The sequence below is a fragment of the Podarcis gaigeae genome, assembly GCF_964106915.1.
Source record: "Podarcis gaigeae genome assembly, chromosome: 4".
NCBI classification, from domain to species: Eukaryota; Metazoa; Chordata; class Lepidosauria; order Squamata; family Lacertidae; genus Podarcis; species Podarcis gaigeae.
Window position 1 is genome coordinate 48,021,338 of NC_139677.1, and position 72,089 is coordinate 48,093,426.

Consider the following 72,089-nt stretch of genomic DNA (forward strand, 5'->3'; position numbering starts at 1 on the left):
GCTTTATGTCTGGAAAACCATGGGATTTGATCATAATCCCAACTTCTTGGCCACACAGCTACATTAATACTTTTGAATATGAAGTTATCTGCTTCTATTCAGAGATAAAAAGGCAAGCTAGATTGGTGCATTATGATTAAAAATGAATGATACCATTCTGGCTATATTGCACCCTCAACAGATCATTGAAGTTACAGCTGTTGTTTACCCAAATTATGTATTGCAATATTTTTCACCCTCCCTCCCTCCCCCCAAAAAACAAGGATCTGTGCTTCTCAACAGTAGCTAAATGCGTTGTTTCCTATTTGTCATTCTAACTTCCACATTGAATCCATTCTTTCCTGTCAACAGTGCTTATATCTCAAAGGCTCCTGCTGAGCACACCAGAAAACCTTAGAAGATAATAAAGTGTTTCAAAGAATCTTCTGTAGTTTTGCAGAGCAGAGACTTAAATGGATTCTCCTGCCAAACCCCTTGTTACAGTTCCTGGTCAGCACAATCCTGTTATTCTGAGTAGCATAGACCAGACTCCCTTCAGTGCAGGGATCTCAACAAGATCATACATGACAGAGGGCCAACCAACGTTTGCTTAAAAACCTCCAATGAAGGAGTCTACCACCTTCCAAGGGAGACAGCTCTTAATCATAAAGTTCTTCCTGATGAAGAATCTTATTTCTTGTAACTTGAAGCCATTGGTTTGGTTCTACTTTCCGGAGCAGGAGAAAACAAGCTTGTTTCATCTTCCATGTGGCAGCAGTTTAGCTATTTGAAGATGGCTATCATATCTCCTTTCACTCTCTTCTTTCCCAGGCTAAACATACCTAGTCCCCCCAACTATTCCTCATAAGGCTTGGTTTCCAGTCCCCTGATCATCTTGTTTGCCCTCTTCTGCACACATTCCAGCTTGTCAATGTCCTTCTTAAACTGTGGTGCCCAGAACTGGACACAGTACTCCAAATGTGGTCTGATCAAGGCAGAACAGAGTGGTACTATTACTTCCCTTGATCTGGACATTATACTTCTGTTGATGCAGTCTAGAATAGCTTTAACATTTTTTGCTGCTACATCACACTATTGACTCATGTTAAGCTTGGGGTCTGCTAAGACCCCTAGATCCTCTTCACAAGCCAGGTGTCTCACCTATACTCACTCATAACATAGGTAGAAGGAAGGTCACCTATTCCTGAACTTTTCTCCACCAGCAGAAATTAACCAATTATTTTGGAAAGGAAGATAAATTCCATTTAGCACATTCATAGTTTGTAACTTCCTAAGTTGTTGTTTATGAGCAAACAATGGAAGATATGTGGCCAGGTAATAACAAGAGCCAGATAGATTGCTGTGGAATTTTTCCAAAGTAACTAGACTGTTTGATCCACTGATGATTGCTTCTTTTGCTGCTGATTACTCAAGATGATAATGCAGCAATGAAAGATGATTGTACAATAATGAAAACTGCATTATAAAAAGCGTGATCTTTTTGATAAGCTACTTTATTAAAATGTGTTCTCTTATTGTAAAATATTAAAATATAATATTTTTATATTTTAAGATTGATGTTCCGGCATGCATGAGATGCAACCTTTCTCTCCTGTTAATTCCCTCTTCATTTTCCCCACAAGCAAATAATACAGGTTTGGAACTGCAGGCTGATCTTTACATGAATTGTCCCTAGTGAAGAAGACTATACTATCTATCTTACTAATATGAAATGTTACAAAACATATTTAAAACCCCACCCACCCCAAGTTTGGAGCTTTCTTTAGAGAAGTAAAACCAGCAACATGTTAAAACAAATACAGTGGTACCTTGGGCTAAGTACTTACCGTATTTTTCGCCCTATAGGATGCACCGGCCCATAGGACACACCTATTTTTTGGGGGGGGGAATAAAGGGGAAAAAAAATATCCCCCCCCAGCTGCGGGGGAAGCCCGGGCTTTTTAAAATGCACCTAACGTAGTTTTTAGAGGAGAAAAGGATATCTGCCCGAAGCGCGGGGCGCTCTGCTTCAGAGCGCCCAGTGCTCCGGGCGGCAGGCTCCTATCCGCAGCCTAGGGAGCCCTGCGGGAACTCCCGCAGGCTCCCCAGGCTTGCTGATAGCTTCCTGAAGCCTGGAGAGTGAGAGGGGTCGGTGCGCACCGACCCCTCTCGCTCTCCAAGCTTCAGTGAAAGCCTGCATTCGCTCCATAGGACGCACACAGATTTCCCCTTCATTTTTGGAGGGGGAAAAGTGCGTCCTATAGGGCGAAAAATACGGTAATTCGTTCCGGAGGTCCGTTCTTAACCTGAAACTGTTCTTAACCTGAAGCACCACTTTAGCTAATGGGTCCTCCTGCTGCCACCGCACCACCGGAGCATGATTTCTGTTCTCATTCTGAAGCAAAGTTCTTAACCTAAAGCACTATTTCTGGGTTAGCGGAGTCTGTAACCTGAAACGTATGTAACCGAAGGTACCACTGTACAATGTTTAAGGGTACGATCCATTCTCCTGAGGAGGTAGCTGGGATTTACCTTAGGATTTGATGAAGCCATCTTTTCTCTCCTCTCCCCAACCCTTCAGTGTATGGACAGAGGCATATACCCAGCGCAGTGTACCAGCTAGTATTCACAGGGGAAGGCTGTTGTGTGCTTCCTATACAGTAGGGGTGGCTAACCTGTGGTCCTCCACGTGTTGATAGACTTCAAATCAAATCATGGTTAGGGATAATGGAAGTTTGATTCCAGCAGCATCCAGAGGAGTTAGCCATCTCTGCTGTTTAGGATCCACCCACATCACTTTTCCACAGAATACATTCCAGACTATATTTACAATGGGAGGCTTGTGATCTCTCCTGTTTAAAGATGTATCCTCCATGATGTCTGAATTGTAGCACTGACTGCAGGGCAGAGAGCAAAGGGTTTCCATAGGGCTTACTTCATATATCTACCTTTTCAAATACTGTACTGGCATTTAGGGATGGGTGACTATGTCAATTTTGGTTAATCTCTGGTTCTTAGTTTTCCAATCTTAAATTAGTGGTCCACATTTCCACATCAGTTTGCATGATGTTGGTGTTTTTTAATAATCTGCTTGAATTCCATCAGCATTTTGATGCAAATTTCTCCTACTATATGCATGTTTGAAGGAAACTTTCCTAATATAATTTTTTGCAAACCAATTTCCAATCATATCATGGATTCTTGCATGTTATTTTAATGAATATATGCATTTACTATAAGCATAATTTAGTTTGTGCATTTTTGTACACATTACCTGGCTGGAGAGCCACTTTGCAAAATTGGGATACACGAGAATTTTGAAGGATGGCTGTGTTTCGGTTCACATCTTGTTTTGGAAATTGTGAAGCAGGTAGGTTCACCTTTAAATGTGAACTGTGTTGTGTTTCGCTGTCATCTCTGCCATTTCTATTTGCAGTGATACTCATGGCTCTATGATACTCACAAAACATACTTATGGATCAGTGAAAGTGTTTCTTCCCAAGCTTATGCTAACAAGATGAACAACTTCCAAAACCCATTTCTTATAGAGAAGAATGTGATATTTTAAATTCTAGAGCAGTCTGCCGTGGCAAAATTTACTATGAATACAGTACACAAACTTACACTGCGTCACCCACCAGTAAAGAAAGCTATGCACAAGTACCAATAGACTTCCTAGACTTGACTAGAAACCTTGAGTGATCACTAAGTTTCATTAGAGCTTATTAGAGTTTATGTTATACACGAATTGTGAGCTGGATAAGAAAATGTTATTCTAAAGCAGCAATGCTGCAGCAAGCAAAGGCTCTAGCAGCTCAGTCTGCTGCTTGTGGCTGGAAAGCCAAACAGGAAGTATGTGACTGTTGCCATGAAAACGAAGGGGCAGTCCATTCTCCTTATTGAGCACAGGATATGAGCTCAGTGTGTGTCATATGACCTGTACAGGATGTACATGGGTGGAGTTTCGAGTTTCTCTCTGTTTGTTGAAGAGAGCAGACATCTTTTACTGTATGACTGCTAAAGACAGGAATAAAAGCATGTAGTTACATTTCTGTCTGTGTCTGATTCCCCTCCCTGGGGATATGCAGGGAGGAGGAGGAGGAGAAGCAGTTGGTGTGTTTTTCTCACAGCCTGAGGAAAATCGCCGGAACGGACCTCGTATGTTTTTCCTGCCGGGAGTCGCCGGAGGGAGGTCTAAGGAATTCAGCCGGTGCCTGGACTGATAGGCACATACCTCTGACCAGGCTAGAATTCCAACAGAAAAGGCATTTCATCTTAACTCCTTGTGTCCAATAAAATTCACAAAAAGGGCATCTTTGTAAAAACCTCTTTTCATAGAATCATAGAATCATAGTTGGAAGAGACCACAAGGGTTTAACACACACAAAAAGAGCCTATCTCACTCACTACAAAAAAGAATGTTTGGATCTTTGTAAAAAGAAAATGATCTGTGAGGTTTGTGGCAAATGCAATCTTTATGGAATTAGTTTTTAAAATGAAAAATTAATGAACTTTGAATGAGACACCTAGCTTTCAGGAACTGTTAAGTTTTTGTCCAGGTATGTGACAGAATGGCATTCCATTTTTGCTTCCAGTACAAGGGCTAATTCTAGGACTTAAAAAAGAAGGAAAATAATCTGAGACAAATCAGAGGGCTCAGTCACAGAATGATATGTTATCCTGTGACATTGACATTTGGCAGTGCGGGCTCAGGAGGATATTGAGCAGCCTTCCATACAGATTTTGTTCTACAAAATCTGGCCAATGATCTGCTGTAAATATGCAAATTCCAGTCTCCAGGCTGCTCCTCCACTGCTCTGGGCAGCTGGGCAATATGGCTCCTTGCCAAGGGCACAAGAGTGCCTAGGTACGCCTCTGATGGGCTATGGCTAATATCATGTGTATTCTGCTTCAAATATCAGCAGTGGGAGTGCACTGGAGCTAAACAGAAACGGGTATACCAAAAATTACACCATAAATTTAAAGCACTTGCCATTGCCTTACCACCCACAGAGCTATAATTCCCAGAAGACTCAGCAAACTGCAGTTCCCATGAGCCTTTGGGGCAAGTCTGTTGCTTTAAATTTGCTCTACATGTATGGTGTATATGCAGCCCAAGTTTACAAACAACCTAAGCTCTCTGCTTCCAGCCACTGCCACTACACACATAAAAAATTTTTGCTTTACGCATTCTGGATACTTTTGCTTTACGCATTCTGTGAAATAAATTTGTGCTGCTATCCTTTTGTTTTCTTCAAGGTGATTTAAAAAAAAAGAAAAAAGAAAAAGCATTCTTCCACATTTTGAAAGACTGCCTCAGGATATACCCAGTTATTAAGCTATTGAAAAAAGGAGAGAGGTTAATATTTTTGTCTGTTTGCAATTGTTATCCTAGAGAAGATTTCAGAACTTGGATTAAACTGGAAGAACCAGCCTTATAGCTGACGTTCCCCACAGCGAAACATCCTGGAAAGTGCACTGTGGTAGACTTTGCCCTATGCCTTGAATAATTTTGTCAATAACTTTAATATGCAGGTGGATGTCAGTCCCATGTATCAGCGGCATTCAAAGGCATTGCTCAGCAGTGGAAACATATTAGGCTATGTTTTTGACCAAAAGAAAATGAGATCCTATCCTTTTACAAGCTGGTTTCAATTTTCTTCCAGGGTTGAGACAGGGACAATCCAATAAATTCTAACTCTTATTATGAAATCTAGCTTTGTAATTCTTCTTACACAGAGCTGAATTGCACAGCTACAGAAATCTTATTAAGTTCATCTTGTCTTTTTAATGAAAATCACAAATAAATGTAAGGATATAATTCCCCAGAGTTTTCTAACAGCTCCTATCAGAAGCATAGAGCCAGCACCCACAGCTCTGTAACAGTTCGCCAGCCAGATTATAGCAACCACCTTTCTGTGCCCTTGGCAGCTGCCTACTTGTGGCAAACAAGTCATCCTGATTCATTTCAGAAGAAGCTGAAATTTTGCCTGCCGCCGCAAATAGAACAATTTGTGTGGAACTGTATGCAAGCTGCGGTATGGTCAGATGGTTTGTCAACTCATTTGCTGCACAGAAGATTGTAAGTTCAGGATTCTTGTGGGAGGGATGGGGAGCCATTTAACTTTCAGATGGGCAACAGATTAGGGTCAAACTACACATGATATGGAAATTGAATGGCTGGAATTGGAGCCTTGACTCAGCGAGAAGAGGGGAATCGAATCCTTTGTTCCTGTGTTATCATGGCAAGCCAAACCTCCCTCTCTCACAAACATATTTTACACATACAATATTTGTGTGTATTGCTGCAGAGGGGGGAATTTATTTGCTTAAATTCCTGCTTCTGCAACAATAGAGGATTCAGTGTACCATTCTGAAAGAGCTGCTTGATGCAGCCTGGACATGATGTGATTTCTGGGAATGACTTAAAAGGCTACAACCACTTCCATACTTCCTCTGGCCTGGTGAATGAAAGACCATAAACTTCATTTACCTACATAAAAGTTGATTTACCTGCATAAAACCTAAGGCGGAGTATGATTAATGTTATGTAAAGTACAACCTTGAAACGCTCAGTGGGTGATTTGGATGGGAATATGGCTTGGGCACAAAGTTACATAATGGGTTATGGCTTTACAAGAGCCATCTGCCTGGCCACTGAGGCTTGAATTTTGTTCCTAGTGCCCCCAATTTTATTTCCTTCCATAGGAGATAATCCAATAACTATGAACGAGCAACTGCCGTCAGCACAGAAAATAGTAGAGATCCTATGAGCACTCTGGACAAACACAAGGCAACAGCTTAATCAATGGAATGTGAACTTCAGAACATGTTTTTTCTCAAAGAAGAAGCAGAGGAGCCCAGAATAATGGAAGCCTATTGATTCCACGTAAACTTAAAAAGTCCACATCTGGAGACAAGAAACACTTCCAGCCAAAATTGCTACCACCCAATCAGCCATAGCAGCCACTCCATGCAAAAATGATGCATGGGTTCTTCAACCAAAGCTTCCTAAAATGGTATAAGAATGATACAAACTTGAACCACTCCAGAGCCAATACAGTGGTACCTCGGGTTACAGATGCTTCAGGTTACAGAGGCTTCAGGTTACAGACTCCGCTAACCCAGAAATAGTATCTCGGGTTAAGAACCTAGCTTCAGGATGAGAACAGAAATAGCACAGCAGTGGCGTGGCGGCAGCAGGAGGCCCCATTAGCTAAAGTGGTGCTTCGGGTTAAGAGCGGACCTCCGGAACGAATTAAGTTCTTAACCCGAGGCATCACTGTATCTGGAATCAGACTTAGCATTAATCTTCTTGCTGGGAGCACCACATGGAAGCACTGCCTTTGGTGATGACTTCAGTAAGTCTGTGAAACCTTCAAGGCAGACTGTTAGGCTCCAGTCATCACTCACCCAATCAGTTGTGAGGGTTGAGGTCTTAGTATTGTTATGAGTGTTTGAGAGTGGGGGGTTAGGCTGAATGCCTGGGGCCCCATCTAATTATTGGAATAGCCAAGCTAGCTTCCTGGTGAGGTGATAGTCTTGGTAATGCGTCATTAAGACAGATGGCAAGTTAGAATGGCAAAAGCAGAGCTGAGAGTTGAGTGATGTGAGCCAGAAGCTAGAAGAAGAAGAGCTGCAGTCTGGGGAGCCAGAGAGAATCAGAGCAATGCTTGATTTCTCTTTGAATCCAAGGACATGACACTTTTTGGTGTGAAAATGTTGGTATCAGACTCTGCTGACCCATTCTTGCTTTGGTTCATTCTTCCCCTTTCTGAAGCTCTGATAACTGGACATTTTTCAGGAAATGGCCGCTAAAGGGCTCAGCAGCTAAGAAGAAAATTCTTGTCTGCTTTGCTTACCGCAGAGAGGACTGTATGTGTATCGTGCCTCAAGACTGAAAGTAGATGTGTTCAAATCACTGCCATCAATAACCACAATGATCTGGCTATTCCTGAAGCAGCAAATATTGATCACTCCAGTGCAACTCCTGTATGAGAATATTCAAAGTCAACACATGCCATTGTACTTTTAAGATAAAGTTATCAGACATCCCCATTTCCTGGGGACAATCCCCGGATTTACAAACAGTTCCCTGACAAAATCCATCTATTTAGTAGGAAGTTGAAAAGTGTCCCCAGATTCATTGAAAAAAAAATCTCTTAACTTTATTTTAAGATTGTGTAGAAAGGATAATTTTTGGCAGAACAGTTTCTGCATCATTGTATTAAGGTAGTGGGTCTTGGCATTTGCCAGCCATTTTCCTGTTTTAGGTCTGTGATTTCATCATCTATTTTATGTTTTGCTTTTGTGCTAGCAAGACGTAAACTACCAAATGTGTGGCTGTAGGAATGTGAGCTGATATAGGACATGTCAGAGATAGCAAACAGGAAGAATCAAGGTCAGTTACAATATACACAAGATTGAGCAAAGATAACTCCCCACTTGTTTGGAAATCTTACTAAACTCATTAGAGGTTAAATTATACTTAGAAAAACTTAAGATTTCATGAAAGATATTAAAGTGGTTCATGAAAGATATTAAAGTGATGACCCAAAGCATGTTTTAAAGCCACAACATTTTTGTTGTTGTTAAGAAAAGTTTCTTTGGAAGGAAGTGATTGAAAAGAGAAAAAACCAGGCAAAGCAAAGGACAGTGAATGCCTCTCATTTTAAGATCCTATACATTCTCACTGCAAATACTAGAAATAAAACCTGCCAACATTCTTCTTCCCATACTGACTTTGTCAGGTCCCATCCCATATTGCCTGAGACCATTCCAGTCCACAATTGTGATTTATGCTTTACTTTGCAGCTGCAAAAATATTACAGACCTGCAGAAGGTTGTGTTGCCAAGCCCTTCCCAAGCTATAGAACTCCCTGCCCCTTTACCCACACATTTGCTGTAGTCTGCAGTCAAACTGAGATATCACTAAACTTTAATGTGACTTGGCATGGTATGAATAATTTAATGTGATGAGCTGGCTGAAATGTAGAGGAAGGGAAGCCATGCTGGTCTTGATTGGATTGCCACTTTTGATCTGTTTTCTCTGCTCTCTCTGACCTGATACAGGACAAGGTGAATGGCTGAGTGAGAAGCCTGCAGCATTTAGCAATTGGCTCATACTGAAAACATCAAGCCTAAGTGAATTATTCATTAGTGATTCAGCATATCCCTTCTGCTTGCAAGGAAGGGGAACCCCTGAACAAATGAGAATAGGCTCTTGCTTATTTTCAAACATCTAGGAAACAAATCTTATTAAGATTTCTTTTTTAAAGAAGTAGGAGACAAACATAATTTACGGATGGGGTGTGTGTGTGTCTGGAGCCTATAAATAACTATGGTAAAGTAATATGTACTGATTATGTGCCTTGAAGTTATCTTAAAGGTACAGCATCCTTTCACATTAAATCTAAACTACATTATAATGCGGTTAACTGCAAGATAGATAGCTGACCTTGCACTTCTTCCTTGTATCTCCAGGGGGAAATGGCTGCAGGGAAGATTAATTCAAAAAGTATAGATAGTTTTCCAAGACAGCAAAGCACTCATAATTTGGTTAGCTTTTAAACGTATCTCTGTCCGAAGGGCTTAAAGTAGGTTAAAGATCAGGACTAAACTATTGTAAAAGGAAGCCTTAACGATTAGCAGCAAGTGCCTGATGTCAGGGCCAGCCTGTTCACGAGGCAGGCTGAGGCAGCCACCTTGGGCAGTGGAGCACAGGAGCTCTGCCCACTCTGCCATCTCCACTGCTGCTATTCACTTAACCGACCTGGAACAATCTATCAGAGAAAAGGCCGCTGCCCATGGGACAGAGGGTCATGGATGAATGATAATCCAGCTTCTACCTAGGGTTTTAATAGGTCATAAGATTTTATGGTAACTATATTCGTAATGTATTTTTGTCGGTGTTTGTCCTTTGATGCTATGGCCTGTTGGCTATGCAAATAAAGTCTATTCATTCATTCATTCTCCACTGCTGGTGGAAAAGCAGTGGTGGCTTCCAGCGAGACCTTGTAAGAACTTAATGAGATATTGCTGGAACTTGCCTCTGCTATGCGGGTGCTACCTTGTGACCCAGGTAAGGGAGGTTGTGGGGAAGGACTTGGCAGCACAGTGGTGGCCGGGTAACACCTTCCCATTTTGCCTGGTGAAATGGGATGCACCACCCCTGTGTGGTGTTGCTCAGGAAAGCTAAGAAACCAAGCGAGTTGGTGCAGTTCTGAAATCAGAGGATAAAACCAGTGCAGTTGGGAAAAGTTCCTTCCGCCATCTTGATTCAAATTGGTGCCCAGTTTTATCCAACCATAGGCAAAAATTTGCTCCTCGGTCTCAGCAATTATCATGCAAAATTAGATTATGATATCCCAAGAGGTGTCCAAATGCACAGAGGGCAGACAAAGAGACAAACAGCTTCCCCAAAAATATAGTGGGGGGGGGGGGGGAATCTGTTTTTGATATATGTCACTTTCCCATGACATTTTCCATAATTCTGCTCTATTGCATTTCTGGCTTGGTTCCAATCATTCTATTAGTCCAATCAGGTCATTTCATATAGGAATTCGCCACAATGAAGTTCCTTAGCCAAATCTAATTAAGCCAGATTAGGCCTAATGAGGCCTGTGGGCAAGACGTTCCCCACCATGGATAGACTTTGCCTCAACACTCACTCTGGCATCTACTTCTGATCTGGAAGACTGTAGTTAATTAACCCCCTCCGCAAATTATTTACTCATTTATTTCAAAAGATGGGAGCCCAGTCTGCTACAATGGGCTAGCTGCATCTAAGAGACGAGTGCAATAGGACAGACTTTCTCTCCTTCAAAGGAGCATTTTAGTTTTGCTGCTATGCCTAGCTTTTTATGCAAGAATGTTGGTGGCATCTCTTTCCCCCCTAAACTGAAATGCTTGAACATGATAGAAATCTGAGTCCACCTAATTCATGCAAACTAGCCAATGCATCACCAGCATCAGCCAGCAGGCCTGGGAAAATGAGACAAAAACTGTTGTGTAGAATCAAATAAAGCACAATGACAAAGGGAAAGGAATTCAGAAGGGAAGGAAATGAATTTGTTTTATGTTGAAGTATTGGTACCCCACAGCAGAAAGCAAAACATACCAATTTGGCAATTGTAAGGATTATCAATAGCTCAGAGGAATCTGTTGTGCTAGATAATATGCACAATCTCTCTGGTTTTATAGATCATTTCAATAAGCTGTATGCTGGATATAAACCTTTTAGTAACTATATTAAGACTGATTTGTCTGGTGGTGGGTTTTGTAGAGATGGATAATAAAGCATACAGCAAACAGAGGGTCACAAAGCAGCAAGCATGCCCTCTTAAATACCACTTTGTCCCTGTAAGCCAATGCAGCAGGGCTTGTAGATGGTCCTAGGTGAACCATTTGCATTGATTTTCCTCCACACAACATGCTAAACTATTCATCCATTGTCCAGAAAAGTATATATTTATTGCTGGGAGAGCATGGTGAATGAATGCCACTAGTTTACTCACCGAAATACTATGAACAGAAGCCATCCTCTGGCTTGTCATTTATAAAAGCATCTCTTATGTGGATCTGAGCATGAGATCATTTAGAATTCTCAAGAAACACAATATGAACACTTTAAATCGCTCTCATGCACCCATTGTCCATTAACTGTGCCTTTTGCTCCTCACAGATGGAAACAGGGACACCTCAGTCCTTTTACAAAGGAGCACTTCCCAAGTCACACATGCAGAGACACATCATTTCACAGGCTGAAAGCCCATATGTGCCATATACTGCTTTCATTTACTTGGCAATAGCCTGCCTTTGAAAGAATTAAAATCAGGAGAGTGTTTATGGGATATAAGGGGAGGGCACGTACCTTTGGTGCGTGACACGTCGTGCTCCTTCTGGAGTAGATTGTTCACTTTTGGTTCCCATCCTGCACCCAGCTCTTACCTGTGTCTCCTAGAAGCTGAAAGCATGCAACAGTGGCCACAACACCAGGAAGAGCTTTGACTGGCTGGCTAAACGAGGCGAGAGGGAGGGTCGTCAATGGGTCTCAAACCCTCGGTGAGTTAGGGACTTTCCCTGCATGTAAAGACAAGATCTAGCAGATTGAGCAGATGAGACCAATAGTGGGTTCAACAGTCAAGAAGGTGATTTCTGCACATGCTTTGAGGAGCAGATGGAGCTCATCAACCTGGGAAGGTAGCCCACCTTGGAGAAGGAAAACTCTGACCCTAAACCTCTGTTGCCCTGTGAGATATCTTTAGGAGAAGAAAAGGTTAATGAGTAAACTACACAATTCCAGTCCAGCTGGTGCCAATCATATTGCTCTGCTTTACTTTGAACTGTATCAGCAAGGCTGAGTTGGGCCATGGGTCTGGGCAGCCTAGGGGCTCCATATACACTACCCAAGCTTGTGCCTTATGGAGGTCACTTCGGTGCTGCTATTACATCCATTTGACTTTGCTCCCATGTGGCCCTTGTCTTCATTTCTTGCAGGTGGGACTGGGGAAATAAGACAAACAAAAAACAAAAAAAGCTGAAGGAAGTGAAGGAAGGATGAGGAGGAGGAGAAGGTCTCTGGGGGTTTCAGTTCTGAACTTTGCAACAGTGATCCTTTGGCAACATGGAGAAAATTGGGGTGGGAGAAAGGAGGAGGCAGAAATAGAGAGAAAGGGATGGCCATGAAAATTGTTGGTTTTGATTCTGCCTACCACTGGCTTTGACCTCTGAGGGAATGTGATGCTCAACAGAGAAAGAATTCCTCATGCCTGGAAGGTGAAAACACCCAGCTAATCTCTGCTTGGTATTTGTCATCTCTAGACTCAGATTTCTTTGTAGTTAAAAAGAAAAAAAGAAAAATTAGGAGGCTCTGAAGCAAGATTTAGTTTCCGGTTACTGTTAAGAATAATACCTTTCCCACTTAAAGAAGAAAAAAATTATGTCTTTGAATAGATATGCCTGAGCTGCATAGGGATTAATTTGAATATCCCAATTGGCTGCATGCTGTGGTTTCCTGAAAGGAATTATTATTTCATTTGAAGGAACTCTAAACACAACTCATGTTCTGTCTACAATCCTGTGAACCTCAACTCTAACCTCAAAATTGTTATATTTGCTAAGCTGGAAGGGCCAGTTAACTATGATGGAGATATGCAAAAGAGAGTTGGAAAAATACTGCTTACAAAGTTGTTACAATATAGCAATGAACATCACTGCAAGCCTACCATTTTCTAAGGGAGAGGGAGAATCTAATTCATATATTTTTACATAGCATATTTATATAAAACGTTAGTTTTCAAATCATCATCCATGGCTGCATTCTGTTTTTTTTTTGTTTTTTTTACCCAGAAACAGTTGAGTTGCATCTATATATCATTTTCATATATCTTCAAGCTGTAGAAGGAAATGTACTCCTGTTTACAGTAAGAAGTGTGAGGCGAGGAGAGAAGAATCTGAAGAGCCTGCAAAATATGTCAAAGAAGAAAGGTTATAGGGGTGCATGGACTGCAACCTCCTTGTTACTCATCAATTACCTAACAGACAAGATTCAAGCACAAAGGAAAACCTATTTTACATCTTTTGTTGGTTGTGGTCAGAATGATCATCTTATGGGTATCCCCCCCCCCCAGCTTTTTCCTTCATAACTATACTGCCTCGTTTTCTTTCTAACAAATCTAGGGAAAAAACACCAGGAACCCAGCAAGTAACTGAATCCCCCTTTGTTAGCTGAACAATGCACCCTCTATTTCAGTCTACTTTGACTTGCTTGTGTTACAGTGCTACTGGAACTATTTTCTAAAGTGTGGATTGCTCATCCAAGCAGAAAAGGTGGCTTTTTCACACACATCCCACCTGATGTTGATGCAGATGTTCACAGAGCATGGTTCTGCAAGCCCCTGCATGCCAGGGTCCAATTTGTGGGGCAGTGCAGCTGACTCCAGTTATGCGGGAGGCCTGGTCTTTCCCTGGAACTTGCAAGGTCTCCCATGGCCTTACAGGATATTGGGGAGGGGTGGAGGGACAGCCTTTTAAAGGACCTTCTCATGTGCCAAACCAGACCTTTGCCCATCATTGTGCTCTCCCAACCTACTCTCCCTCAGTTTAGCACCTTTTACTGAGGTTTTAGGTGGTCACTGGTTTTTCAGGGCCAGAAAGGAATTTTACTCTCATTCACAATTGGTTCTTGGTTGTGAGGTTTTTTTCCTTTTCTCTCAGGGGCAAGCTGGCTTTGTTAAGCATTAGTCTTTGTCTCCACTTGGGCAGAAATGGCATCTCAAATATAGGGAGGACTCTCATATAGAATCCTCAGGTGTTCCACCTGGTCTCAGCCATAGCTTGGGTGATGATGTCACTCACTTCAGGTTGCCAGCTGGATCCCAGGTACATGACCTGTGCCATGTTGGGTCCTCAGCAGCTGTGCTAAGAAAGATTTTCCTTGAACAAAACATTGGATGATTGAAGTGGAAACAGATCCTTGCCACAATGCCCTGCCAAACCTCACCTATCTTGCTGTGTTATGATGTAATACATGTATTTTGGTACTTTTGGATGTATGTTGCCCACATCCTTGTCTCTAGAGCAGCATAATGCATCTCTCCCAGAAATATCCAGTCCTGTTGAACTGGCTGGATGTACCCTTCGATGAGGATAAGATACACGACTCTATCTAATGACCAAAGTTGAGTACGACTGAAATCGTATGTATGAGTTGCTACACCTAGATCAGGGCCTATTACAGCATGCCACACAGACTGGAACTCGGGGAGGCGGAATTGCATTTGCTTGCTGTTTTGAACAATCTTTCCCTACAGCAGATATTTGTATTTAGAACATATTCTAAAAACAACAACAAAACTGTCAAAAGAGTTTTCTTTATCTAAGGGGAATTCAGCAGTTTCAAAGCATGTGGTTTTATTAAGATAATGTTCAAAATGAAAAGAGGGGTTTTTATATATAAAAAAAGTGATAAGGAAGAGTTAAGTATTTTTCAAAACAGAAACTGGTTTCCTGCTGTAACTGCAAGTTCCTTTGTAGTGAAACAGCAGCACTAGCAGCTAAGTAACAGTTGTGTACACAGAAATAAATCTCACAGAATTCTAGCTGTTTGTGTAGCCTTAAAATAGATTAAATGTAAGCATAATCCGTAGCACAAATCATTCAGAAGGAAAACAGGAGTAGGATAAAAAGGATGGCAATTGATAAGGTATTGTTACAAATTTATGCTTCATTTCAGACATCAAAATACCAGGTAAAACAGAAGAATGACACAGTATTGTCTATTAACCCAGTTTTTCTCTTCAGTTCAAGGTATTAATTATGCATGCATGCTTCTAGATACACCCAGTTCCTACAAAAGTGAATGATAAAATTCTTCAATTTTGGGGGGGGGCCTGGGATTGCTTTCATTAAGTGAATTAATACTACCAGAAACATACCCATGGTTTCTCCATTTTGGGGTACAGAGGCTAGTACTTGTGGCTCCCTCAGGTCCATAGCTTACAATGAAACTGAACTTTGGAAACAATTAACTAGATCTCAGTAATTTGCTGCATCTGGGGAACATCAGCATGTCTTCTGTGATGATACCAATTTAGTAATATTGTTCTGTGTCAAAAGCGGAGGAGGGGGTAGGAAGGCAAACAATAGATTTATTATAAAAATGTGTCCTTTATAAGTAAGAGAAGGGAAAGCTCAGTGTTAATGTCTTGTAATGGTATAATGCAAATAGTGGCCAAGTACAAATGGAAATGATGATTAAAGAACATGCAAATTGTCAGATGTTTCTGTTAAGTAATCCACTTGGTTTCAATTGTCAACGATAAATTATTTGAGGCACTGATGTAGAATACTAACAGTAGTGCAAATGTTCCCAAATATGTAAATTAAAATCTAAGCCTCTGCTGTATTGCATCCCCCTAACCTGTCACTGTGTTCTCAGTTGTTGCCAGAATCCTCTTTCAGTATCTTCAACCACATGAGACTTTGAAAGAATGCATGAAGTATTGGCAGTAACACAAGGGCCAGTGTGGTGTAGTGGTTAAGAGCGGTAGTCTCGTAATCTGGTGAACCGGGTTCGCATCCCTACTCCTCCACGTGCAGCTGCTGGGTTACCTTGGGCTTGTCGCACTTCCTTGAAGTCTCTCAGCCCCACTCACCTCACAGAGTGTGTGTTGTGGGGGAGGAAGGGAAAGGAGAACGTTAGCCACTTTGAGACTCCTTCAGGTAGTGATAAAGCGGGATATCAAATCCAAACTCCTCCTCCTCCTCCTCTTCTTCTTCTCCATGGCATTTCCCAATATTATATGAAACATCCCTTTGACAAATAGACCTTATAACAGACCTTAAAACTGGAAGTGATAGCTGAGATTTACAAAATCAGTGAAGAGGTTAGTAGAAGATTGTGACCAATGTTTTTCATACTGAGTCATTTCATTATCTTTGAAGAATATCCTATTGTCTCATTATATTGTGCTGGTTCCAGATTTTGGGGAGTACTTGGACAAGACACTCTCAGAAAACAGAGCAGGGCAAACAGGCAGTGCCTTGTTTGACAACAGGGCTCTACTGGAGCAATGCCTCAGCAATATCATTATGCCATACTCAAGGAAATATCTGACTGGGTTCTTAATACTAATATACTGTATTGCTATATTAAATGTGTTGATCTAAGTCAAGGATTCCCAAACAGTGGTCCATAGAACTATGCATCTTTCAGGAGGTCCATGGCCTGACTGCAGAGTTGTGGTTGAAGATGGGAGAGGGCACACCCATTGCATTACATTTTCATTTTGATTTTCAATTGTATTTTTATTTCTTCTTTTACTTCTTATATTGTTTTTTTCTTGTATTGCAATTAAAAGCCATTGCACAGTGTAATGGTTGTGAGGGGTTACTTGTGCGTAACCTTACTTCAGTTCAGTTAGTTTGCTTGCCCCAACCATGCCCAGGGTCGGAGCTCGCCCTCCGTGACCTGTTAGTCACTTGCAGAATCCGAGAGTGGGCGTCTCTTGAACCTCTTCCAGCATAAAAGCTGTTTGACCCCGAGTCTCCTCCTATGTTCTCTGCGCGGAACGCGTCTGCGCAAGTAAGGGGAAGGCAGGGGCGTCCCAGCGCTCTCTCCACTAGTGTCGGGGGAAGGGTCTTGGAGCCCTGTCACCAATTCCTCCATCTCCCTCTCTTCTCTATGGGTGTTACGCTGAAATCCTTCCCCCCTGCTCGTCCCCTCTCCGGCATCGCTGGGTAGCCCTGCCTCCGTTTCTCGTTCTGATGGCAGTTCCCTGACACACAGCACATTATAATTGCTGCAACAGGCAGATAAATTGTTAAGTGGTTTTCCAAGACCCTCAGCAATTTTCAAGTAGCAGGGAGGGGGGAAAGTTTGGTAATCATTGATTTAAATCATGTTTGATTATGTGCTTATGGGGAATGAATTTATCATATTTGGATGGCATATTCCTAATAAACTTCATTAACATCTACTTAGCAACCAGCAGGGTACAGAAAAGTACTGTATTTTGCCCTATAGACAAAAATGAAATTTTATTTCATTGCCCAGGGGATAGTCTGTAGGTACATGAGACCGTCACCATGCTGAAGCAATGCAGACCTGAAGCTCAGTGCCTAGGTGGGTGAACATCTGGAAATGACATCCACATTGCTTTGGGTTTCATAACATAAGAAAGGTGGGATATAACTATGAGAAAACTACAACAACTCCTTTCATCCATGCTGCCTGCAGTCCAAGATTCGAGACCAGAATAAGCAAGAGAGTACATATCCATTCCTTTACTATTCACCTTAGATTTAATTTAATTTGATATTTTTTCATTATTTATGACCCTCAGTATATTGTTAGGGCATGCAACAATATTCTCTACCTCTTTGCAGAACCTCCCCTCCCAGCTTTAATGAGGATGGTTTCCCCCTCTGCTGTTTTGTTACAATTCACTTGCCATCTCCACATCAGGAAAGCAGTCTTGTTTTAGTGACAACTACATTCTGGAACAATCTGTGTATGTTTGGCATGTGCTAAACCGATAACTTGTCATCTTTATGGCATTTGACTTTGCACTGAAACATAGCCATGCTGAATCACTGAAGAAACAATGTTAACAAACTTGGAAGAAAAATACAATTTAAAATATTGATTTCTGAACAACAACAGTAGTTCCCAGGAAAGCAGGTGTTAAAAAGCCTGTTCCACAGAATTATAGAATCAAAGGGATGAAAATAACCTGGAGAGTATCCAGTCCAGTCTTGATAAGAATTAGTATTATAAAGTGATACCTCAGGTTACAAACGCTTCGGGTTACAAACACTTTGGTTACAAACTCCGCTAACCTGGAAGTAGTACCTCGGGTTGAGAACTTTGCCCCAGGATGAGAACAGAAATCGTGCGGTGGCGGCAGCGGGAGGCCCCATTAGCGAAAGTGCGTCTCAGGTTAAGAATGGTTTCGGGTTAAGAATGGACCTCTGGAACGAATTAAGTTCGTAACCCGAGGTACCACTGTACAGAACTTTTCAAAGGACTCAAGGCATGTCACACAACAGCTGAACAAAAATTCTTCCTCACTTCACTACCTCATTAGGTGAACATTTTTATAAAACAAAATGGGGGAGGGAGCAAATTTGTAAAGGTTTTGTAGAGGGCAAGCTTACTACTGACTGTAATGCAGCACCTGATTATTCTTTCTTTTTCTTAATCCTGAGAATGACTTCAATGAGTTTCTCTTGGTGACTTCCTGTTAAGCAGCACCAGCTGCTATTTCCACCTCCCTGAGAACAGTCTGTATCAAGCCAGTTTCGGTCTCCACCCCAGACTAGAAACCAGACTAGAATGGATTCAAATAATGAGCTTATCTACACTCATTTATGAATGATTAGGAACTGAGTGTTTATGATTTATAGGTGGTATTGTGCATATGATTTTTTGGGGGTATACTATAAAATTTTATTTTAAATGGAATCTGAGCTTGCAAATTCATAGCATAAACGTTGCCCAAACACCTATGTTTTTAGGGAGCTTGTGTTCACAATGGCTATTTTCTATCTCCACTGCTGAGAGACAGGGTGCCTTTGAATACCTGTGGCTGGGAACTGCAGGTGGGAGCAGGCTACTGTGGGCTTCCTATGGGCATCTGGTTGGCCTTTGTGAGAACAAGAAGCTGGACTAGATGGGCTCTTGACTGATCCAGCAGCTTTCTTCATATGCTTTAATGTCAAAATCAGTGGCGTATGACAGAGTATTGGTGAAAAGGTATGCAGGTATTTCACATTTTAACATTTTGTGAACTTAGTGGGATTAGATAATGTGCTAGAGTGATCGGGGGAGAGGCCTGGGAATAATCTAAAAGAGTACTTCAGCAGGCTTAAGTCTCAAGCTGCCTTGTTAATAAAAAAAAGTTCCTCAACCATGGAAAAAATTGCTGAGGCACAGCAAGGTGTATTGGAAAGTTTCTGCACTCTGCAGCTATGCAGTTATTAAAAAAGAAGTCACAGCTAGTATTGGGAAAGACTAGGTAAATGAAGGATAGTCATGGTTAATGTTACCGAAGATAAATAGCAGAGTCATATCTTCCTCCCTGCCCCCCAGGACATACATTTTTTTTTAAATGAACCCATCCAAAAAGAGATGAAGTGTGTCTAAACAAAATGGTACCACCTGTGCAATCTGTATTACCTGCAGCATTTGTAAGCCATATGCATGGTGTCTTCATACTGCCAAGTTGGACACTCTGAGAGCTTGTAACTATTCATTTTATATCTATGAAGGAAAGTGGCCTGTTGTGCCAACACTGACTCAAGTTACTGCAATATCCTACAGTCTTTTTTAACAGAATGGATTATTGTAGTTCCCCCAAGGAATATGATATCTTTATTTCCTGCTAGTAAAACCCTGCAAGACCATGGCTTTAAAAGTTTCCACTCGGACATTGTAAAGAATTCTGTTCACCCAGTGTAGTTATAGTGATACAATGGATTTGTAAAATGATTGGCACAGAACAGTGGCAGCAATAAAATATTGCATTATAATCTGCATGAGAAAATAATTGCTGTGTGCTGAAGTCTTTGAAAGAAGGACGGATGTGCTCTCAAATGATGGAATGTGGCTGCAGCTGAATTCAGAATATAGGAAAGTTTTTTACCCAGTAAGATATGATATGAGGTAGTCACTTTACCTGCTGTGGCAGAAGCAGAAGCTTATGTCATTTTGATTATTCTGAAGCTTTATCTCCCACCCTTCCAACAGGTTACTGAAGTAGGAAGGGAGGGGGCCAAACAAATCCCAAGTAGATCAGAGAAATGGAGCAATAATGCCCTTCTTGCCACTGTGATTGTTCCACCCTCCCTATGTTTCCTTCACCACTATGACTCAACAATCAGATATTGTTCCTGTGCTGGGCACAATCCAGCCCATTGTGAAGCTTTGATATGTGCCTTTATGTATAGAGTTTTGTGTAAGTCTTTTGTCTGCCTGACTGCTCTGCTTCACAGATGAAGAGTGTTCCATTTGAAATAATAATAATAATAATAATAATAATAATAATAATAATAATAACAACAACAGTGCAAAATACAAGGGCCAGAGGCCAGTGATATGGTGAGCATCTAGTCTCCCCATAGTTAATACATGCAGATCAGAGTATCACATTCCTCCTACCAGTGTGGTGTAGTGGTTAAGAGCGGTAGATTCATAATCTGGTGAACTGGGTTCGCGTCTCCGCTCCTCCACATGCAGCTGCTGGGTGACCTTGGGCCAGTCACACTTCTCTGAAGTCTCTCAGCCCCACTCCCCTCAGAGAGTGTTTGTTGTGGGGGAGGAAGAGAAAGGAGATTGTTAGCCGGTTTGAGACTCCTTAGGGTAGTGATAAAGCGGGATATCAAATCCAAACTCCCCTTGTTCTTCTTGTTCTTGTTCTTCTTCTTCTTCTTCTTCTTCCATGACCACATCTCTTTATCAGAACCCTTATCACACCTTCATTTTGGCATGTTATGGAAAAGGGGTGAAAGGATTGGCTTAGTTCCAGTCCATTATTCTTCTGACATTCCAATATTATTTGGGTTCCTCTTTGCTTAAATTCTGGTGGGGACTACAGATTTTGAATTGTCAGTAACAGACTATAGGTATGTAAGTAAGTAAGTAAGTAAGTAAGTAAGTAAGTAAGTAAATCAAATCAAATCAAATCAAATCAAATCAAATCAAATCAAATCAAATCCCAGGGAAGAAGTAGTATTGCGAGCCTTGTTTTATTTTTCTTTAGCATTCGTGGTTACCTAACCTATTATTATTTCAACAGTTCCGGCACATGCTAAAATAGTTTTTTTATTATTATTGAAGGAAAGTTCCAGCCTTAATTGGTAGAGGTACCTTTATAATATATATTTTATAAATGTGTGCTGTCTTTAACTGGCAAATAGTAGAGAGCTTATTCAGTATGTCTGCCAGAGCTAAGGTCAGCAGCACAGACAGAGTTGGACAAAGAACACCATTTTCCAGCTTTTTTGTTAATCTTGGCTTGAAAAGACCACACATTTCCTTCCCCGCTGAACAGTTTAGCCTTTGTTCGGTACAATTAATATGCTAGGCTGAGAGCAAAAAATGTGTGAACCTTAAGAACGCCGTATGATTGTCAGGTAATTAACAACTGGAGAAGCTATGCTTTAAGAACCACAGATAGGACTGGCTGTGGACACAGCTTTAGTTAATCTTAGTCCTTTGTATTTTTTCTTCATCTACCAAGTGTATTGTGGCTATGAGAAGCAACTGTGCTTTTTTCACATGTCAGCTGTCTGAATCCCAAGACATCCAGTTAGCTTAGTGCAGACCATGTTGGCTTGACTGTAGAAAAATTAATTAACTAAACTGCTTTCAGGCTTCTCAATAAGTTATGAAAACTATTTTTTATATTAAAAAAAACTTGCTCAAAAGACAATTGTAAGGCTTGTTAATTATTTCCTAGTATCTATTGTCTAAGGGGCAGGTGGCGCTGTGGGTTAAAGCCTCAGCGCCTAGGACTTGCCGATCAAAAGGTCGGCGGTTCGAATCCCTGCGGCGGGGTGCGCTCCCGCTGCTCGGTCCCAGCGCCTGCCAACCTAGCAGTTCGAAAGCACCCTTGGGTGCAAGTAGATAAATAGGGACCGCTTACCAGCGGGAAGGTAAACGGCGTTTCCATGTGCGGCTCTGGCTCGCCAGAGCAGTGATGTCACGCTGGCCACGTGACCCGGAAGTGTCTCCGGACAGCGCTGGCCCCTGGCCTCTTGAGTGAGATGGGCGCACAACCCCAGAGTCTGGCAAGACTGGCCCGTACGGGCAGGGGTACCTTTACCTTTTATCTATTGTCTTGGCACTGAAATCAAATAAAACCTGTGGATTTTTGTTTTTAATCATTGACTATATTGCCCACACTATACTTCAAACATTTAATTTAAAAGTGTGGCATCCAGCAATGTGTGATCAAACCTCACCTCCATGTTTACTTGCAATATACAGCCTCCTTTATTAAGATAACAGTTCTTAATACTCAGGCACGCTTTCAGCTATTGATCCACAACCGTCTGACTTGGAAACACTTGGAATTAAGATTTCAGCAAACTTCTGTGGTGCTCAGTTGGCTTAGATTCAAGAATGCAACATGTTAGTCCATCAGCTTGCTACCATTTCAGTGACTTGGAGAACATATATGTCACTAGAGGTTAAATTGGAAAAGTGATTGGAAAAGTCGTCATAAAGTTATAAAGGAGGCTGGGAAGACAGAATTTATTGATGCCATCATGCTGCAGATATTTATTATAATGATCATTGTTGTTACTCACTGTTGCAAAACAAATTGTATAAATTGCTCTACCTATGGAAGAACATATGTTCTGTTTTGATTGCTTATCAGCTGCTTTCACTTGGTTTTCTGGAACATTTTAACAGGCTAGCCAAAGTATATGTGTAATGGTCACAATTTAGAAAACTGTTTAACTAGCTGTGATGCTGATGCTTTTTTCTAATGGCCCAATATCTGTATTGTGCAAAACAGATATCCTGATAAGTTAAGTTTCTGTAGGAGCCCTGCAAAGCACAGTGATCAATTGGGTATACAAGGAGTGAGGTTATCTTTCAGGTATCCTGGTTCCAAGCTGTACACCTTGAACTTAGCTCGGTCGCTAATGGGCCACCAGTGCATGTTTTTTCAGCAGCTGAGTAACATGGTGGCAATACCCTGGTGGTCTTCAACTAGTGGGTCAAGTCAGGAGTGAGTACCAAGTTGCAGTCTGATCTAAGGTGGGTCATACCAGCAGGTAGACTACTAGCCTAGACCATATTGAATGGCAAAAAGACTTCTGAAATGTGAAAGCTTAAACTGCTGTTTAAGGAAATATATCCCATGGAAAACATTTGAGCACATCTAGGAGGTAAGAAAGTAGCCCATCTAGGAGAAGGAAAACTCTGATCCTAAACCTCCACTGTATTATGAGATATGTGCAGAAGAAAAGACCGAGGAGTAAACCCTACCCAAATCCAGAGTGGAGGGTCTAAGACAGTTGGATTGCGCCTTTTATGCCTCCTTCCAGCAACTCCTGCAGCCGAGCTGATGCCAAATGTATTGCTCTGCTTTCCAATGGAGCACATTAGCAAGGCCAAGAGGGGGTTCGTGTTGTCTGGGCAGCCCAGGACCTCCATACACACTGTCCAGGCTTGAACCCCAGGGTGGTCATTTTGGCATTGCTAACACAGTGGTTTGACTTCACCCCCAGAGGCACACTCCATTGTCTCTCGAAACAGACAAGATTCCAACAACATTTCCAGGCTTCTAATGTTTCATTTTAATGTAGTCTTGTGGCATAGACTGAAAGAATGGTATTGTTTTCCAGTTGTTCCCACAACAAACTACAGTAACTCAGAAAGCTTAGTATAAGAGACTGGGACTGCCATTCTCTACCACCTACCTTGGAGCAAGCCCAAGTTAATCAGATAAATAAGATGAGCGACACGGCATGCTGCACAAGAATGGAAACCAGTCAGTGCCTAGTTTCTGTTCCTTTGGCCAGGTCACCAAGCTAAGTTTAGTTCATGCATTTTTAATGTCTGAGGGCCTGGACCAGCCAGGACACTGCAGAGGAGAATTCCAACCATATGTGCTTAGCTTGATGCCATGCATTCTTCTCACACATTTCATTACTCCACAGGTGCATCTAAGGAAGCTGGTAATACTTGAAATATGTACATAAGACAAACAATGTGTTACAGTTATGTATCAGGATTTTTTTTATTTGGATTACTTTTTCAACATACAACCTAATGTTAGCTACAAAAGTTGTGAAATGGTAATACTACGAACTGAAAGGGGGTGGGGGTGGGGAAACCACCCCACTAAGTTTTGATTTCTTCTTTTTCTTTTAAAAAAGTACATTTACAGCTTTTCCTATGACTAAGATAAACCACATTGTGATGGATCGTTTAATAAAACATAGCATACATTTAGAAAAAAAATAAATTATAAAAACATTAAAGAAACTAATACCATCAACAGCATGAAGAACCCTTCATTGTTCATTGTCAAGAGACAGAAATGAAATCTCTAGGCACAGTTTTAGGCATTATAGAGGACACAGAGGCAATAGGTTAGTGTGCACTGTTCTGTACAAAAATACAGTCTGAATAAATTACATTGCTAGCCATAAGATTAAACTTCACTTTATCAGTCAGTTCATTGCATGTTTAATAATATACAGTTTACATGCTAATCCATATATATATATATCTATATATCTCTCACTTATATTTCAAACACATAGTTCTCTCTATATTTATGTCTTTAAAATTTACATGTTGAGCTTACAAAAGCTGAACGTAGTTGTGCAGGAAATCCAAGAGAGGTCCTAGATAGTTGTCAGCACCGGACAGAATACTTTAAGCTTTAAAAATACAAATATCTAGCCCTGGTTGCAGCTTTGCTATATATAGTTTTATGTGTGTGCACGCGCATCTGCAAGTTAAAACAATATATGTGTAGTGTGAGAATTCATCCTGTTAGTGACATAAAGCCAAATACAACTGAGTGCTAACAATTCAATACAATAATGATAATCATACATTTAAATGTGATCTTCTACACATACAATCAAACACTAAAGTGTCTAATCCTGTAGATAGAAAAGGGTATTTCTGATGTGCATTATAATTCAGTACAGAAATCCTATGCAAGGTAGAACTGTCAATGTTTCAAAGAAGGTGTAAATGAAGCATTAAAATCTGCACTGAGGTAACAGGGACAACAGGGTGGGGCAAGATGTAATCTTTTTCATTCCTTAATTTTTTTCCCCTGGATTTCTTATGGTAGAGACTCAAAAACATTGTACTCATGCTATAGTTAATTGTTGATTGCTATGTTACAAAAACACAGTAAAATTACCGAGCTGTATCGAGACCACCGATGGCCCTTGTGGTCTCGATGGCCCTTGTGGTCTCTTCCAACTCTATGATTCTATGATTCTATATGGTGTTTCCTGCTTGGCAGGGGGTTGGACTCGATGGCCCTTGTGGTCTCTTCCAACTCTATGATTCTATGATTCTATCCAATTAAGCCATACTCAGAGTAGACCCACAGAATTTAACACAGCTAAAATAGTTTTGTCCATTAATTTTAAGGGGTCTTCTCTAACTTTGAATGCAATGCTATAGTACTAAAAGAATACTAATAACAATCCTGGGTTCACATCTCATAGTGATTCATAAGGTTAACCAATCAACCTTGTCAGTTTGTCAGTCATTTCTATTTTCTTTCAATGGAAGCTGGAGTATCTGGTCAAGAAGACCAAACTATTTCCCCACCGATCTAAACCATAGACACAGTAACTAATCTGTATGTAAAAACAAAAAAAATTCCTTCCAGTAGCACCTTAAAGACCAACTAAGTCAGTTCTTGGTATGAGCTTTCGTGTGCATGCACACTTCTTCTATCTGAAAATTGAAAATGGTGGCCACTACTGGGCTTACCAATGCCATAAGCTCCACATTTTATATTATCGCATATATATTTACAACTCTGCAGAGCCAAACAATAGCCTAACATCCCATTCCAGAATATAATAATAATATGCCACCATACTTGCTAAACCCTATTCAAAATCCTTTGGCTTATTTAAGCTTCAGTCACCTGTGAATGTACATTCCAGTCTCAGTTGCTACAATCCCTTTATCCTTTGCTACGTGTGCTGCACATTCAGTGATTCTCCTTTTCATTCTAAACACCCTCTATCCTTCTTGGATGAATTTATAGCTACATGCAGATAATTTTTTTTTGTTTTGTCTTATTGTACTCCATCAGCTACCTACTACCATAGTTAGCATCTGTTGCGGGATGAAGGGTAAGAGGGAGCTGACCACATTAATAAGTCCGTTCTGCCAGTGTATGTGTAGTGTAGCAGGGGTGGGGAAACCTATGGCCATTCAGATGTTGCTGGACTCCCAACTCCAGCCAGCATGGTCAGTGGTCAGGAATGGGGAAAGCTGTAGTCCATCAACATCTGGAAGGCTGTGGTTTTTCCAGCCCTGAAGTACAGGATCACCACAGATGCACTCTTGCTCCTGAACGTGCAGGTTCTTACCGCTCCCTCTGCCTCATGCACAAACCTATGTTTGCACACAGATCAGAGTACAGTTTATTTTTTATAAAACAATATTGCATTTTTAATAATGGCATGGGTAAACATATTTATCATGGTTTTATGGTTTATAAAACACACCTTTAATCTCTCTCTGATTTGCTGTAATTAAAATTTTTTCTGAGGTCTTAATATTAAAGAACTATAGTTCTATAGTTTTGAGGACTGTGCTCTTAAAGAAAATCCATGCTAGGATATATCTTAATTTCCATTTAACAAAAATAATTGTTTCTAAATATGTATCTTAGAATTGTATACACTGTATAAAAATATTTTCAGAATTGAAAATACCCAATAAGCTGATTGTAAACAAAAATAAATGTTACGTTGTGTAAATCAATTTAAATTTTATACCCCAGATATTAATCTTGGGTCTTAAATACTTTATATATTTTCTGCAAAATTTAAGTAAGAAATAAACAAGCTGAGATAAATGCAAATAATTGTCAGCCAATCCATTACATTTTGAGGAGAAAATAGTGATACTGATACTATACTGTTAAATTATAATTTTCGTAACAGCTAGTCTCCTACAGAAAACATATGTTCACTGGATTACTTTTAAAAATAAAATATAAGTGAAACAGCAATTTGCCACATTAGTATATTTTTCTTCTTCAGGAACTTTTAGTTGTGTCGTAGAAAGCATTATTATTTTAATGATTTCATTTACCGATGAAACTCTGTAATAACTTCCCTCCATTGGGACCCACCTATCAGTATATGTTTTTTGAGCCAATCGCTACCATTAGGAAATTAGATATTTTTCTTCTACTCCATCTTAATATCATATTAATTTCTATAGAAGTTTTCATTTTAAAACAATATTAAAGAAGACATCATTACATTGGCCTTTTTTATATACCGTACATAACTGTATCATTACCATAGTGCCTCTGCCAAATAGACATCATGGCTGCATTGGGACATCATGATTAACCATCGTTTATCATGATGTGAAAAAGCCAAAGTGAAGCCCTCTTCTCTGGTGTAGCTGTGATATCAGATGAACTGATATTTTGATTAACTGCACTTTAGTATTATGTCTAACCTAAAATGTGGTTAATTATCACTTTGATTTACTGAAATGAACCAGCTTCATAATGCACAGTTTGCAGGTGGTTTGTTTTGAACGAAACATTATTAGGATTAACTACGCTTTGTTGGGTTTTAACAAGACAACAAACCTCAGTTAATAAAAAGCCATATCAAAAGATTTTAAACCACTTCATGTTGCTGAACCAGAAGAGGAGAGGGCATGGGGGTCCCCCACAAGTCTGAGGGTTGCCTATGCTCATTCCTGTTATAATAAACCATGGGTAGAATTCCATGTAGTGCTAAAGCCCTGTTGCATTAGCAAGAGTCCTTGCACTGGTTTCTGCTAACAGAACAGGTAGTTGAATCCAGCTTCATCATCTAAATGAAGCCAACGCCATGTTTTCTAACTTTGCAAGCACTTGGTTCACCCCATCCTAATCTGGCACATCAAGCTTTAAATCAAGCATTTTGAGAAGAAATTCATATGGGAAAGGATTCATTAAAATATTTTGAAGACTACTCAATATTCAGAAACAGTTCTTGAAAATCTAGATTCATTTCGAACCTTTACTGTTTCAGCCTGCTGTTAGGAATAGGTTGAGCTGACCTATGTTCTCTCTTGATAGTAATACCAATAAACGCCTTCTATAAAAATAGTTGTTCCTTATGGAAACCTTACTGCAGTGTTTGGAAATCAAAAGATGGTCAGGACTAGCACATCTCATGCATGTATTCTCTTCTTTTTATTCTCTCACGGGAGTCAACAGATTCAGTGTCCTTCTCTGCTTATACTTGGTTTCAGCCGAGACACAAAGTCCAACCACATAATTAGAAGAATGCGCTCCAAGTTTGACTTCCTGATATACCACAGCTGGCTGGAAAATGTGGATTGCCAAATGTACAAACTTGTGTTGTCAGGAAATAGCAGATGAATATGTACTTTCAACTATGTTCGCTTTTCTCAGCATCCAATCATTTAGAAGTTTGTTTCAGCAAAAGTCCCAATGCACCAATACAACATAGTGGTGTAACTCAGTGACCAATAGAGAATCTGAATCATGTATAATACAAAGGAGCTTCTACTTAGGCCAGCTACTCCCTTGCAGGTGACAGCAAATGCAGGTGCCATATTTTCATTCCAGCTTGTTTCTCATGACGACTGCTGCCAGCTTCGTTCTCGAGTGGTACTGATCTTTGCTTACCAAAGGTAATGTATCAGTAGCTTATAGCATTTGCCAATGTACTGACGAACAGGTGTAATTTTTGCCATTCTTTTAAAGGGGTGTTAAAAAAGTTAATTGCAAGAGTTGTAGCCCAAAGTAAAGGCTGATAACTCAACAGGGCAGACTGCTGGACAATCTACAAAAGTTCTAAAAACACAGAGTTAGAAAAAACAGGACAATCCTTGTGTTATTTCTTCTTCCGCTGCTGCTTTTTAAAGTAGCTCCCTTTAATAGTAGTCTTCATAGTTCTTAGGGTTTAGGCAATACAGTATGGCACCCCCAAATGAAAATATAGTTGCACCCCAAGCTAGTCCATAGCCCCAGTTGAACTCATGGTATATTCTCAAATTGACCGTTTCGATGAACTTGATTGGATACAGGACGAGACTGCACACCTGAAGAACCACTGGGGAAAAAAGAAAAGGGGGGGAAGGTCAAATACGAGGCTTCATCCATTTTCTTAGAATAAAGAAAATGCTAAATCACTAATACTTTGGTGGAGTTTTTGGTGTACGCTAAGAGCATACTACATACAGGCAACTCCCCACTTAACACACATTTGGCTCATGTGCAACCATGTATATCTGTGTGCCAGGAAATAAATAAATACTAGTAATTCAATTCAAACCTGGAAATGGCTGCAGAGAGTTAGAGAGTCCTCGTGGCTCATGAGGAGACCCTCCCTGGAGCTTGAAGAGGATGTCAATAAGGGTGGATGAAGCCCTGAAGAGGCTGGAGCCTTTTTTAAAGGCTGCTCAGTCTCCCTGCCTAACAGCTGGTGTGTGCGGTAAAACAGCAGCAGCAGCAGTAGCTGCTGCTTTTCCACTCATCCTCCAGCCTTCAGCCAGGCCCAGAGCTTCAATACTGGTTGGTCTGGATTGGAGAGAGAGGGTGTTTAAAGGGGACTCAGGCTTCCAGAACGGAACCCCCAAATTAAGTGGAGAGTCGCCTGCATTTAGAAATGCAATCTTGATTTCCTGCCTGAACTGTACCACTTTCAAATTGCAATCTTGATATGAGAACAATCTTGGCATGAAACTTTCTTTAAAAAAACACTTCTGAGAAATAGAAAGTGTTAGAAGCCAGTGGCATACTCCTGATTTATTTACTCCTGTCAGTAGCATACTCCTGATTTATTTAGGGCAGCTGTATGGTTCTAGTACTTTTGAATTGGCTTGGAAATGAATTGGCAGCTGGTACAGTCAAACCAGGGTTGGTGTTACGTGCTCAAACCGCCTTTCCCTGGTGAGCAACCTGGTCACTGAATTCTGCAGCAGCTGAAGTTTCTGAACCGTTTTCAGAGGCACATATAATGCACTGCAGTAATCTAACCTAGAAGTTCTTGGAGGAGGGAAGTTAGGCTATCCCTGTCCAGACAGGGGTTTAGCTGGGCCATCAGCAGATGGAAGGCACTCTGTGCCAATCTGTGCGCTTCACTGGCTCCCAACCTGGACAAGGTGGGATTCTTTAGTCATTTGTTTGCTTTATTAAGAATGTTTATACCCTGTCTTTCCTCAACAAGCTCAAGGGGGCTAATGACGTAAGCTACAACTGTAACTTAGTTTTACAAACTGTTGTTAAACAGCAGTAAACACTATAAAACAACAGGAGGAAGAAGGTGAAACAAATAGAGATAGAAATAGTATCCTGACAGCAATTAAAAAGTACTAGAAAAAGAAAAGAACCACTTGTGGCTAACAAATCTTCCTTTAAGTGTCATGTGTATAAGGAGAGAAAACATTCAGCTATGGTTTCCTTCATCTTCCAGATGAACTGATATGATCCAGTAAGCGCTGTAGCTGCTGATGTTTCTAAACCTGAATTTAGCTTCCAATTTATGGGCATAATGCTATTGGAAATTCTCTGAAACAGGTCCTGTTGAAATGACAGAACTAGCACAAAAGCACAGTGGCAGTCATTTCAATTCACATAAAAGAGCATTTGTTTCAATAAACCTTGCACAGCATTCCTGGTGGAATGTGCAGTCCATGTAAAATATATTTAATCTAAAATTTATTGAGTCCACGCTCTGGTAACCTTCAGTTTAGACTACTGTAACATACTATATTTAGCCCACAGAGAATATGGCAATCTAAATATAATCCTATGTATATAGACACATATTTCTGGAACAAGGCAATGGCCTGATATTTCAGGGTTCTGAAGAATAAGCCATATCAATTATCCTTTTCCCTTTTCTGCAGATCAGACTTTCTTTGCAGTAACAGAATAACACAGGTGACTAAGCTAATGGCTTCTATAAATAGATCATAAAAGAGTGGGAAAAATAAAGTAGGGGATGATGAAGATAGATAATTTAGGAAAGCTTATTTATAATTATATGACTCAATGTATAAAGAATATCATTTATCAACTAATTACAACAGAATTCATTTGGAATTGCACATTAAAAATACATATAACCTCAAATTAATATTTTACATTCCTGACAGCCATATTCTTACCTTCCACACAGTGCAATAAAGCTTCCTAATAATTTGTAACATTCAAATATTTGTTTTGAACAGTAAGTACTCGATAAGAAATAGCTTTGATGTCACTGATTATTACCAAAGCAACGTTGTGCAGTCAAAATTTTATCAGGTCTATGTAACTGTCTGAAAGGCAAAAGTTAAACAAAGTCTATGTACCTGCACAAGTAATAATAAGATGCCATAAGTAGAGCATTGGCTCTGGATATGGATGACAAATGTCAGCTGACATGACTATGGTTACAATTATGAATTAGATCCTATGGCAAAGGTACCAAGTGTGTATTAGATTATACCAGGAAGCCCTCTCTAACCCTGTAATGCAGAGGTGGCAGGGGCAGTGGAAGGGGATGCGGTCCACCCCGGGTGTCACCACTGAGGGGGGTGACAAAATCCTGGGTGGCACTCTCCTGGGAGAGACATGGTAGCTTGGGCATGCGCAGACTCCACACAGCAGGTCCGTCTGCTGCCTTCTCCCCCCCAGCTGTAGGGCAGCAGAGTGGGAGGAGGCAGGCAGACTCCGGAGGCCCCGCGGTGCACCCCACCTCTATGGGTGGCTCGCCCCACCCCGGGCGCACTGCCCCAGGTGCCTGAGCGGCTTCCTCTGCCGCTGAGGGGTGAAGGATCTTTTTGGCTCCACAGGCCATATCCTTATCAGGATTGGCCTTTCAGGCCAAATTCAATAGATGGGCAGGGCTGCCCACCTGTCAAAATCCCTTGTATGGCTTTGCAAATCTCCCTAGCTCCCCTTTAACCCCTGACATTAGAGAGTTCAAAGTGAGAATGGGAAGAATTGTGCAGGCTTTAAGACAGCCCCTGTGCTCCTGTATGAACATCTCAGGTCTTTTTATTTTTGCAAAGAAGGAGCCACCCTCCTTCTCCTTTAAACATTGGAGCAAATTGCCTCTCCCACTGCTCTCAACATCCATTCCACAGAATCCATGTCCGCTTTATCCTTTTTCTTCTTGGCTTGTAACAGATAGCCACGAAAGGTTAGCAGCCTTGGTCTGGATTTGGACCCCTGTTGACTTGAAAGGAACAGTGGTATAGTCCCTGTCTTTGGATCCTGCAGCTCTTGCCAATTATAGGCAGGCGTACAATACTTGATACTTGATACTTGAGTGGGTGGTTACTGAACAACTGCAGAATTCTTGCAAATGCGGAATGGGTATTAAGTGGCACCTGTAGTAGTGCCAATTCTGCCGATTGAAACAGTCAAGATAACTGAGCTGAGAGTTTGTTGGACCCTAGGTGAGAACCTGGAGGCTGAGGTGTGTTTGTGTGTGAAGCAAAATGAAATGATATTGTGTATATATATTAGTAACTTTTTAATAATGTAACATCTTAATTTTTTAACATTTTCTTTAAGTTGTCAGTTGCTGATTTTTTGTATGCTGCATATATATATATATATATATATATTTGCTTTCGTAGATATATAATCAATCAATCAATAATCAAAACTTGGTTCAATTGGTATAGAATGCCTGACTATTGTTAGGTGCAGGCTGGTGTGATTGTTTTACACCTCATTTAACACATCTTCATGAATCACCTGTTAGTTTCCGGACTCAACTCAAGCTACTGGTTTAAATGGTCTGAGCAATGGCACTGAGCACTGAGCCAGCAAGTGCCTTATCTCATGTCATTCCAAACAAATTTTGAGTGCCTTGCCCCATAAGTCCCAAACAAACATCAAGATCTTCTAATGAGTCGTCTCTGCTATATGATCCATACTTGGGCAACTAAAGCAGGATTCTGTAGTGGAGAAATGTCCTTTGTCAGTTGTCTTTCATTGTATCCTTTTTTGGAACATCTTCACTCCACCAAATTGTTAATTTATGTGTATGTTCTTTTGCTGTTTTGTTTGACTGTGGTTTAAGTTTTATAGCATGTTTAAAGTGCTATTTTGATTGTATGGGAATCTTGTGTTCTCAAATGTGCTGTATTGCATGCTGGGGGCAGAGAGAAGTTGGCACTGCAACAACAGGAACACAAACATTTCTTCTTGCCAAATAGAGCATTATTTTCCCCTGCCTTGTTCTGCTGAGGGGGAGCAGGGAGTTTAGGGATGAGAGGGGGAAGCCCTGGTGTATTACTGGGACCTCTTGTGCTGGCTATTGCAAGCACAGCTCATCAGTTGAATCTGGCCCATGCCTTTTATATTGAATATAATTTGTTCATCCAGGCTGAGAGCTAGTGGCTTCCATATTGTTGTGGAATTACACAGAAGGCAACAACTAGAAGTGGCTAGAAAAAAATAATAGAAAAAGGAAGCCTAGAAGACATTTTAAAAAAAATAATAAGCAATTTAAAACTCATTTTTAGTAAACCATTCTGTTGCCAGCACTGCGTCAATTATGCTAGATAAAAACAATATATTTCATGAATCTGTTTTGCTAATTTCTTTGACGACTCATTGAGATATAGAATTCTGGTAGCCTAAACTCATGTGCCCTCTGCTAAACTACAGTGGTTGAACTAAAATAACGGAAACAGCAGGGGGCAGTAGGATGCTTCCCCTTATCACTATTTCAATTCTTGAAATACTAAGGACCTATCTTTCCACCTCCTTGTTAATGGATTTTTAAAATCCATCTAGCAGAGAAGATGGCCTTGTCATTCTCTCCATTATGGGATATCATACAGGCTTACTGTTTCAGTTCCAGCACAGATATGATTGACAGAATGGAGGGATGCTGTGCCTGGAAAACTTCAGGGAGAAAAAACTGTTACTGGCTAACCCAAAGGACACTGGAGTGCATACCAAGTGGTGATTTCAATGCAGATAGTATGCACTGCATTATCCTTTGGGCTGATCTGTTTATGTGGGTCTTTCTTAAAAGTATTTCTGAGCACAAATTCTTTCCTTTGAAGCTTTGCAGAATAAAATAAAGGCTTTACAATGTGATGGCTGTTACAAAAAGTAAATCTGACACAATGAAATTGATTCTTCCTGTGAAGCATGGGGAAGATATAAACACCTTTCAGTTTAATCCTATTTATTTTCATACAGATGGTTTTGAGAGCTAGTACTTAAGGGACTTTTACAATCAAATATTTGAAAAGAATAGCATTAAGCAGAAAGAAAGAAAGAAAGAAAGAAAGAAAGAAAGAAAGAAAGAAAGAATCAACACCATCAAAAATTGCTGCATATAGGCTGCAACTTTTTCATTAAACATAGTGGGATTTATTATCACTTAAACATAAATAGTTTGCACTGTTAATGGCTCTGTCCTTACAATGGCCTGGAATGTGGACAGTGATGATTACCCTATATTAAATTTCAAAACTGCAACACTACTAGGTTAAATACCAATAGACTTCTTGTAAAAGTAATGCACCTCTGTCATATAACAGCATATAGAGTTCATTTGCTCAAGTAGCTGGACTGTGGGTTGTTGAATAGTTGAAAGCTCCATACAATCCTGTTCATGGAGTCTTCATAGTGTAGATTATTGTTATTAATATTCCACCTTTTCCCCCGACCGGGACTCAAGGTGGCTTATAGATAAATATCAAAAGTAAAAAACAGTAAAGATAGTGATTTAAAAAGCAGTTAAACACTAATAGAATTAAAACATATAGATAGATAGATAGATAGATAGATAGATAGATAGATGATAGATAGATAGATAGATAGATAGATAGATAGATAGATAGATAGATATAGATAGTACAGGTAATAATAATAAGGGGGGAAAGGCCCAGGAAACCCAGCCAGATGGGCAGGGTACAATTATTATTATTATTATTCAGTAGAGACAGCTTACGATGAATTGCAATGCAAACATGGGGAATGAGAGGTCGTCTCCATATTCATAAGTACAGTAATAAAGTGCAGCTATGATTACAAATCTCCACATGTTCAACTTGGTTTGCGACAGATTTTCACCACACAGGTATGTACCCAACTGAATGGAAGAATTTGATAAGAATGAACTGACACTCTGATAATAACCCTTTAAATCACATCAGTCTCATGACTATTTTCACATATAAGGGAATGAAAAAATTTGAAAAAGCCCAGTCTATGTAAAGAACCCCCGGATCACTTGATATTCTTGAGTTTTCAAATGAGAAATAAGGGATTGTTTTTTTTAAAAAAAAATAGCATGATAATGCTTCAGAATGCAAGACAGGTTGAGTTAAGGCATCAATTACTGCACATGAATGCTTAGCTGTGAATGATTTGGCCATGGGTGCTAGAGATTCCTTGTCATGTAAGCAAAGGGTGATCATGCTGTATAATCAAGAACTTCTGAAATAACCTTGGGCAATGATCTGATTATTGGCTTACAGTGCACAACGAGTCACTCTTTTCTGCACAAACGTAAAACTACAGCTAGGAAATTCTAGCATTCTAGAGAACCAATCTGTTTGATTTACCTGCTGCAAACAGCATGACAGCAACTGGTCTGTAGAACCGCCTCCGGGATCCCACACAGATAGAAATTAATCCAACCAAGAAAGCTATAAGAATTATGGCGGCACCACCCAACAGCATAGAAAGTGTAGCGATCTGCCAATCTGCAGAGAGAAGGAAACACAAATAATGAAACTAGATAGTAACTCATATAAAAAGGATGTCTATGTAAAATGCAAAAAACAAAACAAAACCCAAGACTCCAGTAAACACAAAAAGGTGTTATTCATAACAGAAAATACAATTGCATTCAGACTTTTAAAAATAGCTTTTCAGGACAGTTCTCTTAGTCAGATTTAAGATGCTATCTGTATGTATTCTATTTTAGGTGCTAAAGGAAAAACTGCAAGATTCTGTGTAATGCAGATATCGGGTGCTTATAATATTGACCATTTATCTCTTCACCACTTTCCTATAGTAGTTAATGGGATTCCCCTTCCTTAATTTACAGCACAATCCTATGCATGTTTTCTCCTAGGGAAGTGTGACAGAACTGTAGCTTTAGTTATAAAAGGTTTACAGTAGTGAGGAGCTCAATAAAACTTGGTATGACTAAAGTAGAATGGAAAAACTCATAGTAAAACCATCAGAGGGCTATTTGCAAATTAACACATTCAGGAGTGCCATCTTGGCTTTGTGACCATGGGTGCCCAGGGCTGTGGGTGCCATGCAGCATGCATGGCCCTGACACCAAACCTTTTCCATGCCTGGCCCCTGGGGAATTTTGTGGGTACTTGGGCACCCAGGGCCCCAGGGAGCTGAACACACTTGAATTTCAACACTTAGTTAGCTAGAGCTATTAATGGCCCAATGATCCTAAGGTGCATTTAAATCGTGGGTGGAACATGAATACACCAAAACAAATGATAATTCTGATTGAAAACAATTCTATTGTTTCAGATATACTTGTCCGGGCTACAATTTATATTTATTTTAAAGATTTATAGCCTGTTATTCATTGGCACAAATATCAGGGTAGGATACAACATAAAAAAACACAAGCAAGCAAAGTTCAAGTCAGCTAAACAGAGAAGGCTAAAATGGACACTCATTCAAAACCTAAAAATAGGAACTACTTCACTTGGCACCCAAATGACAGCCATGTCAGACGACGTGCAAGGGGAGGGCATCCCACGGAGAAAAATTCATCTTGTTTCACCACCAAATGAATCTCCTCTAATAGTGGAATGCAAAGAAGAGCCCAGCCGGCTAATCTTAAAACACAGGTACTGTATTCAGGGCCACAGATCAACAGTGTGTGGAGACCATTTATAATATAAAATATAATTAGTGAGCTATTTTGCAAGAAAATAGCAGCACAGGGGAACTGAATCCATTCTTTCAGGCCCTGCAGTTGGAACCTGGTGGTGGGAAGGGCTGTAGCTCAGTGGCAGAGCACATGCTTTCCATGCAAAAGGTCCCACATTCTCCTAGTCGAGATGGAAAAGTCTCTTGTTTGAACTCTTGGAGATGGAAAAGTCTCTTGTTTGAACTCTTGGAGATCTACAGCCAGTCAGCAGCAACAATACTGCACTAGATGGGTCAATGATCTTAGTTGAGATTCCTGCACTAGGGGCTGAACTACCGTAGATGGCCTCAGGGTCCCTTCCAACTCTATGATTTTATGATCACTCACACACAGATAAAAATATAGCTGCCCCCATGTGTACATTGGGGGCAGTCATCTTTTTCTCTTGTTAACTACTCAGGAAGGGGTGCTCTGTCATACCATACTACATCTTCCAGTAGCTTTTTAGTGAGATGTGTTCAATGAGTGCAGGAAGACCACTTGCTAAATGGTCATTAAAAGAAAGAAAAAATGTCAGGGAGGACCGCAGACCACCTTGGATGTACTTATAATTTTATTTTATTTTTTAAGTGTAGGGGTTTTTCTTCCTAGGTTGACTTAGGACGGGACACCACTGGCTTCTTTGCCTCAAACAGAAAAATGTATTTGGTGAGCCTAGGTAAGGACAATAATTTGCAACAAATTAGACTACAGGATTTTGTGCTTTGTGTAGACAAAAGTTTTTTTACACTGTATAACTTTGGGAACTTAGTTTGCATGCTCTTCAATCCCACAGTTGTATTAATTTTAATACAGGACTTCTTGGCAAAAGAAATAGGGCATTATGTTATATAATTGATGGCACAAAATCAGGTTAAACACAATACACCAAATAATCTTGGGCTGAGATTTTCAAAGCCAATTTAATGAGTGTGGTGAATTAAAATCCCCCAGCTAATTTAGAATTTCTTAATGCAAGAGTTCTAAAGGCTCTTCAAGCTAATGAAATGTAGCAAGAGCTGAGGCAAGGGTAGAGCTGCTCTCAAATTCAAGAGCAAATTCTGTCACACATGTGTATAATATTTATTTTACTTTAGAAAGAAAACTGTAGGTAGAGGAATGTTTTATGCAACCCCCACCCCAAACCAAAACACTCAACACACCAGAACAGAACAGAACAGTACTGTACTGTTAAACAGGGAGATGTAAGTAATTGAAGGCTTATGAAAGAATTCAATGAAACTTTCTTTGGTTCAAACAAGTCCTATTTGGATGCTCAAGTTATGTATGATTAACATCACACGAGGCACCCTGCACCAGCCACTTCCCAGCACTATCCAAATGTTTGGGAGGAAGTCTGCAGCAGGGCAGCATAACCAAAAGCAAGTGGGGTGTCTCTTGTGACCTCAAACCCTGGGTGCCTAGTCTGTAATCACTTTAGGATTGCGGGGGCCCTGGGCAAGAGTCTCTAAAAGGTATGAAAGCGAGTCATACATAAGATTTAACTTAATTCTATATGTGAAGCTGTAATGGAAGCATGGATAACTGCATAGTGACACATTCATTGTGGTCAATTTTTATTACAACTGGAGTGGAGAAAATTACCTAATACATTATATCAATACCACACTGTTAATACATGAATACAAGTCGTAAATAGAAAGAAACAAGCCACTACCTTTGACATGTGATAGTCTTACATAAACAGATACAGATCCCCCAACTCCCCCACTCAAAAGAAAAGAAAAGAAAGAAAGAAAAGCTTATTGAATGAATTCATGGTAGGAGGAACATATGGTGAATTTGTGATAGCCAGTTCACGGATAAATGATTAATCACTATACCTTTGTTTAAGAGTCAATTCTCTAGTATCCCATTGAATAAAATGGACTCTTTCGCACCTGCTTAGAAGAAAAGTCCTCAGTCAAATCACTGTACTCCTAACCTTCATGGACAGTGTTGGAAACAACACATTGTCCCCAGTCTCTAGCTAGCATTGGGGTGGGGCCTGCCTGAGTCATAATGGTAGGGGTGCATTTAGTGAAAATGACCCTGCTCTCCTGCCTCATAACTGACTGGCAAAATAGGTCTACAGCAGCACAGGAATGCAATGCATATGAAATGTATACTGAGTAAGGTCACTGCATGCAGGCCACTTTTCTTGTGGCAGCTGATTTAAACAATCTTCACACTGTGTCTCTTTGTGGACCTACAGGCTCTTTTTTGTAGTTTTGTGGCAGTACAATGAGTTACCAGTAATACACAAGAATGTATCATGCATACCACTCCTAACTATGGAAAGTATCTGGATTGCTGGCTCAGATAGACAGATCTAGTTTATGTCACAATTAACTTTCTTTTATTCTTTTAATTTATTTTTTCCTTGTTCTTCAGCTAGGGAACCTTAGAGCAGATTTAAAAATACAACAAAACAACATTAAAACTGCAGACTATAAAACAGCGTTTGAAATAAATTAGTGACAGCTGTGTTGAAATGCAGTAGAAAACTACAATATGGAAAATGCCTGAGCAAAGAAAAATGTTATACCTGACTCTGAAATGACATCAAACTTGACACAAGGAAAGTCTATCTGGGGAGAGAGCTCTAAAACTTAAAAAAGGTACTGGTTCTAGGTCACTATCTGCTTCATCTCTCATGGCAGATGCACTCAAAGGAGAGTCTCATGAAAAGATTTCAGTCTCCTGGCACACGACAGTCCTTGTAGCCTTTAAATGTAAGAACCAGCACTCTGAATGGTGCCTTGAAGTAGACTGGGAGCCAATACTGTTATTTAAGACTGGCAAGATCTGTTCCAAATACCCAGTTTCAAGTCTGCATTCTAACAACTGTTTTGCACCAACTGAACCTTCTGGGAAGTCTTCAAATGCATGTACGGTAATTGCTAACAGGAACTGCTCTGCAACTGCTGTTATCATTTATACTTACAACAGCCATGTAAGATAGATGAATTAAAAAGGTAGAACTAATTCATTTTTATACAAATCCAAAGAAATTATGATCTGATTATTAATGGGACCTAAATTAGTCACAACGAACTTGTCCTATTGATTTCAATTGATTTCATAAGCACGGAATTCTCTGTATTTGGACCAATATATTTTTAGCACAAAGTTATGTAGGTTATCGGATGAAAGTTAAGTATTGAATGTTCAGCAATAGACTCTTGTTCCATTTGTTTCATTATCCAATAAGATCACAACTAACTGTACATATGATAAGCTTCCTAAACTGGGCTGAATGTTGGCATTGCAATATAATGGGAGTTTGTGGTGAAGCCAACAGTCTTCCGAAGGGTTCAGGAGTAACTCAATAACACACACACCATTATGTTAAAGCAGGAGTTTGTTACATCCATACACAGTGAGTTTACAAACCCTGATTCAGTTTCAAAATTTCAGAACAAGTGGTTTTAATAGCTACATTTTGACCACACTGAAGCATCAGAGCCAAAGCAAACTGTCTGCTTTACAAATATTTACTAGAACTTGTTTCAAACTTCAGAAATACAGATTCTCATTGCTGTCACTGACAACTCTCTAAACATGTAGGCAATCCCAATGCAAGAAATATATAAATCTGTCTTTGTGTTATGAAGCAGATTGAAGCCACTAATGTTTAGAAGCTGTGTACATAAAGGACTCACTCAGATGGCCATTCCTTAGTGTAAGACACTACAACCCTTTTGTGAAAAGGCCCATGTGTATTAACACAGTAGGCCTGTGTTGTTCACACCCCTAGGGTTGTGCAGCTCCTTGACTTTGTCCCTGATATCCACACATTAAATGGAAATTTTTGACCAATGGGTCTAATTAGCCTTTGGCCATACTGTGCCCACCTGCCCTATACATGGTATCACATATAATGTAATGTGTGGAGTAAGTGAAGATGCTTCTGGGCCAAAGGGACTTGTACAGTGTTCCACAACAACCAGCTGATCACTGATGCAGACATAAACAGGTTATCATGGGAAATCATTATGATGGATAGTTGGGCAAACACAGCCACCTGTCAAGCCACAGGGGATACGAAAGATAAGGTTCTGGCCTACAGACCACATTCAGTTCCCCACTTCATGTCTACATGTTTGGATCTTTACATATATAGGCTTTCACTTCTCAGACAGGGAGCAATCCATCCCTAAGGTGCAGGTACTGCTGCATGGACCTACTGCCCCTTTAATTGGGGGGAGACATTGTGTTTAACAAATGAAGGGACTTTTCTGAGATGACTTTCCCCCTTAGTTTTTGTGCAGGGAAATAGTTTACCCAAACACCAACATATGGTAAGATCATCCAGGAAATTAGTATTTGGGCTGGAATCCTGACCTCTCAGTAAGCCCCACTGAACCCAATGGGAAATTACACATGCATAGGATTCCATTGCCAGTGACTTTAAAAAATATATCTGCCGGTTATGTGAAGAAAATATTTTGCTGATTAAAAAAAGGGGGTGATGACTTACATAGATCTGATCTATTTTAAAATGCAGTCACAGCCTGATTCTGTACATCACTACCCAGTGTGATTTTCACAGTTGAACATAGTAGTTATTACATCACTTGTCAGACTTTCCAGCACACTAGAGTACACAAACCTTTGCAATTTAAAATGTAATGCTGCTTTAGTACCAGACCAAAATATAATTTTTAGAACTATTTCTATTGATCTATGTTTCAGCAGAAGATGATTTCTTGGGTAAATACATTTTCACACTAAGTGGTTGAATCTAAAGTATAATAACACTAAGAAACATAACTTCAATGAAAGTGTACTTATGATGCTTCTGTTCTTTCCTATAATGAGAAAATGCCCCCCCCCCCCCAATATGGAACTGAAAATAAGACATGATGATCTATGGCAGCTATTTCAAAAAACTGATGCAAACCTCGTTAACTCTTTTGGATAGCCACTAATGCTTTAAGCCGAGAAATGGAGAACTAGCATGGCCAAAGGTTGGGGTGATGGAAGTTAGAGGCCAACAACATCTGGACTGTGATGGCCATCAGCTTGAATGGCTTTAAAAGAGGATTAGACAAATCATGGAGGATACGGTTGTCACTGGCTACAAGCCCAACCTTCACTGTCAGAGGCTGTATGCTTCTGAATACCAATGGCTGGAAACCACAGGAGGGAAGAGTGCTGTTATGCTTAGGTCCTGCTTGTGGGTTTCCCATAGGCATCTGGTCAGCCATTATGGGAACGGGATTTGGACTAATGGGCCAATAGTCAGATCCAGCAAGCTCTTCTTATATTCTTATGGAAGGCCACAGTTTTCTCACTCCCATTTTGTTTTATGCAATATCTGTCTTCCCATTGTGCACTCCACTTACACGGGATAAATTGGGAGAGGCGAAAGTATCTTTTTTTTGTGACAGTGTCAATGAACAATCATTATTTTTCTAGTTAGAAGTGTAGCCAGGATAGTCTGAATAAAGGCAGGCTCAGAAAATACTGTGGTATCCTTGAAAATAATTCACCACCACCACTGAAGAAATGTTCCCCTGCAAAATTGCACTGCCTGCAATTCTCCTGAATGACATCATACAGGTATAAAATAGTATCACCATCTTCAGAGACTGAATTACAACAACTTAAAGTAGAACAGTAAAATTAAAAGAATGTTTCACATGATGTGCAACCAATTTATTATCATGCTTGCAGAAGGGTAATCAAATTTCCTGAGCAAGGTCAGTATTTGGGGAAAGGAAGAAAGGAAATATTTCATCCCCTTGTACCACAATTTCAAACCTTCTTTCCCTTTCTCATGCCACTATATCCACCTCATGTCAGTAAAACAGTTGCCCATTCTCTCCTTAACAGGATAAAAGAGTATTCATCGTGATGCTGGTGGCTATAACAACCTCAGGGATTCCCTATTGTGATGTCTTGTTTTGTAAGATTAGATTCTCCAAGTGCAAAACAAAAAGGCCTGGTTCACACAGAACACTAAGACAAGTTAACCATTAGTTGCTCCCTCAGACATTCATGGATTGTTTCTCCAAACTTTGATTTGTTTCCCAGCTGCTCTTGCCTTGTGCCTTTGTACTTTGGTGAGGTGGAGTAGTTTATGTTTAAGGAACGATGCTGGATTTACATGCAATGCTAAGTCATAGTAAGAATAGCCAAGGTTTGTAAGCAAACAGTACATGACTTCCCATTATGCTGGCAGTAAACAAACCATAGGTAAGCTGCTGGAGTGCGTTCAATAAACCTCCATGCTATATTGAACTTCCACAACAAATCAGTTTAATCTAAGCAAAATATCACAATATCCTACCTTTCACCTCACACTCTACTTCTGTATTAGAGTGTTATTAGAATTTAAACATTCATGCTGTTGTTTCTTACTTCTTTGTGCACTTCTACACAGACAATAGAAACCTCCACTTTCCACAGCTCCTTTAGGAGGAAGGGGGGTATAAAATGAAACAATAATAACAATGCCTCCTTCTGACCTCTTTGTTACTGCCCTCTACCAATCACCTCCTTAGACAAAAAGCTGAAAGTAACTAGATGACTGTCATTTAAGAGAAGGCTGACAATAAAACCATATTAATATACCCAAAGTAAAAACACACAACTGTACTATGTAAATACCTTAAAATCTGAGCCACTCTTTGTTCTCAGAAAGTGGGGTGGGACACTATGTTTCTCCTAAACTACAGTACAGAAGGAACAAATCAAGAAAACCCAAACCATTATATAAAAGTTTGGAAACTTCAAGCGACACAGCATGCATTATTTTCACTGCTGCCTTGTGTGTTCCTATGGGAGTCTGTTGAGGCAGCATAATAATTTGTGGAGGAAAAGGCACTTTTTATTTGGGAGCCAACTTTAAGCAACCTATTTTCTTTGATAGCCAAAGCCCAATATCTTTCCCCAGACTCAGCCAATAAGAATACTGAAGGTGTGGATCACTGTAAAGGTAAAGGTAAAGGTAAAGGTAAAGGTACCCCTGCCCGTACGGGCCAGTCTTGCCAGACTCTGGGGTTGTGCGCCCATCTCACTCAAGAGGCCAGGGGCCAGCGCTGTCCGGAGACACTTCCGGGTCACGTGGCCAGCGTGACATCGCTGCTCTGGTGAGCCAGAGCCGCACACGGAAACGCCGTTTACCTTCCCGCTGGTAAGCGGTCCCTATTTATCTACTTGCACCTGGGGGTGCTTTCGAACTGCTAGGTTGGCAGGCGCTGGGACCGAGCAGCGGGAGTGCACCCCGCCGCAGGGATTCGAACCGCCGACCTTTCCATCGGCAAGTCCTAGGCGCTGAGGCTTTAACCCACAGCGCCACCTGCGTCCCGTGGATCACTGTAGCCCTACCTTAAACCCCTCAATTCTATTCTTTGTCAGCTGTCTTTGGCTGTCACACTATGTTGCTCCTGCCTTTCCACCAGTGATATGGGACTGAGGAAAACATCTCCTCTGAACTGGGTATTTGTATAGGGAGAAAACACTGCATTAGCAACAATGCAAATACCATGCCTGATGCAAACTCATTAATGATGACTTTTGTCCCCAGCAGATGTGATTTGCTTTAAAAACAAAAAACAAAACCCTGCATATTAAATGCAAAGCCACATTTAATATCACATCTAGTTTGGCCCTTATAACTGTGGGGAGTATCAATTCCATAGACAAGTTTTCCTATCATTGCACTGAATGAAGGCATTTTGGGTCAACTTTATTCATGCCTTAGTAACTTCCATGATCTCTTTCAGCTATTTAGTTTTATCTCATTGATTTCATGTGTTGTGTTTGTCTGCCCTCCAGCTCTTCCTCTCCCCCCCCCCAATTTGCTGCTTCTTTTTCTTGTTACTGTGCCTCTATTTTCATAGTTACTGCTCTTGAAAATCAACCGTAGCCACATTTCAAAATATTCAACATAAATAGTTTCTGTCAAAATTTTATTTTTACTTGTCTTAAATAACATTTTATTTATTTCCAAGTGTCATAACTAGGCATCGGGCAAACCAAGCATCATAACCAAAGTGGCATTTGAACTGTGTACAATAGATACAATGCATGGATATATCCTCTTTGCACACACTAACCTCACAAACTAGAGAGCTGAATCTTGAGAAAGTTACCGGATCAGTTGGCCATACACTTTTGGCAAAGCCCCTCACCAAAGACTTATGAGTAAACTTAGCCATGGGGATAAGAGAACAGGTCCTCTTATAGACTGGAAATGGATTAAAGAACAGGAAGCAGACAGAAGGAATAAATGGATAGTTCTCACAAGGTAAGGTGTAATAAGTTGGATTCCCCAAGGGTCTATATTGGGTTTAACTTGCTCATTAATGACTTTTAGTTAGGGGTGAGCAGTGAGGTGGATGAGTTTATTGACAATACTGAATTATTCGGGGGGGACGGGGACAAAAGGGGATTGGAAAGAGCACCAAAAGGTTTTATCCAAACCAGGTAAATGGACAATAACATAGCAAACACACATTAATAGAAATATAAACTGACGCACACTGGGACAAAAAATACACTGATGGGATCTGAACTGGCAGTGACTGACTAGGAAAGGAGTCTTGGAGTTGTGGTAGATAGCTCAGTGAAAATGATAACCAAGCACACAGCTTCTGTGAAAATGGTTAATTCCATATTAGGGATCATTAAAGAAAGGATTAAAAATAAAACTGCCTGTATTGCAATGCATTTATACAAATCTATGGTATGATCACACCTCAAATACCATGTACTGTTCTGGTCACCTCATCCTAAACATAATATTGTAGAACTAGAAAAAGTGAAGGGGGACAGCAGTCGATACTATCAGGAGGCTGGAGCAGTTCCCTTTTGATTAATGGTTGCAACGTTTGGAACTTCTTATTTAATTAAGGGGACATATGATAAAGGTGTAGAAATTATTCATGGTGTTGAAGAATGTGGACAAAGGTATGTTTTTCTCCCTGTCACATAGTGCTAGAACTTGGGGTCATCCAATGAAGCTGGGTAGTGAGAGAAAGTTAAACTATAGAATTCTCTACCATAAAATATTGTTATCTTGTGCTCTGTAGCATTTGCAGTTCTCTCTAGTTCTCTAGCACGGCAAACTTGGAGAACGGTTCAGCAAGTGGTCATTCTCATTGATTCCAATGGAAGAGAGCTGGCCGTGTGAGCTCACTTTTCCACTGAAATAAAGTGCTAACTTTGGCTGGTTTGTATCCTAACTTTCTATACTCTCCATTTCTCCATCAGAGTCAGTAGTGATATGATGACAGCACTAAACTGAAGGGGCTCCTGTGGAATGCCACCTGTTACTGTTTCTTATTTTGACAGTGATCCAATAAATTACTATTCCTTATATAAGTGCTTTTTTCAGGGGAATTCAAGGGTACAGAGTACTAGCACCTTGTTGTTGTTGTTAAAAAGTGTGGCACTTATTGTAACAATTTCATGTTGAGTACCAGCATCTATTTTTCTAGGAAAAAACACTGCCTTATATTAACTGAAGAAGTCAATATTCCATAAGCTAGCACCTACCTCCTCCCACTGATTATGAATATGAATCCTACTGCATCTTTTGCAACTGAGTATGAGTCAAGGTTACAGTCCACTTGATTCTAAATATAAACCTCATAAAATATTTAGACTACTTATATTATCACTAGCAGTAAAAGCATCCTTTAAATTCCGGAAGCCCAATTAAAAATATTTAAAGGAGAAGCAGGCATTAAAATTTTAAATGCTGCAATATACAAAAGCAGTAACAGCAAGATAAATTAGTTTAGGATACACTTCACTGAAGATTTCTTCCATGCTTAGAATAAAACAAAACTGAATACAACAGTTGGATTATACATGATATGGTCCAAGCACAAACTTCCCAGAAAGATCTAGAAGAGTTATGAGAGATACAGAGAAAGGGGCGATAACTCAGTGGAAGGCCCAAGCCTATCCCTGGCATCTTCACATAGGGCTGGAAAAATGCTCATTTGAAACGTGGAAGAGCCACTGCCTGTCAGTCTGCATTTATTCCTGTTGTGTCTAAAACACAAGATGGGTGTGTAGCCTTTTCACCATAAGTTGATCAAGGTAACCAGCACAGCTGCTCTATCCTCTAAAAACTGACCAATAGGGATTTTATTGGATTGGGGTTGGGGCTCACTTATGTTCTTTTTCTGAGAGATCTTAAAGCACATGTGTCTGTTGCTCTGTTTGCGAAGAGGCAGTTGGTAAGCTGTGGAAGCTGCTCCCTGACATCCCATTCCTGTGTGTGTTAGTGTCTCTTCACAGGACCAAGTGATAATGTGCAGACTCACAACTAGATCATAATCAAAGAAACATGGGTTGCTGTGTTTCTTTCCTGATATTGTGTTGGCACACAATGCTAAAGGCAAATGAGCAACCTTTCCTAGAAGTGCAATCCTATATATAGACTTTCCTGGAAGCAATCCACATTTGGCTTACATAGACACCCATAGGACTACCTTGCAAGATGCACAAAGATTTCAAGTGGACCTGACTCTAGCTCTTCTTTGACTAGAGGCAAGTACAGGCATTGATGGTGATGATTACATAAGGAAATACATGGCACTGGTGAAACATTGCTATAGTGCTGGTGATGTGACCCTATGGAGCATAGGAACATGCACTGACCTTTTCATTCCTAGACAGGGGTTAAAGTGCTGGACAGGTTTCAAGTCCCCACTCAGCCATGAAGCTCACTGGGTGACTTTGGGCCACTCACTCTCAGCCTAACCTACCTCACAGAGTTGTTGTCAAGATAAATTGGGAAGGGTCAGAACCATGTGTGCCACCCTTACCTCCTTGGAGATACATGTAATAAATGAATGAATGGAATACCAATAATGGCATACTTTTGCCATACAGAAACATTCTTCTTATGAACTGGCCACTAGGGCGATTGTGGAAGAGGTGCAGAAATACAAGGCTTGGACAAACTAGACCCCATCTTGCCACCCGCAAATCATATTTAATTCATTTCAGAATAATCCGGCTGGAAATGAATGAGCACAACCCAGAACAACTTTAAGTGCTTATACAGCACTTAAGTGTATAAGCAGTGCTTATACAAAACCACAGTGGTTTTGCCACACTTGCAAGGAACAGAACAATGCTTTAGCTGTGGTGGCACTGTTCCTTTATTTTAGTCATAGTCCGGAACATCAATAAAATCAGGTCACACATTATCTGGGCAGGTTACCAAGGAGGGGGATGGAGCCCTCGAAACACCTAACTTTGATTCAAAGATTTTCAAGTGAAATATTAACAAAGCACAGATTCATGTGAAGTAGTGATTAACACGCACATTGCTGCATGCAATTACCCTTAACCACGTATTTAATGTGGGCGACACTAGTGTTGATGCACCTTTTCCTTAAAGAACATAAGTTGAGCCTGGTGGATCAGGCCAATGCCTATTTGGCACGGCATCCTGTCGTCACAGTGGCTGGCTGGATGCCTGTGTACAGCCACACTTGGCCACCTGCAGTTTCCAGCATCTGGTATTCAGAGTCCTAATGCCTATGACAGTGGACAAAGAATAGAATACAGTAATGGCTAGTAACTGCTGATAGCCTTGTTCTCAATGAATTTGTCTAATCCTCTTTTAAAGTCGCTCATGTTTGTCCATGACTTTGCCATCTGTCTAGGGCTATGTGGCTGACAGGGAGGTGCTTCTTGTGGTCGCTTCAATGGGCTTAGTCCACCACATGGTGGTGCATGACAGGGCTTTCTCTGGTGTGGCCCCTGACTTTAGAAGTCCCCTCCTCTGGAAGTCCAAATAATGGAGACTCTTATGGGCTTCTGCTGGCAGGTAAAGATAACATGGGCTTTTGGAGCTAACCAGCAACCACTAGTTACCCTATTACTATAACCATTCATGCTTTATGCTGTTACCCTATTACTATTTTGTTAAATGCATTGTTTCAACTTTGTTTTTATTTTTTTGCTTATTTTGTGTGTATGTGCATGTGAATTGATGGAAACCACTCTGAGATCACATTGAAGTGATGAAGGGCAGTCTACAAATCTGTAGAAATTAATAAACAATACAGTGGTACTTCTGGTTATGAACGCTTCAGGTTATGAGCTCCGCTAACCCGGAAGTAGCTGCTCCTGGTTGCGAACTTTGCCCCAGGATGTGAGCGGAGGTTGCGCACCAGAGGTGTGCACATGCAGCAGGAAGCCCCATTAGTGAAAGGGTGCCTCAGGATAAGAACGGTTTCAGCTTAAGAACAGACCTCCAGAACAAATTAAGTTCGTAACCAGAGGCACCACTATACTATACAAACCATTGAACTGGATAAGGATTTCTGAATTGGAAGTGTCAGAAATGTTGATGTGCTTGCTTTTTAAAATCTGATTTTGCACATTTTCTATCTAATTCCTCAAAGTAACTACTATCTATTTAGTGGTATGGCTGCTGGTGAGAACCATTTAGACACCCCCCAGTTGCTGCATGCCTTGCCAGCAGAGAAGAAAAGATTTAGAAGAATCATAGAATCGTAGAATTGGAAGGGACCGTGAGGGTCATCTAAGTCCACCCCTGCAATACAGGAATACGCAGGTGGCCCTTAAGGGGATTCAACCTGCAACCTTGGTGTTATCAGCACCACACTCTATGTAGATTAGCCTTCCTGGATTGCAGAGGAAGCATCTTGAACTTGTAGAAACAGTTCAAAATGGGGAGGGGTTCCACCACAGATGCAAGGATGCTGTAAAGATTTGCATTCTTATACAATATATCCCAATTACTCCTTTGAGGAAAAGAGGGTACATTCTGGAAAGCTTTAAAATAAAGCCTTCTTTAAAATCCATCTTCTAGTTACGTTTCAGAGTAAGACATGAATTTGCCTTTTATAAAGCTTGTTGGCCATGGCGTCTGTAAAACTTTTTATGTTAACAATTGCTTTTTCCATTCTGCTTAGCTATTATTTTTCAGTTTTAAGAAAACATTTCCAGGAAGGCAGGGAAGAACAGTGTGTTGTGACTATCAGTCTTGCTGAGCTATTTGCAAATATCCATCACTATCAACTCAGTTAAAGCCATGATCTACATATTCCCAGGAGGAAGCTGCTTTTGAGCTGTCAATTCCACTTGGAACAGCTGCTCTCATGCAAAATAAGCAGACACACAAACTATGACTGTTAAAACATAGGTTAGTTAGTAGATAATAGATTTAAAATGGGATATTGCAATATTTCGGTAAAGCTAGATCTCACTTCATTTCCTCATCCAAAACAAAGAACAAACCCCCAGAAGCTATCAATTCAACTTTATCTTTTAAAATAACAATTCGATTGGGCTGAATTTTGAATCCCCAATATTCTAAATGCAATGTGAAAATAAAGAAGTAATTAATTTGCATTACATTTTTAACAATACATTGAAAGATCCTAGATGAAACTAGTAAGTATTTAGTCCTATGGATTCCCAAAAGTTATAAGGAACACATTTGAATGCTGTTGTATAAACATTATGATACATGTTTCACCAGAGAGAACAATAATATCCTGTAAAGAAGAAAGCTTTATAATGTTTGTTTATGTTTTTATCAGTGTAATATTATTTTGATGATTCAGACTCCCAAAACGCTTTTTTTTGTATAAATGCATATGTATGTGCTTAAGTGAAAATACACATTGTCTAAAAATACCATATCTCAAAGTGCCACTTAATTTTGCCAATGCTACAAAGGTAGTATGTCTGATCTGTAATAAACAACATAGTATGTCAAGCATAATTCAGCATCATACAATTATACAGCAAAGGTTTTGAAAACCTAATGCAGTGTGCCATACATGTGGGCTACATTCTTCACACGTTAAATGCTATAAGAAAATACAGTATGCATGCACTTACACATAGCTCTGATGTAAGAATAAGCCATGTTGCTATTTTAAATGGCCTAAGCTACATCAAAACAACAATGTAAGACTTCCAAGCTATGACTCTTCACAATTTTACTACCATGTAGTTCCAGAGAAATCAACAGGGCTGTCCGGGAGTCTGGGATCTTAGCTGAAATCTACCGACTAATTTTAAAATGCCATGATCAAAACATGCATTTTTTTATCAAATCATCTGCACAGATGGGGAAAAACTGAATGTCTAGTTTATTATCAGGCAAATTTAATATGGCTGGATGCCTCCTGAAATATTTAAAATATACACACAGCCCTCTCTCCCACTTCGGTATTAGCAGTGTTAGCAGAAACATGCTGATGCTCAGTTAGTGTTACAGCTATATAGCACATTATATAGTTAACAAGGGATATGCTGGCCGTTAGCAAAACTGGACAAAGAGACTGTTTTCTGGTAATTGCTCAGAGGATGTTCCTTGCTGCAGATACAACCAAATGTGCCCTCTCTGAGAGCAGTCAGGACCTAAAGTCTAATTAAGACAAAGGTTTTTAATTAAACCCTGGATATGCTTTAGCAGGCTCCGGTGTGTGGCTGCCCTTGATTGTGCCACTTGAGGTGCTCTCCTTCAAGGGACAATGAAGCAAATGTTTTAAGACGGTAGGGGGAGATGCCTTGTGCCTCGGGCTCCTTCTGTTTCTCCAGTGACAATGCTCTTTGCCCTGGTGTCATAATTAAAAAGTCTTCCTAAAGGAAGCTCTTTCTGCTTATTTCCAGTATATCCCAGTTATTTTAACCTTAAAAGCCTTGCCTGCAATGAGACAGAATAGGGATACTTTGTTTTACATTTTTAAAGAATTTTCAAAGAAACAAAGGCATGTAGAAGAAAAAAGGCTAAGTTCTTAACAACAAAGGGCTATTGTGAATGTAGAACAAATCACACTATAGACTTAGGACCCCATCCATTACTCACTCAATGCAATGAGGGCCTTTTGCCAGCTTGTGCACAGAATTTGTTTGTATCAAAGGACAAACATTTGTGCATATGCATGTCTGTGTAAACAGTGCACATTCTCATATTTCAGGAAAGCTTTCAAAGCTTGACTCTAGACCCAGATACAATTAAAGGAAAGGTCTTGCTTAAAATAGCCTCAGTAGTCATTCCCAGCAGCTTGTAAAACATAGAAAACTATTTTAAACAAACCCAAAAAAAAAAAATCAGTAAAGCTTAGTCTATGACTTCATAGAATAGGAGAGCCTTGAAATTTCCTGAAGGAGCAGGAAGGCATTCAGGAAGGCACAACAACAAATACCTGCTCTTCCCATTCATTTATTGTTCAAAAATGCAATGACAAGCCTTCAGATCACATGCAACCCATTCCTCTCACTCACACTTCTATAGGAAAAATCTAAAAAGGGAGATGTCTGTCAGATGCAAATAGAGAGTGCTTAGCAGTCCTCTAATGCTGATCTGTGCACTATTTAACCTTCCTAATCCCTCATACTTTGGAAGGTAAGGAAATAAAGTAAAACCAGCTGAACTGAAACTTGGTCCCCCACTCCCCACCTCCACCCTATTCATCTGAAAAGTCTTTATGCAATCAAGGGATATCATTTTAGAAGACAGAGAAAGGGGCAAAAGGATTCCTGTTGCTAAGGAGACACATCAAGTCAAAGCTGACATTCCTACATAAATTTCAGGGGGTGGGGTGGGAGGGGAGAAGAGATTTTTTTAAAATACAGCTCTGTTACAAAGTTTGTTTAGACTCCCTGGTAACAGCGCAAAGAAGCAATTCTTTAAAAAATCAAATCAAAATGATTTACTTTACATGACACAATTGACAGCAAACCTCACCCAACACCAAATCTTACTTGACGGAGTGATAAAAAGTACAAAATAAAAGAAAGGACCTCTGCTGCAGTTTTGAAGCAAAGATATCCAAGAATATTTTTAAGAATTTTCAAAGAAACAAAGGCATATAGCAAAATACATAGCAGGCAATCAAACCAATAGGAAACCAATCTCTTATTGCACAATTTCTTAAAACACAAGGGTAATACATGATTCAAAATCAGATTTAGGGCTTAGTAAGTGAAGGCTACAGTTTAACTTGTAGATGTTCCCAATAGAGATTATAGAAGCAGCTGTGATACAGTGGAAGCAACTCTCACAAAAAGGATTTTTGCAGACTGAGCAAGCCACTTGATATGGGGATGGAGGGATGATTTTGAAACAATCTTGCTCATTTCAAGGGGCAATTTTTCCATTAGGGGGAGATATTATTTTGCTTACTGAAAGAAAAAAATGAAACAGGATAAATGCCAGTAAGGCCAACAAGATACGGTACATGGGGGAGGGGGGGAAGAGGCTGAGAGACAAAGCTGCATATGTTGCCTAGTGAAAGTTCTCATCAGTGACAGAGAAGGAGGAGAGCATAGGAATAACAGAAAAGGGAAAGTGTCAGAATACAGTGACAGGAGAGTGTTGCTTCTTATGTTGGCTACAGATTCAATGAACTGAAAGCCACAACTTTTTTTGTCAGCTTCAGCTTGGGAACTGGGTATAGGGTAAAATACTGATTTGAAGTTAAAAACAACAGCAAGATAATCCACAAACCACCTTCACAACACAACATGCAGGATTGAGGCTCTTTTCATGAACGAAATCCGCCAATTCATTAAAAACAACAACAGGGTATCCCATGATGTAAATGCTTTGAAAAAGCTAGCCCTGTTTTCTAGCCCTTGCTGTATCCTGACGTCCAAGACAAGAGAAAAGGAGTGCATAATGCTGTATGTGTGTAGATGTAAATCCTTAACTGCCTGCTTCACAGACGCATCATTTACACATATTGCTTCTCTGTCTACATGGGGCTATGAGGAGGGGGGACAGCTGGGGAAATAAGCAGGCAGACATAAAGAATAAATTCAGCATAAGAAAGAGGGAAAGGTAGAGGATTGGAACTTGGAATGGCAGACTTGAGACTGCAGCTCATGGGGTGCTGGGAAGGAAGGGCATTGGGGGCATGTATGATGGATTGATCACAACTAAAGCAGAATGTGGCATTTGGATTTGGGCAATGAGAAAGACTACTGGGGAGGATCTGAGATGAGGTGGGAGGAAAAAAGGAGTAGGTTCAAATTAGGATGCAGGGATGGGTGTGCTGTGGTGTGAAGTCAGGTGGGATAGAAAAGTGGTCAGGGACGGAGAGGCGGGTTTCGATGGGTCCAGGTGGGCAGCAGGAGGCAATGTGAGGGCAATGAGCAATGCCCTACGTGGGTAACAACGGCCTGCCGGATGATGGGACAAAAGAGGCGTTTTGAGAAGGCGAGGCTACCGCTATGGAAGCAGAAGTGTTCAGGATAAGAAAAGGCGTTCTGTTAAGAGGTGGCGCTGATGGATCCTGGAGAGGAAAGAGGGGGCAAAGCGGGGGCAGAGGAGAAGTCCGGTGCTGCGGAGGAAAAGGCTAACCTGAGCGGGTGGCGGGTAAGATGCGGATGGGGATGAGGGAAGGAGACGCTATTCTAGGGGCTGGATGGAGGGGGGAGCAGGGAGGACCCTCCCCGAAGAGATGTTGGGGGGCGCTGCTGCAATGGGTGGGGTCAGAGGGAGAGGCGCGGGACGGGGAGGGAACGAGGGGGGGGGATTTCAAGTCAAGAAGAAGGCAGGGAAAAGGTGCCGGGCAGGTGCCCCCCCCTTCTCACCGCTGTTCAAGGTAGTTATGCAGCGCCAGGTCTCCGGGTTGTTGAGTTTCTCGCAGGACTCCCACAGGGAGAGGTAAGACTGGTGGTCGGCCGTCACCCAGGCCGGGCTCAGCACGGCTCCCAGATCCAGACACAGCGCCAGGAAGATGCACACCAGCCCCACCAGCTTGAGCGGGGTCAGCACCGAGACGCGCACCTCCTCCATGCCGCTGCCGGAGGAAGCCATGGGCGAGCGGGGAAGCCGGCGCGCCTCGGCTAGCAGCGCCGAGCCAGGGGAGCGAGCGGACCTCGCTGCTGCTGCTGCTGTGGCTCCTGCCGCTCAGGTACGGACGAGGCAGGCGGGGAGGCGGCAGCTCCCTCCAGTCGCCACTTCTCGGCTCGCGCAGCCCGGCTCTCCCCAGCAGCACATCACTCCTCCCCTCTTCCCTCCCCCTGTCTGGGCAAGAGGCGGGAGGAGCTGCACGGGGGCCGGCGTCGAGCCGCGCCGCGCACGTCACTCGCAGGGCTCCCTCCAGGGAAAGAAGGCGGGAAAGGCTTTCGGCTGCCCCGGGCAGCGGCCAGCGCGCGCCCCTTTTCCCGCCCCAGCCCTTCCGCCGCGCATTCCTCGCCCTGGGGCGAGAGGAGGAGGAGGAGGCGGCGGGTGGGGCGGGTCGCTCGCTCTCTGCGGCCTTTGTGGCGTCCGAGAGGCTTTTCAGAAAGACGAGCGCTTCCAAGCTTTCCTCTGGAGTTTTCTCCTCGGGCTCTAGCCCATGACAACAAACGGTTTTCAGACGGGGGAAAAAAGTTTTTTAAAACTTAGGTTTTCTAGGGATGTGTGCCCGTTCTTCTTGGCCACCTGCCATCTTCAGCTGCCTCTTGTTAGTCCCCCGTTCGGCGCCCCTTGCTTTGCTTTTGACGCAAACTCCCCGCGGGGGCTGCAAAGGTCCAGGACAAATCGAAGAGAAAGCGGAGGACTGGCAGCTGCAAGCAGCCGGGCGGCGGAGGGATTTCTGGAGTGATGGGTCGATGGAGACGTGGTCCCTTTGCTCCTCAAGCCTCTCTTCGAAACCTGCTCCCTGCTTCCTTTATTTAGTGCTGAATAAATATCAAATACGAGTGCTGTAGAGCACTGTGTGGAGGGATAGTGGCATCTCATTCGCTACAGTGGGGTGAATGAATTGAATTGCCATGCCTGGATTGGAGGGCTTTTATTTATGCATGAAAATATAATAACTAGGCTGGTGTGACAGCGTTGTCTCTATAATGTCTTGAGACCAACCAACACCCCCTACAATAATGATAGTAACTTAATACAAAATGATACAATCAATAATGGAACGTTGGAATGGCAGGAGTAACTGGCAGCAGTGAATTCGAAGCAAGGAAAGTACCTTTAACTTCACCCTGGAGTAGCAAATGGTGTAAAATAAATAAATAAAACGTCCACTCAAATATTTACATAGAGATTGGCAGGAAGCATTTCATTTGAAGTGGCAGTGGTGAATTATAATGACATTAATTCTAATTGAGATCCTTTCTTTCTAGTCTTCATGCTATAATCTTATGCTGTTTTGACAAGTCTTTCAACAAATAAAGTCATTCATTTTATTTATATGCAGCATTTCCCACAAATACATTGGTTCCCAAAGCAATTCACAGAAAATAAGCAGTCTTTAAATCCAATGGTACAAGAAGAGCACAGAATAAAAACAATAATATCACCACAACATAACCCTAATAATTCCATAATTAACAGTTTGCGTGAAATATATCAAAGAATATTCCACTGTAGACTGTTATCCCACCATTATTCCTAGCTAGATCCTTCCTTCCATTTGCACTACATAGGAGTGAGTGTTGTTGCTTATGTATCTCAAATGACATCACCTTTGGAAAAAAAGGACGGTATGAGCCCACTTGGGGAAAGCCCAAGGTTTGAAGAAGAAGTCCAAAAAGTATTTATGTGGGGGGACATAAGGAGAGGAAACCCCAAAGGCACCCCGATGAGCACTGAGCATGCTCAGCCACCTTGGAATGCTGACTTGACTTGGAGGGAAGAAATGGAATGGAATAGGCTAGAATATCTTGGGAGAGCAGAGTGCATGGCTGATACGTTGCAACAATGAACAGGAGCATTCCACACTACAATGTTTTGATCTTGGTACCGCTCCTTTCCCCTGTTTCTAATGTTTAGGCCTGAGTGATGTTGCCTGTTTAGCCATAGGTAACTGATATGGGAAGCATCATCATCTTGCGCAATGCCAAGGTTTGCAGAAGTACAAAACATGTTTAGTGGGGTGGGAGCCCCATGAGCATGTTCAGTGGTTGTGGAATACTGACTGACTAATCAGCAAGGGAACAGGGAACTGAGGTTTGTCTGTGAATGACTAACTGGGACAGTAAACAGGAGCACTCTGCACTGCAACTTTTTTTTGCAGGTCCCACTTGTACTTGTCATTCTAATGTGGGATTGCCATTCCTTTTCAAAATCGAAAGAGAATCATTCCACCACAGGCAATTTCATTCACTCTAGATTTTTTTTTTGAAAGTTGCTTATTCCACACTAGAGTCCAGACAGCTTCGTTCCACATACATTGTACTCTAGACACCATCAATCTATCCTCATTTGCTATGCTTGTCGTGCCTTTTCATCATTCCTCCTTCTTTTTTTTAATATGCCCCAGAGGCCTCTGAATCCCTAGTAGACTTAAATCAATTTTCACAGTTTTGAAATCAATCCATTTTCCAGTTCACCCCCACACTTGTTCTCTCCCCCCACCCACTTCTCTTTTTAATTTGGCTGCATTCATTTCTCTAGCAATTTGTTCAGACAAAACCCAAAACCAAACACTTTCAGGAGTACGATTAAATCTGCAGTGCTTGTTTGGGAGTGATTCCAACTTGGCTGAGAGGCATGCTAGGTTTCATGTCATGTAAGCAATAAACACTTCACTGTGCAAACGGTTGCTTCCTTTGAATGTATGGCCCAGGCAGTCTTTTATAAGGGATTCTAACTCATCTTTGAAATGTGTGATTTGACCTTCACAACACCCCAGATCACATGCAAAGAAGAAATGTCTGCTAATCAAACTGCTGAGGCTTGGCTTGTCATAAACTCTGTATTTAGTGTTAGGTGAAAGAATCTTCCCCAAACATACTTGATCAATGCTGTGTGGTTTCTTCTTTTTATTTTATTTTAAAGGCTTGTCACAATCTGCTTCAGTTCAGATGAACCATTATTTCTAGGTCAATAATGAATCCTTTTGGGCAGGGGGGAGGAGAGCAAACATAAAGAATAGCAAAGAAAACAAGAGGCGAAGGAATGCGTTTGAAGCCAACAGTTTCCAGCTGTTAGTCTTGATTCAAATGTAATTATTTTCTAAAAGAACTAAAGAAGAGACACGAAATTATGTTTCTGGGTCAGGGTTTGCAATGAAGTATGCAACTAATTCATTCTAAGGCACAAACATGCTGTAGCTGTTTTCTTCACCATGGTAATGTATTTTCTTCACCGTGGTAATATATCACGAGAATGTATTCTGAACCACATTGCCTAGACATGTACCATATATTCGGGCAGACCTGGATTATTCAAGGCCAGGACAACAGGATCATCACCACTACCTTGGGACACATCAATGAAGCACTGTCACACATTCCTAAAGTGTGCAGAAGAAATTGTATTCCTCACATCTGTGTTTTTCCCTTTCCCTGGTGAGCTCATGAGAGTGTATGTAGAGTCTTTTTATTTTATCACCACAACTGTTCTGTGAAGTAAATTCCAAAGAAGGTAGCAAATGTTATGTTGCACCCAAAGCAGAAAAAGGTCCTCTGGCACTTTAATGACTCACACACAATATTCAAGTAGGTAAATGAAATTTAGGTTCATAGGAGCCCCGACAGAGGGAATCAACCCTGCCAAATTTGAGATGGGTAGCTCCAGAAGTTTTCATGTTAGCCACCTTTAAAGTTGACTTGGTCCCCACCTGTTTCTCTCTCTTTTTTAAAATACATTTTGAATGCATATATGTTCCAGTTCATGAAGAGTCTAGTAAAAGTTATCTGAATCATGCAATTGCAATTGTATAAATATTCATTTTCTTCTTCTTCTGCATTCCTTTGCCTGTTGGTTTTCTGTAAATGGGCTGCGGATACATGATTAAGAGTTTCTGTCAAATTGTGTGTGCACCACTTCAAAAATGGTGTCTGTTCTGCAAGTTGAACTTGAATATGGATCGGTGTTAACCTACAGAAAACTAATGCAATGGAAAATAAAAGATCTGCTCATCTCTACATTGAAAACACTTAACCACATTGTTTCTCAGTACAGGCCACCTTGGTCCAATACAAATTCACCAGTTTCTGAATACTCTGAACCATCCGGCTTGAGGATCATGCACTGGATTTAAAATCTGGTTTAGACTTCTAGTCTTCTAATACTTTAGAAATGTCTTGGGGTAAAACATCCATTTATACTCAGGAATTACCCTGTGCTGGTATTAAAAAATGTTTCTTAAAAACTGAAGGTTGAAAGAAAGAAAATAAGGGCATTGGTTTATTTACTGTCTGGTAAAATTTCAATTAGTATGTTACAAGACATTGATCCATAAGCCTACCAGACTGCTGGGCTAATCTCAGCATTCATTCTACCTGATGATAATTATTAATTACAACATGAAAATATAATTAGAAAATGAGGAAGGAATTATAAAATGATAAAAAATATTCTTGGGCCCAGCTATAATATAAACAATAATCCCGGGCTACACAGATGTCCACAGTAAAGGTTTAATGCTTCCCCTGGTTATTCTGGAAAGGGTAATAGCTAATAGCAGTAGCAATAAACCTTTCTTAGTTGAGTAGATAATAATATGGGCCCAATCTCATCTGCATCCCTTTAACAACTGAGGTAGCATAAAAGAAAAGAAAATTTCCAGGCTGCAACCCCAAATCCCAATGCCAATGGATGGCATGGTGCGGGTTGGGGGACAGGATTCTGCACAGTGACCTCTGCTGGTGGTGGAGAGGACCACCAGAGGTGGGGGTTCACTATGGTGGAGGCCTGTGCTCCCCCTGAGTAGGCAGAAAGCTACCAGTGACAGGTCTCCCACTTGTGGTAGCCAGTACAAAGTCCTGATAGAGTGCTAGAAGCTTTAAGGTCCACAGCTGGCACAGCAAAAATCTGCCCTCCCATTCAGCTCTGGCCAACAGGAGCTGGTGGGGCTTTGGATGCAGCAATAGCTCCTCTTCTCCAAACGTCCCCAGTGTTAGTAAAGATTGCACTTCTCCATCATTTTCCCCTCTGAAAATTCCATTCTGTGTTTTTTGCAAATAGCCATATAGAACAGGAGTTGTATTTCCTGAAGGAGATGTTTCCACAGGCTAGGAGATCATCCTTCAGAGGAGAAACCAGTGCAAATGAAGCAACATCCTAGCCTGCAGCTGAAAACTGGTCCAGTTAATTCCTTTGTTCAGTTAATTCCTTGTTGCTGTGAATTTAGCTTTAACCTTTCCTGATCTGCATAGCTGCTGCCTGATATTGGCAATCCTCAGCCAGCATTATAGACCAGTGGGGACATAGGCGGATGCTGCTCTGGATCGATCCTAAACTAGAAGTGTTTTTATCTTGTCCCTGCCAAAACAAGACAAGTGTATAATGCACAGCGCAGTGGAAGGCAGCAGTTGATTAAGATGCTACACATTGTGAAAATGACGGTTATCTGAGAAACAGAGATGATGCTGATGCATTTATCCTGCAGCAAAGAGAAGGAGCTTGTGATTATGAGGACTCTTTATTATCTGCTGACATTATATTACCCCGCACAGCCAAGTGAGTCACCACGAACCCTCCAAGCCAACGCACTTGAGGAACTGGCTTAATTTTGCTCTTTGTTGCCTGTTAGAATTCTGTTCACATTGAATCTTGGAATCTTTTCCTGAAATTGTTTCTGCTTGTATGGCTGACAGAGTGTGTTTCTTCACTCATAGTTTGAGACTTCACGCGTGCCTGGAAGCAGGCTAGAACAGGAATCTATTTGTTACTGATGGAATTGATGTTGTTGCTGCTGTTTTATTATTTTCAATTTTTTGCTTGTTTATGGGGCCTTGAATTCATTTGTTGTGCCAATTGCTACAGATGAGACAGTCTCTGAAAAGCAACCAGCTTACTTGAAGTTCCTTTTAGGCCCATAAAGATAGTGCCTCCTAATCCTTCTAGTTGGATGGTGGCTCCAATCAATGCCATTCGAAGTACAAAATCAGCACTTTGTTAAAATGTCATTATTGGAAGGAGTGGTTTTACAAGACAAAAATAAAAACCCAAGACCTGCAGCCACATTCCTGCATCCCCAGACTCATTCCATGGTTCTGCCCTCGTATTCCAGTCTCCTCTTGTATAAAGGAAATGATAAAAGATACACTTCCACACATAGTCTTTCCCCATCCAATGTTCACAGGGGAGGTAGTACGTAACAATTCTTCTGAGTGCACTGCACTCCACCGCTTCTCAATGGTGGTAGACTCTCCTTCGCAAGAATTTTTTAAGCAGAGGTTGAATGGCCATCTGTCAGAGATCCTTTAGCTGTGATTCCTGCATTGCAGGGGGTTGCATTACCCTTGGTATCTATTCCAACTCTACAATTCTGTGCTTCTATGTTTGAGCCAATAGGAGTAATTGCTGGACTATGGCCTGTGTGCAAGATGTGTGCAAGATGACACTACCAGGCTCTTGGTATCAATGCAAAAGTTTTACCTTTTGTTTTACCTTAGTTTTACCTTTACACAGATAGGCAACCTGTAGTCCTCCAGATGTTTCTGGGTTCTAACTCCCTCCGCCCTAGCCAGCATGACCAATAGTCAAAGATGGTGGCAGTTATAGGCCAACAACATCTGGAGGGCTACAGGTTATTATTCATATTAGACTTAAACCTTGTACCTTTCTCCAAAGAAGCGCAGAATGGCAACTTGTCCATACTTGGACTACCTTGGACTTGGACTACTGTGTTAATAGCTTTGGTCCACAAAAGCTTATGCCACAGTTGGAGATCGACCCCACAGTCTTACAATTATAGCTATGAGAAGTTCAGTAAAAAATGTATAATGTTCTTTTTTTTTTTTTAGTTCAGGGCCCCTCTGCCAAGCACCCAATTTATCGTTCTTTCAAATGAGCAGGTAGCTTTATTATTACAGTGCAGCTGCACATAGCTGTCAAAGAACCTTACGTTCATTAACTATAGTGTCAGTAATATCTAGTATATACAAGAAAAATCCTGTTATCCAATGAAGAGAGCAGTAGGCCAACGGTGTGACTAAGCAGTTTTCAGAAGTGTGGTTTTCAGAGGTTACAGCAATCACTAAATGAAAGAAAATGTTATAGGCTATGTGATGGATTAAAGAAAAAAATCCTTCATTCTTTTTATTGCTTTTTTTGACCAAGTGGACCTGCATATGAAGGAAACGGAGGGATATAGTGAAACTTCAAAGCTTCCCCCAACGGTACTCTTTCCTAATGAGTTAAAAAACCATAGGGCATATAAGATTTCCTTTAGTTCTCAGTCTGCAGTGAATGACTGACAATGCCCTCATTTCCATCATTACTGGTAAAGGACAGAATGAGAGACAATCCATGAAATTTTGTATTTCTACAGGCTGCAGAAAAATCACACCCAACTGACAATATCTGATCCTTAGTTCAGCTGCACAAGGAAAGGTACACCAGAAATATGTGTCTGTTTCTGGCAGTGTTCGGTCATCAAGAAAGTCCTAGACAAGTATACAAGTAACAAGTATTAGCTAGATCTGAGCCACCATTTCTGAAAAGAGTTTTCAGTGACAATTTTTGATATTTTTAAAAATAGAAACTTGGAAAAATACAGAATTTTGCAGAATTTTCTTCAAATATTCTCTGTGTAATTTGTTTGTTTGTGACAGCTGCCATTCTACACCCACAATTCCCTGGATCAATGCTAGGTTTGGAACATTGTGAAAGGTGCAAAATGCTGGGTGATGGTGTCAACAATGTTCTTTTCCTAAGCAAAAAGAAAACAAAGAGTTGTGCCTCTGCTAATGGTGAGCTCAGTCCCCAGCAAATTCTTGAAGAATTTATCCTCCCTATAGAAAAATATAGATGAATTGGTCTACTCTCCCAACCATTTCCCTGTCCACAAATAGGGTGGAGAATTTCTAAAAGCCATTTACACCAAGCAAGTTCTAGAAAGAACTGTGGAACAAAGAAGAAAGAGGATTAATGTCTTCTGTTCCACTGTAGCAAGAATAGACAATGTGGTGTCCTCCAGAATTTGTGTGACTCTAAAGCCGCAGCCAGGGTTGTTAGCTATCTCTGCAGTGTGATCCAATTGGGTTTCAGACTCTTCAATTCTTCTGAGTTATCTCAGTTGTCCAAATCATTGTAGTTCCACATGCAACCTTCACGTGGAGGTACCAAGTCACACAAATCAAGTGTGTGTGCTACTGGGATCAGCAATGCCATCTGAATGTTTTCAAGAGACAGACATGAATCAGCCCTCAGTAAATAGCAAACATTCATTAATATGGAATTCCATCTGCACAAATCTAAAAGGATCAGGATTCCACACACACACACACACACACACACACACACAGAGCGAGAGAGAGAGAGAGAGAGAGAGAGAGAGAGAGAGAGAGAGAGAGAGAGAGATGCCACACTGATGGGGAGTATACAGGAGCAGATAAACCTATTACTAGCTTGTAAAAAAGAGAATATGGTGTGTTTGTTATTGATTTGCTTCAGATGAGAACCAGAGGGGACAAATGAAATTAAGAGTCAGTCTGACATGAACAGAAGTTGCAGGCCTTGCAAATTTCACTCTGGGGATGGATAAACATTATTAAAGTGGCCATTCTTCCATATATAATCTATGGTATTTGAGCTTGCTAGTGATAATTCCACATAAATACTTCATTAGGATTGATCAGATACTTAGGAACTTTTTATGGGTCCACAGGATAGGCCATGGTGGGCTTACTTAAAATTACAAGCTACGAGCCCAGAAAGGAGGCTATAGTTTTCTGAAAATGAATTTATATCATGTGACATTCATTTCATCACATGGAATGGGACAGACTATTAAAAAGTATTGATGACCAGCTAAGTTCAGGTAGACTTAGCTTTTATTAAACCATTAGAAGGTCTCTTCTCCACCTGCTTCTTTTTCTATCAATCCTCCTTAAGACCACCCCAACCCCCACACACTGATGCTGCATAGCAGACGACTGCTAGGAATTTGTTTCTACAACAATCTTCTGACTTGTTTTTCCCCATGTGTGTAATCCTGAAATACATATAGTCAGAGAAACATTCTTGAAAATAGGCAGGTATTACATGTTTCTTTTCTTTCTTTCTTTTTGTGCGTGTGCACATCTATAGATAGGATAGGGAGACAGGAAAATACTCATCCCTTCCACCAATCACAGTTTCCTGGGACAGTTTTCAACTAAACAGTTGCGCTGGATTAGTGCTAGTGCAAAAGCTTTCCCTGCCCTGCCCTACTATTCTCACCCATGTACCATCTGGGGAAACCTCAGAACTCTCTGCCTGCCTGTCTTCTTGCTTAAATCCATTCCAGGGGGTGGCAATGCCTGTGTTGCCCTTGTAGAGATCAGCAAGGAGGAGGATGGGGAGAAAACTAGAATTGGCTGGCTTGCCTGTTTGTGGCTCTGGCTCCACCTATTGTTGGTTACTCTGCCTTCTGCCCTACAAAACCCAATGGCACCAGCTACCCACTGGGATTGGGAGAACAGAAACAGATTAATCCTTTTGCATCTTCCCTGCATTGCAAATTATTACACATCCTCACATTTGTCTTTATTGGCAACCAGAGTATGGACTGTATTTTAGAAATGAGGAAAATTAGAATACTTTAATTGAATCTGGCACTCTGCTCTCTGGCATTTCCCCAGATAACATATATTTCTTTCTCCAATAGTTTTTTCCCCCTTCCTCTCTCCAGTTCCACCTCATTAACCTGTCTTATATATATTTTTTATTTTGAAGACTTTACTTTGCAACTTAAGGAGAAAAGAAAATATGCTGAAGGGATGTTCTTGTGCATTTTTTTTAGTGAAATTTATTTCAACCTTTGGAGTATTTTGCTCCATGTTCTGTGTGACAGTCCTTCAACTATTTGAAAGTGGCTATCATATCACCCCTCAGTCTTCTCTTCTTAGCAAACACATTCTTGCCAACCCATCTCTTGCCAGAAGTCTTTCTTTGTGGAAGTGGAGACAGTGGTCCAGGAAGCCAAATCTTTCCTGATGATACAATCTGTTTACTTCCAGTGTTTTCCTTTCTCTTCCTGGGCAATAACCAAGGTCCTTTAGCTTTCTACCCAGAGTCTCAGAGTCCCTTGCAATATATTGGAGGCTGTTCTGGCAGTAGCACTTGTACCCACACAGATCAGAAAGTAGGGGTAATGGTCAGTGGGCTTGGTGAGACTTGGCAGCTGAACATCATGTTTAAAAAGCATCAAGCAAAACTACTTTCCACCTTCATCTATACCAGTTTGCCCATACTTTGAGATGCGCCACAGCTTGTGTGCCCGCAGGACATAGCCCTTTTAAACTATGACCTCAGACCTTTGGAACTCTGTTCTAGTTGAAATGCATCCCATCATTGCAGGCATTCTAGTAGGTTCTAAAGACCAACTTGTAAACAGCCTTTTCTTGAATGCAGATCTTCTTAGTCTGTTGTGTATATGGACAGTGCTAATATCTGATTGACTTACTAGACTGAATCCTTGTATTTTGGTTGTATTTTTAATAGGTTTTTTATGTTTTATGTTTTCAAACTTGTATTGATTTCAAATTGTGAATTTATGTGTTGAAAGCTGCCTTGGGTTTGACCCTAAAAGTCAGTCTATACACATTATAAATAATTAAAAAGCAATATAATGATAAATGCATCAATGAAAACATATTTGGTTCCTTATGGGAGATGAATGGTATAGTAAGTCAATGGTTTTCAAACTGTATCCTGGTGAGCCCTAGGATTCCTCAGAAGCTTGCCAGGAATTCGTCAATGAGCAGATCAGTATGGCGGATAAGTTACCCAGAAAGACAGCAAACCCAATCACTACTGATATTCCCTGTGCAAAGTGCAGCTGCGGCAGGTGGTTTTTAGGCATGTGAGATCATAGTCCATGGGGAGTGACTGTCATGGGGGCTACAATGAGGTCCACCAACAGGTCCAAGAACAAAGTGCAGAAATGGTTCTGCTTCACCACCAGAGGCAACCACCACTTGTTTCAGATTAGTTCTATAGCAATCAATAGAATTGTCCCGGGATATGTGGATTTGCAACTCAACGCTAACGTGGGGTATTTTTAAGCACACAATAGAACTAAAACTATACAAAGACTTGAAAGATTTCCCCACCCCATGCAATAAATCACAGGAACATTACATAAATGTGCTAACGTCAGCCTCCAGTGATATGCTGATCATACCTGACACGTCACTTCTCACTAAAATGAAACAGTGAGATTATGCCCCAAATGGAGAAAAAATGCTTTTGATGGCAACTTTATAGGGAGACATAATATTATACAGGTCACATTTAAGGGCAACCTTTAATAGGGTGTGCTGGTAATGAGGGGAAGCAGCTGAACATTTTATAACAGTCTTGCTGAACGTTGCATGTATGAGACCTTACAGAAGAATTAAGAGATAATGGGACAGTTGAAAACACAAGGGAACTGGCTTGTCAATTCATCTTCCATAAGCCCCGATCATCCACTAATGAAAGTTGTAACTCCAGAGTGTAAAAACCATAGAGACAAAGCAATATGATTTTTTTGGCAGCAGAAAAGGAGGCATTGTATCAAATTGTACAGATAAAAATTGGGGGTTGAGGAAGCATCTAAGAACAAAGCGGTGAAACTATCCTCACATTAGGATTTCTTCTTTTTAACATTGGGATCATGAGCTGAGAGAGAAGAGAAGAACAGAAAATCTTTAAATCTGGCAAGGCATGAAGGCAAATAAACAGCAAGGGCAGAGTAGATGGTGTTTTGAGACAGCATGAAGGTCACCTGGAGTTAAGGAGGTGCAATATGATGGCAAGAAACTAGTGAGAAGAAAGTTTGTTTACAGGATCTGCAATTGAAAGCTGTCAAATCAGAATTTTTGAAAAAATTATGTCTACTTGATTCCAACATGTGGTAAACATTTATTTCCTCCACCCTGCAACATAGGGCTTGTTGGGTGCAGGAGGATCAAACTGTTTGAAGTAGTGAGAACATATGCAGCTTGTGACCCTAATGGATGGACCACCGTTCCTTTACTCTCTCTTCTCCCGCCTAGGCTATGAAGTGGAACTTCATTTTGACCCACAACTGGAAGCTGGCCAAAGGAGCCATGGAGGAATAGGAATAGGAATAGCACAGTGGTTTCACCCTCCACCCACCTTGCCCAATTGCGTCCATGCTTTTAAAAGAGTAGGGATGATTTCCAGATTTATAGCTGGCGTTCCTACCTACCTGTGAGAGTCAGGTTCCAAGCACTGATGTGAGGAAGGGTCCAGGACAGTCTGGCCTGGGTTGCTGCAAGCCTACTACCGGAAGGAGAAAATTGTAGATGACAGATTTGCCATAGTCAGACTTAAGATGTATCTGAAGAGGGTCCAGACCCTCCAGAGCACACACACAAACACACACACACACACACACACATACACAGAGGGCAGGGGCATGCCTCACAAGCTTGCAGAAGAAACAAGGGCTTGAGAACCAGAAAGGTATGTGCCAACCAATGTGACATGCTGTCTACAAGGTTCCTTCCGGCAATTTCTATCCGTAGGCAGAAGGAGCCAACAGGGTCTGTCAGCAAGTGGGACTGACAAGCACTATAATAATTAGAAATGTGGAAGCCACAGAGTGGGAGTGGAGCTACTGAAATGATTTATTGACCCAGAACATGAGTAAGCAAATGGGGCTCTGGTTCTGAAAAACACCCAAATATTCCCCATAATGCTGCACACTGTGCATATTGTGTTTTCATGCAGTAACCCACCCTGTGACATTAGGGTGAAGAGTGGGTAATATAATATAATATAATTAATATAATATAATAATTATTTATTGAATTTATGTACCGCCCTATACCCGGAGGTCTCAGGGCGGTTCCCATAAAAATATCATAATATATAAAATAAAAATAAAAGCAATAACCCAATAATACACCGCCCCGCAAAAAAGAGCCACATTTTAAAAGGGTATGGGATGTTGATCAGGTCAACCAAAAGCCTGGTTAAAAAGGAATGTTTTTGCCTGGTGCCTAAAGGTGTACTATAATATAATATAATATAATATAATATAATATAATATATAATATATAATATAAAATATAATATAATATAATATAATATAATATAATATAATATAATATAATATAATATAATATATAATATAATATAATATAATATAATATAATATAATATAATATAATATAATATAATATAATATAATAATCTCTGATAAATATCTTGTGATATTCCTCAAACTTGTTCATAAGCCTAAGGGGCAAGTCATCATTTGCCCAACCTCAGATTCATATCTATAATGTTGAGATAATGACAGCAGCTTACCTTACAGGATTGTTTTTCTAAAAAATATTGTATATGAAGTGATTTGAATACTGAAAAATATTGATGTAATCAGGGCTGGGTTTGTTAAGGCCAAACTCATTGGAACTCAATTCCAGCCCCTCTCTGGTAGGCACCATTGCCATTTTAAGAGAACAAAGGAGGAATTCATGGTGAGTTCCAGCACCTCTTTTTCTAGAAAAATAGTACTGGATGTATTTTTTTTAAATCAGAACTTTTATTCAAAAGTTTTAAAGTTGTTACTAACAGTCATAACATAGCATACGTATAAACAAGGAATAAATGCTAAGCCTTATTATGCAATGCTGTGTAGATGAGAACAAATGTGAGGTAAGGCCACCTGCAGAGAAACAGAAACGATAATATTAAAGCAAAAAATTGCTCTTCTTTTCTCAGCTGTCACTTTTCTGTCTCAGAATCAAATACATGCTCCCTTCATAATCCAGTAAAGATTAATAGTTTTGCCTTTGGAGGACTGTTTTGATATGGTAAAATTGTAACTTGCAACCACCGGATAGACCGGCAGAAGGTATTTCTATTGTGTTAAACTGTGCATGCCTGTCCCACCCGCTCAATTCCATTCCAAGGCAATGGGGTTTAGCATGACTGCAATAACCTTGCTATATCCAGAATAAATCAGATGATCCAATTTGGTGTGCATGTTGAAAAATGGCTTGCTTATATGCAAATTATATTAGATGTATTAATCTTTAATGCCCAAAACCAAGACAGCTAAAAATTGCTTATTTGGCCTGAAATTTGAAAACATGAGAGATTGTATTTATTGGAATATATTTTACATCACAATTACATCTCCAACTCTAGGGAAGCACACCAGAGAATCTATCCTTGTGGCAGCAAATGAGTCCTACACTCATTTCTCGGCAGCAACTTAGAAGGCATATTAGAACAAACCCTGGGGGTTTTAATGTTAGTTTGGTGGACAATAAAATGACTTTGGGCATACTCTTGCTATCCATGTGTGGAGGGCAAGGATATGGAAGGTCCTACCATGCTGAGTACACAACCATATGCAAGACCATGGCAGAGCAGCAAGATGTCCAGTCCTCCCACTGGAGCATCAGGACATCATAAACTCATGTGATAAACGTGCCAGGAGCAGAAGTAAGCGCACCACACACATGGGCCAATGCTGCTTCCCACCCCAAGAGCACAGTGGTAGAAAACTGCCTTGTATTGACTCAGATTGTTGGTCCATCTACCTCAGGAGTGTCTGCACAGACTGGCAGCAGCTCTTCAGAGTTTCAGAGAAGGAACATCTCCAGCCCTACCGGGGGATGCTAGGACCTAAACCAAGAACCATCTGCATGCGAAGCAGATGTGCTGCCACAGAGCTTTGGCCCTTCTTATGTCAGGCAATTGGGTCGCATATAGCTGTGGAAAGGGAAGAAGGAATATGCTGGAGCATATCCATGACTGGTTGAGCTCTTCATTAGCCATGTACTAGGATCAGTGACGTAGCATGGGTTGCCAGCACCCGGGGCTGCATGGAAGGGGTGGGTGGGAGGGAAACAAATGGAGTATTCATGCACATTTGACTGCCTAATGGCACCCACAACACCAAGGTGATTGCAGCCAAAGAAATAAGAAAAGAGTCATTCCGTTGTCCGGGGAGGTCACTTCCTAGTTTGCATGGAAAAGCTGTTTTCAACAGAAGCGCACAGCTGTATTGAGGAAGCACCGGGTGTTGAAATTTTGTGCCCCGAACAATTTTGCATCTGGGGCAACCATCCCTATCTCCCCCCCATGCCACACCACTGACTAGGATGACCAGATAGTTGTCTCCTTCTTCCAGCACTGTCAATAGTACCGTCAGGGCAGAACATTGAGGCAGAAGTCCAGGGCCCCACTCAATAAAAATGAGCAGTAGAGCTGGCGAACCACCTTTTTCAGTAAGTGAAGTGATAAACATTCCTTCTTAAAGAAATGCCCATTATGTCCAGAGGCTAAAATTACCCAACTGCACCACTAAACCCTGTATGCCAAATATTATGAGCCTTTCCTACCAATTTACATGACTATAAAATAAATAAATCTCCCTGCCCGACTGTAGATATTGAAAGTTTCCTAGGCTACCCATACAAATGAGATTATATTCTATACTGGCCCACTCCCAGCTTTTCATTACTGAAGAGGGTTTTGGTCTTACTGTTTAAGAAAACATGTTCCTTTTGCCAGTGTGCTAGAAACAGCTTTTCAATTCTCAGTTTCACTTTGGAAGCTAACCTTGTTGTTTGCAGTTTGGAGACCCGTTTCAAGTATGTCTTTTTTTCAATGAAATTTTGCACATCTCCAGACCAAAGGAGGCAATCTAGATTCTATTTTCTGCTTCACTGTGTATTACGGATTTTATATTAGCTGGGCAGGAGTCTCAGTTAAAGCAGACCAAGACCTCATTTCTTAAAGCTGAAGACAGACACAATATAAAAAGAGGAACCATGGCACATTTTTCAGCTGTGCTGCTGCAAATCTGATTTTGCCACTGCCCTGACAGACAAGCTTATTCAATGAATCTCTTTCTCCTTTTGTTACCAGTTCTCCATTAGTTTTTAGACATTCCCAAAGACATTTAATTGTACATATTTATTTTGTGTGTTCTGCAGAAAATCAATTCACATGCTCTCCATAGAATTTAGAAAGTTAATGCAAACTCTGATGGAACATTTCTTTTTCATGCATTCAAGTTTCATTGGCAGTCTTGGGTACAAGTCAAACATTTCAAACTCTGATCACTTACAGACAACCTGTTTATTGAACACTGATACTGATTTGTCTGCAGAAAGTTTGCAGGGAAGTTATACGGCATTGGTTGTTTATTGAACATTAATTATCATCTGTGTGCAGGGAGGTTTTATGATGTCACATCAAGCAATTGTTATCCCACACCTTCCAGTGTATTTCCCCATCATTTTTTTTAACGCAAAATGATTTTAGTTTTGATGGAAGCACAGGAGCACAAAATCCATGGTATCCTTACTTGGCAAAGTGATTTAGCTTCTTATGCCCTCTGTTGGGGGATGAGGTTGAGCTCTATAAAGCCTCCAGATAGGTCAGTTAGAAGAGCATTTCAATAAATAATATTCGCCTCATCATTTGAGGTGATCACTCCAGCTTTTACTGTTAAATACAGTCGTTGACAAATTAGATAGTTCTTTTGATCCATTATGACAATGTCAACTTTATGTTCTTAGAGCTGTTGAACGTTAGTGCAAATTGTACTTGTTCTAGTAACATCGCTATGCAAAGAAATACAAAGTCTGTCCCTCACCTGAGATATCTGCAAAAAAATAGTTATAAATAAGAGGTTAAGTTAATCAAGTAGCATAATTTTCACTGACATATAATGAGGAATAATTTGAAAGTCAAGGTAAGAATGTTAAAAAAACTTCTGGAATAAAATAATCTGTAAAAGCCGTTAGGAAAGGAAAAACAGAAAGACCCTATCACCATTATTACAGCTGTTTTGTTGGAAACCAAGTTAGATAAATTCTTAGTTAGCTCAGAGGCAGTGCTCCATTTTGGTGACTGCACTGTTGTATCTAAAGATATTTTCTAGTTCAGCAGTCTGGTTTTTTTTTTTTTTAAAGTAGCACAAAAGACGTCAACAAAATGAGCTGTGCAAATTAATTTTTGACTGCAAGGTACTGTAATTGCTAACAAAACCGTAGCGGTGATGGGGGAGGACTCCTATCACTTCTCATTTTATTAGTATGCAATCCCTGCACTTCTCATATGCACTGCTGTTGATGTTACCCCACTATCTCAGAAAATAATTAACAGCGAGTAATGT

At 40.7% G+C, this 72,089-nt stretch overlaps 1 protein-coding gene across 1 annotated transcript; it reads right to left on the bottom strand.

Moving 5' to 3' along the window:
- Positions 1-27,241: 27,241 nt before the first annotated feature.
- On the bottom strand, positions 27,242-55,267 carry TMEM47 (transmembrane protein 47). The gene is made up of 3 exons (XM_083734630.1): positions 54,661-55,267; positions 35,777-35,917; positions 27,242-29,301 (listed from the first exon to the last, which is right to left on the bottom strand). Exons 1-3 carry the CDS (start codon positions 54,884-54,886, stop codon positions 29,123-29,125), a joined length of 546 nt encoding a protein of 181 aa, XP_083590756.1. The 5' UTR covers positions 54,887-55,267; the 3' UTR covers positions 27,242-29,122.
- Between the last annotated feature and the right edge of the window lie 16,822 nt (positions 55,268-72,089).

What these genes read in the sequence shown, in the direction of transcription:
- TMEM47 (XM_083734630.1), bottom strand. Translation starts at nt 54,886, where the DNA reads ATGGCTTCCTCCGGCAGCGGCATGGAGGAGGTGCGCGTCTCGGTGCTG. An exon ending in CATAACTACCTTGAACAGCG is followed by an intron (nt 35,918 to 54,660) that starts GTGAGAAGGGGG and finishes TTCTCTCTGCAG; the next exon opens with ATTGGCAGATCGCTACACTT. An exon ending in TGTCATGCTGTTTGCAGCAG is followed by an intron (nt 29,302 to 35,776) that starts GTAAATCAAACA and finishes TTTTTTCCCCAG; the next exon opens with TGGTTCTTCAGGTGTGCAGT.